This window comes from Pleurodeles waltl, chromosome 3_1 (assembly GCF_031143425.1).
Source record: "Pleurodeles waltl isolate 20211129_DDA chromosome 3_1, aPleWal1.hap1.20221129, whole genome shotgun sequence".
Classification (NCBI taxonomy): domain Eukaryota; kingdom Metazoa; phylum Chordata; class Amphibia; order Caudata; family Salamandridae; genus Pleurodeles; species Pleurodeles waltl.
The window spans coordinates 146,755,546-146,827,634 of NC_090440.1; positions in this window are offsets into that span (position 1 = coordinate 146,755,546).

Here is a 72,089-nt window from a genome sequence, read left to right on the forward strand (position 1 = left end):
ATGTGCCTGTGAAGCTGAGTGTTGATGGCCTTTTCAATGACCTTGGCTAGGAAAGGTAGCAGAGAGATGGGACGTTAATTCTTGAGGTACAGAGGGTCAGACGTGGGTTCCTTCATGATCGGGCGGATCTCAACATGCTTAGAAATCCTCTGGGCAGGTGGCTGTATCGATGGAGCAGTTGAGGGTGTGGTGGAGCTCGGGTGCGATGGAGGTGTTAGCTTTGTTGAAAATGTGGTGAGGGCAGGGGTCGGTAAGGGCTCCAGAGTAGATGCTGCTCATGATGATGCAGGTCTTGTCCATGATGAGGATGGACCAGTGGTGCAGGATCTGCGATGGTTCAGGGTATGGGAGCTGGAGAGTTGTAGGAGGGCTTGGAGGGTCTTGAGGTCCAAAGCTGTCATATATGTCTTTGATTTTCGGGTGGAAGAAGATGGCTAGTCGGCCGCAGAGATCTTGAGATGGAGGTATTTTTGCTATTTCTGATTGGAGTTTGGCAAACTCCTTGACCATGGTGAAGAGGTCTTTCGTGTTGTGAGCGGTGGTGCTGATACGCTTCAGCATGGCAGCTTTCCTGGTGACTCTGGTGAGGTGGTGGTGGGATTTGGTAGCAGCTTTGAAGGCCTTGAATTCTTCCAGGGACTTGTTGTTTCTCAATTTTTTCTCTAGCTTTCTGCAGGTGCACCTGGAGTTCTGGAGTGTGAGGGAGAACCAGCTGCCCTTCTTAGGTAGGTGTTTGGCTAAGGTCTTTCGGAGAAGTGCTAGGGTGTTGGCGCTTTCGGACATCCATTGGTGGAAGTTGTGTGCTGAGATGTTTGCGTCCGCGGTGAGGGGGGGAGGCTTGCTGAGGGTGTTGGTGAGCTGTTCCTCAGTGACCTGGTTCCATTTTCTGCTTGGGGCTCAGAGTGTGCCGAGGTGGATGGTCAGTGAGGTGATGGTGAAATGGATGCAATGGTGGTCGGTCCAGTGAAGCGTGGAGGTGTTGTCAACGATGATGTTGTTGCTGGTGGAAAAGATGGCATCCAGTGTGTGTCCAGCGAGGTTAGCAGTTGCTTCAGTCCTATTGTGGCGAGGTTATCGAGCAGGAAAGTGGTGTTTGTGTCATTGCCATTGTCAATTTGGTAGTTGAGGTTGCCAAGGAGGAAGGAGCTTTACATTTTCTGGCCATTGCAGTAATAGAGCAAGAAACAACAATGTATACACAGCAGTGATTAATTTGTGGAAAAAAAAAAAAGTGCCGGGGCTCACAGTCTTTATCAGAAGTATGTTATCTATGCAGTCTAATTTGGGGTTGGCCTTTGATTCAGCTATCATTAGTTACTTCATGCCCCTTTTTTTTCCTTTTGCAGATTCTTTCTCATCCCACCATTCGCCCTTTGTCCTTGTTTCCCAGTATTTCTCTTCCTCCTCCTTTACTCCTTTACTTTTTTTCTGCCTTTAGCTCTTGTTCTATCCCAGTTCCAAAAATGAGTTCTAGGAACAACCACCTGCAACCAGGGGCATAAATTAAGCTCTGGAAATGGGATCCTTGATGTGTGGGGCATACATTTGGCTCTCAGTGCCTCACTCCCACTTCATTATCAAAAGTAAGCAGTCCTCAATCAGCAATTATGAAATGAAAATACACACACATTGTAAACATGGCTGGTGAGCAGGGGCTGTGTGTGGCACATGCTGAACTGGACCATGCCTCTCTTCCAGGGCTTCACCTTCTAAAACAAAATCAGTCACTGACATTGACTCGACCCCTTCCTTGACTAATTATATCTCGGCAGCGGGTGATGATTCTGTCGTCCAGTTTGTCACTCTACCTTGAGCCTTCCGGGTAGTTTCATAGGAGAGAGGGATACTGTGGGGCCTTGGTGCTGTCCTAACTGGTAAGAAATGCTGCTAAGCCTCGGTGTACTGTTAACGGTTCATAGAGCATGACAGTGGTGATATGATGTGAGCACACAGGTGAGCATAAAGTACGCACTTGTGTTTGCTACCCAAGTGCCTTCTTTTTCAAGGTAGTCCTAGGCCTGCACTTTCCAAGCCTTCCTCGCTCCAGCTCAGCCACGAGATAGCCCTACCGATAATCATCCAACAGGAGGCCAAGGCAGGGCGCAGGCTTAGTGAGGAATGGAGAGAATGAGAGAAGCTCAGAAGATTACTTTTGGAAAAAGAAAGCCGCCCAGACACTTGCATTTTTCTTTTTTTAAATAACTGCACTTCTGCTGTCAGCATGAAAGAATACTATAGTACCGGCACTGTAAAATAAGTGCAGGTGCTGAGCAAAAGAAACCACCAGCACAAATCAAGCACTGCTACACAGTGGCCATTGAGAGCACTCAAGAGAGTATTACTAAACTATGTTAATATTTTACAATGCAGTGGGAGATGAAAGACTACAGGAATCCTACCAAAACTCTAGAAGCAAGTAGAACTCAACCCCAGAGTGGAACTAACGATGACCAGAATATTCCTCCCACAAAATCTATCTTCAACTCGCAATACAGAGAATTTCCACTTTTCATCAGTAATTATGAACAAAGGGTCTCTATTGTATAATTCAAAGTCTCCTGGAGGAATGTAACAATCACCACGAAATAATACCCCACCAACAAAAGATAATTCATCAAAGACTTGCACATATGGACTCAAACTAGCATCATCATTCCTTTCTTTTGGCCAACCTTTATCTAAGAAAGTTGAAACCTCTACTGAAGTTTTATCTTCTTGTTCTGCTGTGACCCAAACTTCATGTGATAATGGACCAGAATCATGCACAATGTCCTGCACTAGAGCAACAACACAATCATTTTCATCAGAATTGTCAACATCTGCTTCATACGGAACTGGCAACCTGGAGAGACAATCAGCACGAACATTTCTGCCACCAGGCATATACTTAAGAAGAAAATCAAACTCCTGTAACTTTGAAAGTAATCTCACTAAACGAGAAGATGCTCTGCCAGAACCATTACCATTCAAAAGATGAAGTAATGGCTTATGATCAGTGAACATGTCAAACTTCACACCCCAAAATAACATTTTTAAATCTCTCTACTGCCCATGAACATGCTAATGCTTCACACTCCATGGTACTGTAACGCGATTCAGCAGTAGAAAGGGAATGTGAAGCAAAAGCAACAGTGGTTTCATTACCTTGGTCAATCTGTGACAACACCATTCCTAAACCTATCTGACTTGCATCCACAGTGATAACACATTTTTTTACCTGCAACAAAAGGTGATAATGCTGCTGCGGACACTATCATATTCTTCAGCGTATCAAACGCTTCATCCATTTCTTTGGTCCAAATGTATTTTAATCCTTTTCTAAGTATATTTGTTAGTGGCTGTGCAATGTAAGCATACCTTTTTACAAACCGTCAATAATATTCACTTAAACCTAAAAAATAATATCTTTATCTGTGGAAGGTTGTGCACCTTGAATAGCTTTAATAAGTGAACATTTTGGAGAAATACCTTATGGACTATTGCTATGCCCCAAGTAGACAAAACTTTGAACATTAAATCTATATTTGTCAGTGCGAAGTGTAATACCAAATTCCCTAAACCTATCAAACACTTGAGCTAGAATTTCGTTATGGTTGGACAAACTATTTACGAACACAAGAATATCATCCTGAAAAGCCTGAACCCCAAAAATGCCATCCAACACTGTGTCCATCAACCTCTGAAAGCCACTAGCCACTGAAGCTAATCCAATTGGTAACCTAGTAAATTTAAAAGCTCCAAAAGGGGTGACAAATGTAGTAAAATCTTGTGACATGTCATCAAGAGGAATTTGATGGTAAGCAGATTTGAGATCCAATAACAAAAAACGCTTAGCAGTACCAATATTTAGTAAAAGTTCATGTATTTTAGGTAAAGGATGAGATTCACTAATTATGTTTTTGTTCAGGTTATGAAGGTCAGCACAGAGCCTAATGCTATTGTCCTTTTTACGCACAACAACAATAGGACTCACCCATTCTGATGGACTAGCCTCTTTGATCATCCCATCCTTCAACATTTTCTCTAATAATACTTTCAATTCAGCTCTGATATTTAGTTGAACTGGTCACAGTTAATGCACAATAGGAATAACTTTGCTTTTAAGCTTAATAGAATGAATATATTTCTTGATGCAACCAATGTTATCATTAAATAAATCAGGATAAGCTTTCAATATACTTTCCTGAAAAGTTACATTTGGAAATTGTACAGAAGAAACAGCAACGTCAGAAAGTCGGACCGGTGAATCAGACCCTGGGACCAACATTTTTGCTAGATCTCTTCACCCAATGATATGCCAACCTTTAACAGCTACATAAACGTTTGTTATTGCTTGCTGCCCTAAACATGCAATTCGTTGTTCAAAATATCCAACCATGCCAATGTCTTGGTCACCGTACGCCTTAGGGTGTACATCACAGTATCTTTCCAGTGCGAATTAAATAATGTATCAGAAATAATGGTGATCGGAGCACCCAAATCACACATCATTTGAATAGTTATAATATCCTCCAACTTCACCTGACAATCAGGATCTTTGATTTTGCACTCAAATTCAGTATTAATCTCTAAAGTTAACACCAAACTGGACAAATCACAAGGCACGACTTTAACTGGCAGTTCAACACTATGAACTTTAATTAACCCTTTACTCATCCTACACACACCATGAAAATACCCAATGTATTGCACTTTGTGCAACGTTTAACTATAGCTGGACAAAGCTGAAAATTTCCCACATGTGACTTTGACCCACACCTGTAACAAAAAGAGTTATTTTTCATAGTGTAATTTCTAACATTTCTGTTATGCTTGAGTTGAACTAATTCAACCTGTTCCCTAACTGAATTAATAGCCATAGAAGACATTGCGGAACTATCCATAATCATTGCATTTATAGAAACAATAGATCGTTCTATGCTTTTTCCTAATTCTAGAACTTCATTTAAAGTTGGATCTGTACAGGTAAGCAACCTTTCCTGAACTTTTCTTCAATAGCAGCTATAAAGAAATTGATCACACAAGGAAATGTCTACTGATGCACAAAAATTGCATTTGGAAGCTTAATGTGTCAATGCAGAAATGAATTCTTCAATTGGCTCATCTGCAGCTTGTTTTCCTTTAAAGAAATTGAATCTTTCTGGAAGAATACTGGGTTCCTCTGAAAATGTATTTTCAAGATGTGCAATAGACTCAACAAACTCATCCTAATCACCAGCAGCATCTGGACAATGAGGAACTAAGGGCAAATTATCAAACACTTGTTGCCCTTCTTGCCCCAAATGATTGTATGGAATGGCAGCTTTGCGTTTCACTTCAAAGTCATATGCACCAACAGCAATTAAATATTTCCTGAAAGAACGTAACCAAATGCACCATTTAACTGCTGGCTTGCATGGATGTGGTAAGAAGGAACTTATGTTGGCAAAATTCGAATTCGCTATGCTAAAATATCAACAAATTGTTGAACTTAGAATTAAAAAAAACACACTAAACAGTACTATAATGTGCCAGAAGACAAATTACATAAGTCAATTTGCTGAAATATGCAGTTGCATTGACGAACAATATACCTCTATAAAAGGTCCTGAAAGGTGTGCCTGTCATTAAAGGTGTCGTAGAAATCCACAAGATATTATCTGAAGATGAAGTAACAGGTCAGCAAAACAGGTGTAGGAAACAAAGCATGCATAATTAACACTGAATAAAACAAACTGTAAAATGAAGTCCCATAAGAGCATGCGCGACGTTAACAACATACATGTGCATGTGCCGAAATCCAGGAAGTGGACCGGCAATGCAGTAATTCAGCATCGGTCAGGAAAGGCACAAAAAGCAAGAGCACAGGGATAGGAAATGGACCGATAATTCTGCATCGGTCAGGAAAGCCCCAAAACCAACAGTGCCTTTGTCAGGAAAATGAATCCATCACATGGTCAGGAAGAAATCCACAAGAAGGAAATTAATCCATTACTTAGCACCATACAACTCACCAAACTCCATGAGTAAACGATCTTTCTGAATGTCGGAAAATGAAAAAAAAACATAGTTGCAGGCTCGAAATAAATATTGCTTGTTGTCAAATATGTTGTAAACAAGTTCTCTTATAAGTAAATCCGAATGAAACGAAATCATGATCCGTAGACAACTTTATTATTCTTACAGGGTGAAATGAGCCCGTAACCCGTGCGACGGTGCGACCGTAGTCCTCCAGGGTGTTGCAGCAGATATGCTAAAATAAAAATATTCTAATGATTTGCATATACATACTAATGAAAAATAATGATAATTGAATTCTAATAATTGAAAATAACGTGTAATGTGCAAAATGTGCCCACGGGGAGTGGTCACCATCTCTGTTAACAGTACTAACATAATGTGAAATTGTATGAAATATGTAGTAATGTGCCATAACTGATGATATAACCTATGTTTTATGATGCTTCGTAACCTTAACTTAGCCGAACTAAAGAGGCCCGGTTGGCGCTGGGCCTTGCTTGCTTAAACGTGTAGACGCGATGAGCTGCAGAGGACTGAAACTGGAGAAAAGAACCTTGAACTGTACAGAGTTCAGAGATGAGCTCTGCTAGAATTTTCTGCAATGTTCCATCGGACAGAAGACAATCAGAACAAATTGATACAATTATGTGTAGAGTAGGCTAAATGTACTTTCCCAGGATCTGAACAATAGAGGCACTGACTAAGAGACAGTGAGCAACAATTTTGTTACCTAAAGAGCAGGATGATGTTCTCATCGATGGAGGGACCAATCACATTAATGGAACTTGATGCTTGAACCGACGCAGACAAGTGGTAAACAAAAACTATAGGTTAGAGTCATAACCCCTGATAAGGTTGACCAATTAGCAATTTTGGGGACGGGCTGAGAGACCCTAATAAAAAGTCATGACACGAGAAGGGAAATCAGAGTGGAGAGGCGAAAGTTGATGACGTCATGAGAGGCTGTCCGAAGTACTGAAATTTGGGCTTGCTCCCTGTGAGCCCGAGTCTTGCTGATGACTGATGACCTGGAGACGAAGACTGACTCGTTGCTGATCTATCTTGGCTAGGTAGCTATAAATGATTGACTGACTAATGTGCTTTTTCTTCCTAGGTACCAACTGCGCTGCTTAGAATGATTTTCTTTCTTAGTTATATATTTTTCCAAATTATTGATTTTTGACTTGATTGTTTTCCGCATGAAGACCCACATGCTGATGCTAATCTGAAATATGTAGGCTGACAAAGGGCGACTAAATGTTGACTTTGACTTGACTGACTGACTTGCATTGCTGAATTAATCAATGTTTATGAATTTGTCAAACTTAGATTGATGTTGTTTGTTTATTAATAAAATCTTGATGATTCAATGCTCATGATGCTAATAAAGTTTGATTAACCATGGATTCATTGAAATAAAGGTTTTGATTAGAATTGTAACTAATAGGGAATAAAATGCATTAACCTATCAGAGAGTGATGGTATTTTCTTATTAGATTAGGTTTTGTGTTATATGTTTGGTTAGAATTATTGTTGATGTTTTCTCTAGTCACCACTTAGCTGGGATACTCTATGCGATCCAAAAGATTCATCGACCTATACGCGTCCCCTTGTAAGTTTACTTACTAAGGACAAGGCGCGCTAGCAAGGGCAAAGCATAAACTGCCCTACCTGAAGATAATGACCACACGAATCCGCACCCATACACATCTTAAACATAAACAAATCACGAGAGCAAATTTTAACACAAACCAAATGACATAGTAAGAAGCTATATTAGAATACAGCCTCGAGCACACTCAGCACCCGAATGCGATCGAGCGAAGAACTAATTACGTAGTTCAAAGAACAAAAGCACACACTACAACATTGCCAGATGTTCATATGATGTCCCAGCCAAATTCCCAAATCCAATTCATTTGCTAGAGAACTGCAACATTCCAGCTGTGAGTATGCATGTTCTAAAGGTGTTAGCGAGGGGGCCCAAAAGGAATCTAATGTGGCTAGTGTGACTGACTGGAGATTAGCGGTACCGACACCCCTCTGAGTGTAGATAATACAGCAAACTTGATCATTTCCCCTACAGAAAGCAGAGTTATCAAGGGAGAATCCATTAATGCAATGCACATACCCATACCCACGGAGGACTTTGATTTAAACCCACCAGGATCCAGAGAGTCCAGCCTGCCAAAAAGGTAAGAACCTGCATTACCACCGTGCTGCATTCCAAGATGCCAATTGGAAGCATAGTTTTCTGGTGATGTTTCAACTGTAGAAGTCTCATGACATTGGTTTTGTTTGCTTTCAGATCGGTTACATAGCTTATGAAGAAGGACAGTCGGTCCGAACAGCAGTGGGCTTGAATTATATGTGCTAGATGAAGAAAAGCACATGGTTAATATTTAGATCTAAGGATCTGGAACACAGGAAATAAAATGTGATTTTTGAGATAAATTTATGAATCGATTGCTTGAAATTAAAGACCATTTCGAAATGTGGTTGGCTGGTAATTAACTGTGCATCCAGGGATTATATTGTCGACAACGTATAATATATTACTCATACACGAAGGCTTAATGACAGAGTGCTTGACTGATTAGCACGTAAAAGAAAATAATAATTTGAGCATTGATTACTTGTGGTGTGTCAAAGGAATTTTGTATTTGCATATTTATCAAGGTCAATTCAAGAAAGTCACCTCTTTCAGGCCAATACAGAAAAACATAAAAGTGACTAGATAGGGAAGGTTAGCTATAGTTGTTATGCAACCCAATCTGATCCCAAAGGGCGTGTGGAAAATGCTTTCATGTACTCTGTACAGACATAGACGGACACTGATGGATATTAAGCTGTTGCCGAGCTCCGAACTGTAATCGGATAATTAGTGTGGGCTCCAGTTTTGCTGCGAATACGGCCAAAGTGGCCTTCCTTCTTCTACTCACTAGTATTAAAGCAGTTCTACGGTCATAGGGAGACTGGAATTGGGGCAATCATGGACTGCACTGGTCCAGTTGATTCAGCCAATAATTGTGACAGGGCAATCCTGAGAGACATTCTGGACAACCAAGTCCTTCTGGATATATGGCAGTTACTGATAAAGAACGCTCTTACTTCTCCGGCGTAAAGGCGATGATCTTAGTATGATCTTTCAAATCATTCATTAACAAGCCTGACAACAGACATGACTGACTAAGGTAATCCGTAAGCCATGGTGCCTTAACTCCTCTTATTATGGAATACACTCAGAGAAGAAGAAGCAAGTGCCATGAAATACACATCAAGATGTAATTAGTTGATAAGTAAGGTGCAGTCTCATGTGTGCAACATTTATGGATGTAGGCTAAGGTGACGATCGGAGTGCAACTCATGCAAGATGCCACTATCAATGACAAGTAAAAGACTGCAAGCTACCCTTGAAGCAGACATTAGGACACTGACACAGGTTTACACTGAACACCCTCTAGCACAAGCAGGTGCCAAAATGGAATTCAATAAACTCTAAGCTTAGGGCCTATTATTACAAAAAGGATGAGAGGGCAGGTAGATTCCTCGCAGCACAGCTCTAACAGAAAGTTGCAGCGAAGGCTATCCCAGCTATTACAACCCAGGCGAGGGACATAGGAGAGCAGAAGAGCTTGCCGTTACATTTGCCACATGCTGGAAAGATCCATAAATCCTGAAGGTAGTGCCAGATAGACACAGGTTTGAAAGGGTCTTTGAAGCAATTCTTTACTGTGCTGCAACAAAAAAAGGCAGATCACTTCTAGAGGGTGAGATAACTAAAGAAGAGATGGCCCAGGTTATAACCAACATACATATCAATAAAGTCACTAGTTAAGATGGCTGTCCTGCAGAGTTTTGGAAATGGCCAAATGCTGAAATATAGATCTTGTGTGTGCGATCCACAAGGAGGGAGAACAAACAGGCAGTTTAGCGGTGCTCTCCAAAAGCCGACAAAGACCCTCTATTTTGCAGCAACTATTGTCCAACATCTCTCCTCAACTAAACAGCCAAACGTTTGCCAGTATTTTAGCAGTCCGACTGAAACAAGTGATATCTACACTCATACACCAAGCACAGGTGGGTTTTATCCCAGAGAGGATGTCCCAAAATCACCTACGCATGCCGGCACACTGTTTGACCTGTCAGCCTTTGGTGTGGTCTTCCACCATACATTTGCCTTCTTCCCCCATGTTTGCTGAAAGTTGTTTTTGTTGGCCTTAGTACTCTGTGCACTTTACCACTGCTAACCAGTGCTAATGTGCCTGCAGTCACTCCCTTAAACATGGTAAAATTGGCTTACATCCAATTGGCACACTTAATTTACTTATAAGTCCCTAGCAGAGGGGTACTGCATGTACCCAGGGGCTATAAATTAAATGCTACTGGTTGGCCTGAAGCACAGGTCTGCTAGCGCAGGTTTTGCCAGGACTGAACCTTCCTTTTTAATACAAATGTCACCCCTAGGATAGGCCTCAAAAATCCCTTACGGCAGGGTACAGTGCATTTAAAAGTTGGACATGTACTTTTAGGTTTTACATGTACTGGTAGTGAAAATCTCTTACATTTGTTGACACATTACTCATACTCACTGACCTGAATATATCCCTCTTGACACTCATTGTCTTGAACGATTACTTTGCAAAACACACATCAAGACATAATTAGCTGATAACCAGATGTCAGCTAAGGTGACCATCAGGGTGCAACTCATGCAACATGCCACAGTCATTAGCAGGTGAAAGACTGCACAACAAGCTTTCCTGGAAGTGGAAATTAGAACACTGACATGGGTATAAACTGAAAACCTACTGATACAAAAAGACTCCAAAAATGAAATCCAACAAACTCTAGCCTCAGGACCCATCATTATGAACAGGATGAGAAGCAATATCGAGATACAAGATATAAAGTCAATTAGTGCAAAAGTAAGATGCCATCTTACAATACCAATGTCAATGGACACTAGCACTACTCGCTCTTGCAAAAGCAGATTACACTAAATGGATAGAATCCAAGTGGTAAGAATGGTGACTCTTCTCAAGTTTAAATATGTTCAAGATATGCTGCCACTCTTTACCCCAATGTCACATTTGAGAACAATAGAAAAAAAATATCAATATGTTTATTTTGGGTACTGAGAAACTGAGGCCGGCGGTCTCCAAACTGATGTCGCTCCGAAAATGAGGAGATTTGGGTCTACCATCAGTGGAACACTGTCACACAGCCTTACACTTACCACAACCCTGACATATGCAACAACACCTTAGAGACCCTGGAACAGCCTCTCGCCCACTGCACCCTTGACTTGCAAATGTTAAACACACACAGGTCTGGAACCCTGAGAAACTAGAAAAAATTGGATAAAAGTACCACTCAAATTGATGGAGATGTGGAAAACCACATTGTGACACCTGTTAAATAATGCATGGCTGCTCAGCTACATAAGGGTTGCATGATGAAATAGGAGCCATCCTAAGTAACTCTATGGCCATTCCTACACCCATACCATGTCATATGATTATGCCTCACGACATCCCAGACATACCTTCTTAACAAAAGACAAGTGTTTAGTGTTTAAAGCAATGGCAGCTACCAAACTAGGGCCTCATTTACAAGGCCTGTGGTGTAGGGCGGCGCAGCAAGTTCCTCGCTGCGCTGCCCTGCGCCACCAGGAAAGGGCAGAAATGCACTGTATCTACAAGATATGGCACATTACTGTCCTCTCCCCCTGTGCTGGTGCACAGTTTGCTGCCTAGCACCATGCACATGCATCATAGAAGCGCATAGCAATAGATAACTGTTAGAAATTTGGTTTTTGGTTGGCAGTCAGGTGAGTCCTTTAGGCAGCCAGGCAGTTCTTCTTGGCAGGATGCAGGTTCTGGTTCAGGTTTCTTCTCCAGCAAGTGTCTCTTGAGGTAGGGCAGAGGCCCTGTTTTATACCCAAATGTGCCTTTGAAGTGGGGGAGACTTCAAAGAGTGGCTAAGAAGTGCACCAGGTCCCCTTTCAGTTCAATCCTGTCTGCCAGGGTCCCAGTAGGGGGTGTGGCAGTCCTTTATGTGAGAGCAGGCCCTCCATCCTCCCAGCCCAGGAAGACCCATTCAAAATGCAGATGTATGCAAGTGAGGCTGAGTACCCTGTGTTTGGGGTGTGCCTGAGTGAGTGCACAAGGAGCTGTCAACTAAGCCCAGCCAGATGTGGATTGTAAGGCACAGAAAGATTTAAGTGCAAAGAAATGCTCACTTTCTAAAAGTGGCATTTCTAGAACAGTAATATTAAATCCGACTTCACCAGTCAGCAGGATTTTATATTACCATTCTGGCCATACTAAATATGACCTTCCTACTCCTTTCAGATCAGCAGCTACCACTTCAATACTGTATGAGGGCAGCCCCAATGTTAGCCTATGAAGGGAGCAGGCCTCACAGTAGTGCAAAAACGAATTTAGGAGTTTTACACTACCAGGACATGTAAACTACACAGGTGCATGTTCTGCCTTTCTCCCACACAGCACCCTGCTCTAGGGGTTACCTAGGGCACACATTAGAGGTGGCTTATATGTGGAGAAAGGGGAGGTTTAGGCTTGGCAAGTACTTTTAAATGCCAAGTCGAGGTGACAGTGAAACTGCACACACAGGCCTTGCAATGGCAGGCCTGAGACAAGGAAAAGGGGCTACTTAAGTGGGTGGCACAACCAGTGCTGCAGGCCCACTAGTAGCATTTAATCTACAGGCCCTAGGCACAAAGAGTGCACATTACTAGGGACTTAGAAGTAAATTAAATAGTCCAATCAGGTATTGTAGGAGGCTGGCCTGGCTTGTAGTGGGTACCAAGGGGTACTTACATCTTGCACCAGGTCCAGGTATCCCTTATTAGTGTAGAGGGGTGTCTAGCAGCTTAGGCTGATAGAAAAGGTAGCTTAGCAGAGCAGCTTAGGCTGAACTAGGAGACGTGTAAAGCTCCTACTATACCACTGGTGTCACATGCACAATATCATAAGAAAACACAATACACAGATATACTAAAAATAAAGGTACTTTATTTTTATGACAATATGCCAAAAGTATCTCAGTGAGTACCCTCAGTATGAGGATAGCAAATATACACAAGATATATATACAGAATACCAAAAATATGCAGTAATAGCAATAGAAAGCAATGCAAGCAATGTACAGTCACAATAGATTGCAATGAGAGCCCATAGGTATAGGGGCAACACAAACCATATACTCCAAAACTGGAATGCGAATAACGTATGGACCCCAAACCTATGTGAGCTTGTAGAGGGTCGCTGGGTCTGTAAGAAAACAGTGAGGGTTAGAAAAATAGCCTACCCCAAGACCCTGAAAAGTGGGTGCAAAGTGCACCTTAGTTCCCCAGAGAGCACAGAAGTCGTGATAGGGGAATTCTGCAAGGAAGACCAACACCAGCAATGCAACAACGATGGATTTCCAGACGAGAGTACCTGTGGAACAAGGGGACCAAGTCCAAAAGTCACGATCAAGTCGGGAGTGGCCCGATGCCCAGGAAATGCCAGCTGTGGGTGCAAAGAAGCTGCCACCGGATGGTAGAAGCTGTGGATTCTGCAAGAATGAAGAGGACTAGGAACTTCCCCTTTGGAGGATGGATGTCCCACGTCGTGACAAAGCTTGCAGAGGTGTTTTCGTGCAGGGTTTTTCGATGCTGCTGTGGCCCAGGAGGGACCAGGATGTCGCCAATTGCGTGAGGAGACAGAGGGGGTGCCCAGCAAGACAAGGAGCCCACTCAGAAGCAAGCAGCACCCGCAGAAGTGCCGGAACAGGCACTACGAAGAAGAGTGAACCGGAGCTCACCCGAAGTCACAAAGGAAGGTCCCACGACGCCGGAGGACAACTCAGGGGGTCGTGCACTGCAGGTTAGAGTTTCGGGGACCCAGGCTTGGCTGTGCACAAAGTAAATCCTGGAAGAGTGCACAGGAGCCACAGCAGCTGCAAATCACACGGTACCCAGCAATGCAGTCTAGCGTGGGGAGGCAAGGACTTACCTCCACCAAACTTGGACTGAAGAGTCACTGGACTGTGGGAGTCACTTGGACAGAGTTGCTGAGTTCCAGGGACCACGCTCGTCGTGCTGAGAGGGGACCCAGAGGACCAGTGATGCAGTCTTTTGGTGCCTGCGGTTGCAGGGGGAAGATTCCGTCGACCCACAGGAGATTTCTTCGGAGCTTCTAGTGCAGAGAGGAGGCAGACTCCACCAGGAAAACAGTTGAGAAGGCGGCAGGATCAACGATACAAGGTTGCAGTAGTCGTCTTTGCTACTTTGTTACGGTTTTGCAGGCTTCCAGCGCAGTCAGCAGTCGATTCCTTGGCAGAAGGTGAAGAGAGAGATGCAGAGGAACTCTGATGAGCTCTTGCATTCGTTATCTAAAGAATTCCCCAAAGCAGAGACCCTAAATAGCCAGAAAAGGAGGTTTGGCTACTTAGGAAGGAGGATAGGCTAGCAACACAGGTAAGAGCCTATCAGAAGGAGTCTCTGACGTCACCTGCTGGCCCTGGCCACTCAGAGCAGTCCAGTGTGCCAGCAGCACCTCTTTTTCCAAGATGGCAGAGGTCTGGAGCACACTGGAGGAGCTCTGGGCACCTCCCAGGGGAGGTGCAGGTCAGGGGAGTGGTCACTCCCCTTTCCTTTGTCCAGTTTCGCGCCAGAGCAGGGCTGGGGGATCCCTGAACCGGTGTAGACTGGCTTATGCAGAGATGGGCACCATCTGTGCCCATCAAAGCATTTCCAGAGGCTGGGGGAGGCTACTCCTCCCCAGCCCTGACACCTTTTTCCAAAGGGAGAGGGTGTAACACCCTATCTCTGAGGAAGTCTTTTATTCTGCCTTCCTGGGCCAAGCCTGGCTGGACCCCAGGAGGGCAGAAACCTGTCTGAGGGGTTGGCAGCAGCAGCAGCAACAGCTGCAGTGAAACCCCAGGAAAGGTAGTTTGGCAGTACCCGGGTCTGTGCTAGAGACCCGTGGGATCATGGGATTGTCTCACCAATGCCAGGATGGCATTGGGGGGGCAATTCCATGATCTTAGACATGTTACATGGCCATATTCGGAGTTACCATTGTGAAGCTATACATAGGTAGTGACCTATGTATAGTGCACGCGTGTAATGGTGTCCCCGCACTCACAAAGTCCGGGGAATTTGCCCTGAACAATGTGGGGGCACCTTGGCTAGTGCCAGGGTGCCCACACACTAAGTAACTTAGCACCCAACCTTTACCAGGTAAAGGTTAGACATATAGGTGACTTATAAGTTACTTAAGTGCAGTGGTAAATGGCTGTGAAATAACGTGGACGTTATTTCACTCAGGCTGCAGTGGCAGGCCTGTGTAAGAATTGTCAGAGCTCCCTATGGGTGGCAAAAGAAATGCTGCAGCCCATAGGGATCTCATGGAACCCCAATACCCTGGATACCTCAGTACCATATACTAGGGAATTATAAGGGTGTTCCAGTATGCCAATGTAAATTGGTGAAATTGGTCACTAGCCTGTTAGTGACAATTTGGAAAGAAATGAGAGAGCATAACCACTGAGGTTCTGGTTAGCAGAGCCTCAGAGAGACAGTTAGTCATCACACAGGGAACACATACAAGGCACACTTATGAGCACTGGGGCCCTGGCTGGCAGGCAAGATGGTACTTTCCTACAGGTATGATTCAAGGTTACCATGTTTTAAGGGAGAGAGCATATGCACTTTAGCACTAGTTAGCAGTGGTAAAGTGCGCAGAGTCTAAAAGCCAGCAAAAACAGTGTCCAAAAAGAGGAGGGAGGCAGGCAAAAAGTTAGGGGTGACCACCCTAAGGCTGTCTGGTCTAACAATAACAATAACAAGAATGTATCCAGCATAGTGACTGCAGCCATGCTTAACATTTAACATTTGACCAAAAAACTATACTGTGAGAACTGATAACGCGTCCAGCCCTTATAAATTACCTGTACCTGGACACGTTGGAGGTCGGTGAACCTTTTAGCCGAGTTGGGCTCTCCTCATCCTGGAATAGTCGGGTCACTTAAATCAATAATCAATAACTGTTGTACGCGATAGCCAATACTCAATTAATAGATCGAAATAACACATTAGGAATCAATAACAGTTGGTATTTCGACGCACCATGACCCTTCAGTCATGAATAACCACACCGGTTTGTTAAAAGTTAGTGATTTTATTTCCCTATATTAACAAAGCTAGCACAATGTGTATAAGTCTCAAAACCAATTGATATATGTATACGAACATTACTAGCTGTCCATAACGGCGGAAGAAACGCAATCTACGCAAAATCTGAATAATGATATATTCAGTTATGGCGATACAAATCACTAATATAAGCAACTGAATTTGACTAATTTCATACATCGGTCAGCATGACAAGATTTCAATTCAACATGGTGCATCAAGTGCATACCTCGACTAACCTCTAATTAGCATTAGCATGTGGGGCTTCATGCAAAACTAATTTAGTCAACACACATTTGGAAAACTTCAAACTTGGGCCCTATCAAAATAGCAGTTGGTACCTAAAAGGAAAAACACAATGCATAATACAATTATCCTTTCATATTTACCGAATACAATCAGCATTCAAGAAAAGTCTTCGTCCCTCAGGAACCCGTTCGATCAGCATGGGGCTGATTTGAAAGGGGCAAAGTTAAGGGCAAATTTCCTTGCAGCAGCAAGGAGAATGGGGCAAAGTTACTGCATGAGCAAGACGGGGCAATTTAAAGTTAAAGTTTCTAGGGTGAGAATTCTCAAAGTCTCTTTCTCTGGAATAGAAAAAAGGGCATCAAGATGTCGTCTAAGATGGCGTCTGGCATTTGGCTTCAAAGATGGCATCAAGGAAAAATGGCTGACTTCTCTTTGTCCAGTGGGTTTAAGTAAGAAGCATTCCAAATTCCGCAGGGTCTTCCATTGGAGGGTTCATAGGGTGGCTTCAAATTGACCAATGAAAAATGTCTTTCTACTAGTACTCATTTATGCATACATTGTCCTTGGAGCCTTGGAACACAAGTTGCAACATGGCTTGCCAATTATTTTGGTATCTGTACCCTCATTGTCCGCACCTGCAGAGACTGACCTTGCTTCAAAAGGGATGAAACCTGCCTAGCACAAACATTGGAGATAAGTATGTTAGTCATCCCTACTGGAAAAATACAACTTTAAAGTAAAATATTCATTTTATTAGTTCAAGGAAAAGCCACACAGTTAGAATTTGAGACCAGGCAACTAGGCCAAAGCCTTTACTAAATTTAAGCTATGCACAAAAATTTCAATGAGAAATCATGGTACACATTTACAATTATGACGGATTACTACATTTTTCAATTCTTCATGATTAATAAAGCACGTTTATAATATTGGTGAACTACTCCGAGGGCACAATTTCCCACGTACATTATTTTCTTTACTAAAATCACACTACACTATACGATTTTGGTTACATGATATATGAAGATATGTCGGACCCTCTTTTTCTGCGTCATCAGAACTCACGAGGATTGGTTGGTTCTGAGAATTTACACATCTCTTCCAATAGAGGATCTACTGTCCACCTCCCATTTCTTCACTGCCCCTTCCTGTCAGTTAACCACATTCCCACCTCTTCCCCATCCTTTTTGTTCGCAGGATTCTAGTTTTTTACCGAGATAATCAGAGGTTACCTCTTGCCCTAGAAACATTTACATTGTCTTAAGAACCATTACAGGTCAGCTCAAGGGCCGTGCAGACCTCGAACTGAGGTGACGTGCTCCGCCTCTAGAGACCTTGGTCCACCCTAGTTCAGCTGGCAATGAGAGGTCAGACTCGTTTCACAGTGGTATATCACCAGGCACCGACCATTGAAGAAGCGTCTGTTCTCAATGTATTTCTGTGTATGTTTAGTCCATAGTACCTCATAATATTGTATTGAACCTGTTCTACTTGATATTTGATTATATCTTCAAAACAGTATTGCATTTGTTCCACTTGTTATTTTAATGCAGATCAAAAATTAAATAAATATATCAAAAAAGGAGACCAAGTACAGCGTCATAGTGAAACACTAAGCTATGTGCAATAAATTTGTTGAGCAAGGTGGAAGGTGTCAAGTCAATTTTGTACCTACTTAAAGTACTACCAAAGAATGTCATTATTGAACATTAAGACACATTTTAAATGCACTATACCCTGACATGTTGTTTTTAGACTGTGTGCACTGCCTGTATAGTCTGGCAGTTCAAACAAGGGGAGCCTTGTTTTGAAGCTGACCTAGTCAATCAAGAGCTGATGATTTAGTGGTTACCTTTCAGCTTTCTTGGTATCTTTTTTAGAAATTCTTCTCGCATTCTTTCCATGAGAAGAACTAGGCCCCTGCTCATTAGTGTCCGTCTTGGATTTTAGTTTAATCCTTTTTTTTTTCTTCTGCTTGCTGCATTGTTGAAAATGTACGAAAGAGTGAAAATGTATTGATTTATCATGAATCAGATACGAAATGCCGGTCCATTGAGATTGTGATTCACATTTAGAATATTTCTACTGCTTGCTATGTTTTTGCATTAAACAAGGGTTACACTTCTATTTGTTTTTTCGTGTATCTTTTTTCTTTCATACTGGCCTTGCTTACTGCGCTCCAGGGAATTGGGATTTAGGTGCAGGGTAGGGCCGAAGGACATGCATTGTGTGGCTCCAATGGTCCGCTTGGCACGGCAGAGGACCATACTTTGGTGAAATACAAACGGGAAAAGGACAAAAGGAATGGACAAGGGCTGGACATAGTGCATGAGGCCCATACTTTAAAAACTCAGGGACTTGACACAAAAAGCAGAGGTATAAGGCACTCAAAAATCACTGATAAAACTTTCTTTCATATAATTTATGGTTTGCTACTAATATCAACAGCTATCAAACATTCTACACGAGATGAAAATTACCTAATAAAAAGCTGAATTTTAAAAGATACGATGGCGATAATCAAACTACTGAAATCTCCTGTTTATGTTTTTCGTAAACAATCATGCGTGTTTTCGTAAGAATGTTATTAGTGATGTAATTGGCGGCACAATTCTTAAAGTCATGAACACTGCATTTGGGGCTGAGGTCAGTCGTCCAATTTACTGAAACTGGCAAACGTCATTCGTTTTTATGTCTTAGATCATAACACCCCCTTAATTGTATTTGTAGGAGGATATAATAAAATACAGTGATAACATATAATGAAATATATAAGGGGCATTGAGAAACTCACAGATGGCTTTTTTAAACTGATGAATACATCCTGCTAATCTTTGTAGTTTCAAACTGACCATAGCTTTATAGTTGCAGAGTATGAGGATAGTATTATTGAGACAGTGAAACATTGTGAATTCTGAACAGAGAGATCAAGAAGAAAATATCTCATTAGGAGATAAAAAGAAGTGCAAAGTGAATTTGCTTAGTTACAAATAAGTTCTTCTGCCTGTTAGATAAAAGAAAATCGAAAAAGCAAAAACAAAAAAACGGAAACATTCAGCAAATGATGCTTACTCAAAACAACAGGTCACCCCAAAAATAGTTTGTGCGTCGTCAAAGGCAGACTTGTGTATTTGATAACAGGCTAGTTGCAGAGCGACGGCAACTAACTAATATTTCAGTGCATGGGACTAAAATTGAGTTTTCAATAAAAGAACTAACAAACACAAACAAGCATTTTGGGACAAGAGGTTGGCCAGTGAACATACATTCCTGTATTCATTATAGGTTTTCAGGCAGGTATAAGGACAATCAGAATCATAGAAGTATTTTTATCCACCAGGCCATAGCTGTAAATCATTGGGAGCCAGATTACCAAGTGGTGCTTGTCTCAAGCTGCCCCGGTGCGTTCTGTTATTAGGTATGCCCCGTGCAGGCTGGGGCAGTGACCCCAGTCAAGAAAAAGTGTTCTGTTTAGCCTTTAAGACAACTTTTGATATTTGAACATGTACAGGAGTAATGGCAGATGAGAAACTACAGCTAAAGCCGCTGCTCGCGTTTCAATGTACAAGAACTTACTTTTAAGCGGGGGCTGGCGGCTGCCATGAGAAGAGACACATATGGGAAAGATGGAGAAAGAGAAAAACGAAAAAGCGTCAAAATGGGAGAAAGCAGGAAGCTGCAAGCGTGAGCTGAAGGGGCAGGGAGTGTCTGTAGATGGATTAAAGAGGCCCGAGATGGCTTTAGGATTACGCAGCCTCAGTATTCCGTGTTTGCACATTTAATTGCAGCAGCCGCGTGTTTGAGAAAAGGGAATATGGGGATTGGCACGTTTATATTTACAAATTATGTACTGGGGGAGTGTGACCCTTTCTCAAGCAACAACCACAATCCTTGTCAGGGTGAACCACAAAGGTAATTCAATTAACCTGTGCTTAAGTGGAATCTCGGCACAAAAGGAGTCAGGCTTAATTTAGAGGCACTGGATTAAGTATTTAGGCAGCTCACAAGCAGTAATAAATTGAAAACACAAAACAAGAAAAATTCCACACTAATTTAGTAAAATAGAGTAACAATTAATAAATGATTTGACACCAGAACGACAAAAATATAATCAGCAGAACAGGAGTTATGAATTTTAAAATGTTTTAGTAAAATCTAGTGCCTAAAAGATAAAAGTGCCAACCGCAAGCATTTAGTCGCCCAAGACCAGGCCAAAGTTAAAAGTTATCACCACCCGTGATGGAGCATCCCTCATATAGGAGAAGTGGATTGGGCTTGAGCGCTACGTACCTTCTGACAATTTTTTTTTTTTTTAAATGTCTATGTTACAAATAACGAGAAAGCATACTAAAGCGGACCCCTGCAATGTGAAATAGAAATATGCCCAGTCCAATGGATACAAGAGGGGACCCCTACAGTGACCCTTATAGTCACCTTAGAAATCACACTGTGTAAAGTGCAAATGCAAATGCAGCGCAACAGCGGGGGGCCATTTTAGCTGTACTCCAATGAACCAGTACTCTTGAAAATGTTGATCAAATAATCTAAAACAAACCCCAGCTGCTTAAAATTGGAAAGGGTCTAGTTGAGTGGAATCCAGCAAACATTTCTGCTGCCAAACACATAACCGTAGTACCGATTTAACATTTAGACCACATAGCATTCAGATACGATGTTTTGCAGGTAGACTGGTATAAGTTGTCTCTAGCAGTAAAGTTTTTTAAATGATGAGCCAGAGAGAAAGGGAGGGACCAGTCAGAGTGGTTCAATGATGAATTGCCACTGCATGCAGGCCTATCACATCAATATTTATTTATTATAAGGGGGAACTTCAAAAGAAGAAAGGAGTTCTGGAGTTTTCCCTTTCAATGGCCGACCTACGGTTGATTCAGTAGCTTCAATGCCTCTCTAAGAAATTTCACACATCTGACTGATAGTTACCCGTACACACTACTCAAACATGCAGCAATGGCCATCTTGCAGTGTGTTAGGCCAAGTTTGCGAAATAATGGTTTCAACCAATAGCATCGCAAAATCTTTAAAGCTGGGAGCATGCATATCACATACTTCAAACTTTTTTCTTGTAGTTACATAGACAGCAGTGACCCCATTAGACAACCAAACCTGTGGCCTTTTAGTTGAATTAAGCTGCATCTTTGTCTCAAAAGCTCTTTTATAAATGCCAATTTCATCGTGCTGGCTAGATATGCTGCTGTCACCCCGGCTCGGTACTAGGACTCACATAAATCGGCATGGGCTTTATGCAAAAGATCTTGTTTATCCTCATTGTCAGATTGATAAAAAGGTAAAGTTCAGGTAGAGCAAGGCAGCTGGTGGTGTCTGAGGAGCAGACATTATCATCTGGGAGCTGCAGGATGAAGTCGCAGTGAAGATTTCCCTGTTTGGACTCTGTCACTTTTTGGAAGTTAAAAATCTACAGCGGGATGAAGCTGCCGGCTGTAGCTGATGAGAGTTCAATGAGGCTGATACTTTTCCAAAGAAGAGCTGCTCAGCATAATTTGCTCCTGGGAGAAGAATATAGCAGGAGCTAATGTGAAGTCAGGCCAACCAGCGATGCACCTTGGGTGGATAGGTGAACAGGTAGGTCTTGGTCTCCTGTCGGTTCTCAGGCCACTTTTTAGCTGAAACTTTTCTAAGCTTCAAGTTTAGTTTTCTTGGCTGTTTTGGCATCTTTAGCAACACTTCCTAAGGTCCAGGTTTGGGTGGACACCACCTGGAGAGTTGGCCTCACTTCAGGCATGGTCTATGTGCAGGGTCAAGGTTGTTGGAGATTTTGTGACTCTGTAGCTCAGGACAGGAGGCTAGCCTACTAGACCTTGGAGTCACTCTGGAAGTCCAAGGTTCAAGCGGCAATGCAGGCCTCAAGCAGCAGGGTAGTCCACTGAGGGTAGAAGGCAGGCTTCAAGCAGCAGGACAGTCCTCTGGTAGCAGTAGGACGGTCCTTTGGGGTACAACGCAGGCCTCAAATAGCAGGGCAGCCTCCTGAAATACAAGGCAGTCCTTCTCAGTATCCAGGTCCAGGAGTGAACTGAAGAGTTAGTCTGAGTGCCCAATATTTCTACCTGGTGCAGACTTTAAATTGGGAGAAACTTCTAGACTTCCTCCCTCATCTGGGGCCAGATGTAGCAACCAGTTTGCGACTCGCAAACGGCAGAAATTGCCGTTTGTGAGTCGCAAACCGGAGTTTGCTATGCAGAAATGCATTTTGCGAGTCGGGACCGACTCACAAAATGCATTTCCGACTCGCAAATAGGAAGGGGTGTTCCTTTCCTATTTGCGACTCGCAGTGGTATGCAATTCCATTTGCGACCCCGTACGCGGTCGCAAATGGAGTCGCAGTTACCATCCACTTGAAGTGGATGGTAACCCACTCGCAAATTGGAAGGGGTCCCCATGGGACCCCTTCCCCTTTGTGAATGGACCCCTGAATAAATTCCGAAACAAAAGTGTGGTGTTATCACTATTTCTTTATTGTGTTCATCTCAGCATGGTTTCTCTTTGTGTGTATTGTGTTTCTTTTAGTTATGTATTTCTCTTAGTTGGTTTATCCCAATGCTTCCCCTGCCTTCCTTTAGGCTCATAGACTCTCTGGAATTTGGAATGCTGGGGAGGCTGGGAAGGAGATGAGGGGAGATTGGAGGATCTTTACTTGTGGATGGATGAAGTTTCTTTTATGCATCAAACTGGAAATAAACGTACATTCAATCAACTACAAGTGTCAACTTGAATCTCTACATTGGATGACAGATTCACTACATTTTGGCGACGAGGGTGGTTCGTGACGTCTGAAACTGTAAATTGGAAACTTCAACATCTTCATTTATTCAGTTTCTAACGTTAAGGAAAAAAAAGGTACTGTAATTTTTTTTTTTCCTCCGTTTTCTGTGGCTCATATTTTTTTTGTTTCTTTTTCAACCTGTTTTTGAGCCACATAGTAATCCTTTTCGTGTCTATTTATAAATTTAATAGACGCGTCTTTCAACTGTCTCCTTTCTCGTGCCTCTGGAGACGCACGCTGTTGATTTTGTTGCCAAAGCAACGTGAACGCGTGCCTTTCTTTCCCGGCCGCGCTCTCTAGAGATACACGCGCTGTTTGTTTACCTGCTGTTGAGTTTGTTGCCATGGCAACGTGAACGCGTGCCTTTCTTTCCCGGCCGCGCTCTCTTGATTTACACGCGCTGTTTATTTACCCTGCCGTATTCAAGAGAAACACGCTCCACAGGGGATACGACAATTCGTTTTTCAACTCGTGTTATTGAACAATTAAACAGAGTTTAACTCCAAATTGTCAGTTTAAAACTACTATTTTATTACATTTATTTTTGGAAACAATGTTGGCCTGCCCTACTCTGGTCATTGTTGTGGTTTAATTTTTTTTTCTCCTGGATATTTTATTTCTTTTAAGTGGCACTTCATTTTTTCTGTGTTACATTTGTTTTTTTCTCTGCAATAAGAAGTGATTATGCAGAACATTACACCTCCACCATTTTTCCTTGCTCTTCCTGGAGAACCTCCTATACCGTGGCAAAAATGGAAAAAGGTTTTCCTGACTTACATGCGCGTCTGTGGCAGCAACCTATCCTCTGAAAGAAAGACTTCTGTTTTACAACATTGTCTTGGTGCGGAGGGTCAAGAAATCTTGGAAACTTTACCTGCAATAACAACATCAGATGGTGCGGAAGGTGACAACTCTTTGAATGAATTTGATTCTACTTTACTTAGACTGGACAATCACTTTCTTCCAAAAGTTTCTATCATTTTACAACGTTACTATTTTGGGAAACGTAAGCAGATGGATGATGAATCTATTGAAGATTTTGTCACAGCATTACACAAACTAGCTTCATCATGTAACTTCGGAGAAAATCTAGAAGAACGTATTAGAGACCAATTCATGCTTGAATGTAAATGCGACAAAGTAAGAGAAGCATTATGGGTCAAAAGTGATCCATCACTAGATGAAGTGTTAATCATTGCTAAGCAAGTTGAACATTCGATGGCTTGTATTGATAATTTGAGGAAATCCAAAGGTATTTCTATGGAAGTCCAAGCTATAAATACAAAAATTAATAACAAGTTTCAAGCAAACATTAGAGCAAAACTGATGTGTTTTAGGTGTGGTTCTACAACTCATTTAGCTAATAGCAAAGATTGTCCTGCTATTCATGTTATTTGTAACAAATGTTCTAAGAGAGGACATTTTGCTAAGTGTTGCAAATCTTTTTCTAAGTCTAAAGTCAAAGTTCAGGAAATTGATTGTAATGATGATCGAGATTTTGTTCTTCAGGTTATTTATGATGTTAATTGTGTCGCCAATGATACTTGTCAGTACCCTTCAGATTTTGTGGATGTCAACGGAACATCTATTTCTATGATGATGGATTCGGGCGCGAAACTTTCCTTAATATCAATTTCGGATTTCAATAAGCATTTTATGGGAAGAGTTTCTTTACTGGATCCTGATATCATTCCCTACAGTTATGGCGGTAAACCTATTGAGCTCAAGGGTTACTTTGAAGCCGCCATAACCTTTAAAGGGAACACAATTTCAGGGAAAATATATGTTCCAGTTATTGGTGACACAATTCTGAGTTGGCCACATCAGAAGATGCTTGGGATTATATTAAATCCCAATTCTATTCCTCAAGTATTAGTTCAAAATGTTTGCAGCATCAAAGACGACATCATAGGTGAATTTTCTGATGTATTTACTTCTAAAGTAGGGTGTATTACAGGATACAAACATCGTATTTGTCTTAAGGAGGGTGTCAGCCCTGTAGCGTGCAAAGTAAGGAAAATTCCTTTCACTTTACAAGACAAGGTTAAATCTGAATTGCAAAGGTTACAATCTGAAGGCATCATTGAAGAAGTCGAGGCTGCACAATGGGTCGCCCCCATTGTTGTTGCTGTGAAGAAATCGGGAGATATTAGACTTTGAGTGGACCTTAGACATATCAACAAAGCTATGATTGAAGACAAATTTCCTTTACCTAACATAAATGAAATGGTCAGTCTTTTAGGAGAGGCTAAATATTTTACGACATTAGATTTGAGTTCAGCCTATCACCAAGTTCAATTGTGTGAAGAATCAAAATTGCTGACATCTTTCATCACTCCCTTTGGTGTGTTTAAGTTTAATAGGATGCCATTTGGTTTGTGCTCTGCTGCTTCTGTATTTCAAAGATTAATGTATCATATTCTTGGGAAAACTGATGGTGTTAGATTTTTTCAAGATGATGTTCTCATTTTTTCTAACACTCTTGAACAACATCTTTCCAAAGTTAGAGAAGTCTTAAAAATCTTTCGCAGTAAGGGAATCACACTCAAGGGAGAAAAATGCAAGTTTGCATGTTCAGATATCACGTATTTAGGACATGTAATTTCTTCTCAAGGTGTTAAACCGAAAGAGGATCTAGTTAAAACTGTAGTTAATTTTGCGAATCCTGTTAAAAGAGAAGATGTACAAGTTTTCTTAGGCATGGCGGAATTTTATTCCAAATTTGTTCCCAATTTTGCCAGTAGGTCTTGCTGCATTAGAGAGTTACTTAAGAAAGGTGTTGATTTCGTATGGTCAGAAGCTTGCAAGAAAGAATTTGAGGATCTAAAGAATGCACTATCTTCTGCTCAATGTCTCAACAGCTTTCGCCCAGGGTTTCCCTGTTGTATTATAACTGATGCCTCAGATAAAGGTTTAGGTAGTGTTCTTAAGCAAAAATATGATGGTAAGGATGTTACGATTGCATTTGCTTCCAGAGCGTTAAGGGGAGCGGAGTCGAGGTATTCCACCATTGAAAAGGAAGCACTGGCTATCTACTGGGCTATAAAGAAGTTTAAACAGTTTCTGTGGGGATCTAGGTAAGTTGTGCAATCTGATCATAAGCCTTTACAAGAGATTTTTGATAAGAAGGGGCTAGACTGTATTTCATCACGTATTTGCAAGTGGATTGTTGGTCTTCAAGACTTTCAATTTTCTGTCAGATATGTCCCTGGATGTGAGAACCGCACAGCTGACTGTTTGTCAAGGTTAAGATCTTTTAGCTGGGACCAAGATACGGATTGTAGCACATGGTGGGTTGATGAGGATGTGAAAGTGTGCATTTTGACTGATGGTTGTATCACGGAAGATGAGTGGTTAACGGAGTTTAGTAATGATACTAGCTTGAAACGGGTAAAGGATTTGATCGAATCTAATTGTGTTCCTGCTGACTGTGATGAAGAGAATGTGTATAAAAAAAATTGGAATGAACTTTCAGTTGAGAATGGTTTGGTTTTTAGGAGTGGAAGATTAGTACCTCCATCTGGTTTGCGAGAAAGATTATTACATTTAGCTCATTTGGGTCACCATGGTATTTGCAAGACAAAAGAACGGTTGAGAGAATTTTATTGGTGGCCGAGAATGGATTTAGTGTTGGAAAGAGTTGTTCGCGACTGTGTGGAATGCAAATTTGCAGATACAACTTTCAAGTGTAGGTCACGTCCATTAGAAATCAGGAAAATTCCTAATGAAGTGTGGGAGGATGTTGCAATGGATATTATGGGTCCTGTTGTGTGTGGTTCAACTTCTAAGTATATTGTTGTTGTAATGGACATGTTGTCTCGTTGGCCAGAAATTTTGATTACCTCTGACATAACTTCTCAGTCAATTACTAATTTTCTTTCAGGGGTATTTTCTAGAGAAGGATATCCCAAATGCATCATAACAGATAATGGGGTTCAATTCACCTCTAAACACATGTCTGAGTTTTTAGCATCTAGAGGCATATTGCATAAGAAAAGTGCTCTATATCATCCTGAAACTAATGGTATGGTTGAGCGCTTTAACAGGACATTAAAGGAAACTATTCAAGTAGCAAGATTAACAGGATGTAATTGGATGGAAGCTGTTAAATCTAAAGTTGAGAGTTATAGCTATACACCACATTCCAGTACTGGCCAATCTCCATTTGTTTTGTTCAAGAAAAGAGTGCCTAACACAAGCATAAATCCTTCATGGGTGAATAAATATGTTAGTAAAGAGTTGAACCATGAGAAAATTAAAGAACTAGCTGTGACCAGAGATGAGATTTTACAGGAAAAAAGGAAATTGACATATGATCGTCGTAAAGCAGTCAAACCTCTAGTTGTTGCAGTCGGTGATTCTGTTATGATTAAGTTGCCGAAAAGAAATTGTGCAACATTTTCTCATTATAGTACAATCTTTAAAGTTATCAAAGTGTTTAAAGGTGCTATTAAAGTGGATGATGGGCGTATTTGGAATTTGAATAGAGTTGTGAAGATGTAAAAAATAAAAAATAAAAAAAATAATGTATATATGTATTTATTTATAATTTAGGGGGAAGATAGTGTGGTGTTATCACTATTTCTTTATTGTGTTCATCTCAGCATGGTTTCTCTTTGTATGTATTGTGTTTCTTTTAGTTATGTATTTCTCTTAGTTGGTTTATCCCAATGCTTCCCCTGCCTTCCTTTAGGCTCATAGACTCTCTGGAATTTGGAATGCTGGGGAGGCTGGGAAGGAGATGAGGGGAGATTGGAGGATCTTTACTTGTGGATGGATGAAGTTTCTTTTATGCATCAAACTGGAAATAAACATACATTCAATCTACTACAAGTGTCAACTTGAATCTCTACATTGGATGACAGATTCACTACAAAAAGGTTTCGGATTTTTTTTTAAGTGCAGCTCGTTTTCCTTTAAGGAAAACGGGCTACACTTGAAAAAAAAAAAACTGCTTTATTAACAAGCAGTCACGGACATGGAGGTCTGCTGACTACAGCAGGCCTCCATGTCAGTGAGTGCCCATAGTCGCTATGGGGCCGCAATTTGCGACCCACCTCATTAATATTAATGAGGTGGGTCTTTGCGACCCCATAGCGACTCGCAGACGGTGTCTGAGACACCGTTCTGCATTGCAAATTGCGAGTTGCAATTTGCGAGTCGCTCGGACTCGCAAATTGCAAGTCGCAATTTGCAAAGTACCTACATCTGGCCCTTGGTCCTTTAAATGTATACTAGCCACTAATAACCCTGAAAATGCCTTTGGAAATATAATCTATAGACAGCAGAACTAGTTGTGCCATCTACAAAGAAAACATGGCTTCAGGCTTCCCTGTCTAGTTTCGGGAATCATCTTTCACTTTCTCGGAAAGTCTCATACCAAGTATACGTGATGTGTAACTGATTGAAATCCACAATATGAGGATCAAAATAATTAAGTACGTTTATTCCGTGACTCCCCAGAGCAGCTGCACTGGACCCCTCTCAGCTGCCAAGTGCCCCTCCTCAATCAATTGATCAGTATTTGTAAAGCACTGCTAATCACCCGACAAGGTATCCAGGTGGTTGCAGGTCCCGAAGGCTCATTTGAACAGCCAGGTCTTGAGGACCCTTCTGAATTCCAGAAGTGAGGTGATGGTCCAGAGTTGCGTGGGCAGACTGCACAACGACAGGGTAAAGAGCTAAGAGAAAGAAGTGAAAATTAGGGAAAAGCAAGAATGCACACAAAAGACTGCAGAAAAAGCAAACAGAAAGTAGTGAAAATGAGGGAAAAGAAAGAGAAAGCTCATAAAAACAGAGGAAAAATCAAGTAGAAAGCAGTGTGAATGAGAATAAAATAAGGTGAAGGCACTCCAAAAGCAGGGTAAGAAGCAAGCAGAAGAACTGGAGCAATGCAGCGGCAAGGGGAGAGCTGGCCTGGGACCAGTTCAATGAGGTCGTACTGTGGCCTCCATTAAATAGGGCCTGGGCCAGACGGGTGATGGGAAGTGCGGGCGGGAATGGTGGGAGGTGGAAAATATCATACCACATGCAGGAGCAGCAATGAGGGAAAAAGCTAGGACAAAACATTGAAAAAGAGGGAAAAGGGAGGAGGAGACACACAAATAGTGGGGGAAATTAAGGTGAAAACTGTGAAAAAGAGGGAAAAGCAAGGCAGAGGTGCACAAAAAATGGGGGGAAAGCAAGGAGAAAGCAGTGGAAATGAAACAAAAGCAAGGTGAAGGCAGACAAAAACAGGGAAAAATGCAAGGAGAAAGCAGTGAAAATGAGGGAAAAGCAAGAAGAAGTCACAAAAACCAGGGGAAAAAGGAAGGCGAGAGCAGTGAGAATGAGGGAAAAGCAAGGACAAGGTGCACAAAAAAACGGGGAAAAATCAAGGAGAAAGCATTGCGAACAAGGGGAAAGAAAGGAAAAGGAAGACAAAAAAATGGGGGGAAAGGCAAAGAGAAAGCAGTGAGAATGAGGGAAAAGCAAGGAGAAAGCACACAGAAAATGGGGTAAAACAGTGAGAAAGCAGTGAGAATGAGGGAAAAGCATGGAGAAGGCACAACAAAAATGGCAGAAAAAGCAAGAAAAAAGCATTAAAAATAAGCAAAAAGCAAGGAGAAGACACACAAAAAACAGGGGAAGAAGCAAGGAGAAAGCAGTGGAAACGAGGAAATAGCAGGGAGAAGGCATTTAATAACATGGGAAAAAGCAAGGATAAGGCAGGAGCAAGAGTGATGCAGCAACACGGGGAAAGCTAGCCTTATTTGAATGCCAACATCTGCAGTATTCTACATTCTAATTTCTATATAGAATGTAACTGAGCATATGCATAACAGTATAACTAGTGGACTGTCTGGGAGTCTACTGCAAAGCTATGTAGTTCTGTAACTTAGATGGAGTTCCTTTATGTATCTTTCAAAAAAAAATCTGCTGTGCCCAAATATTCCAGCCTCTAACTCCACATCGTGGGAGAACATGTTCCCCTAATCTGCCCTTCCTCTGTCCTAACCCCATACCTCCTGCTGAATGGGCCCTCAATTGTGGATTCTGGCTATTCTGCATCCTTGCATTTAAATCCAGGGACTAGTAATACATTTTAAAGAATTTCTTCTGTACAACATTGGAATTTTTATGTTAATTATGTTTCTCAAATCCAAGTATGTCCATTGTTGAGTACTTTCCTTTTAAGAGAATGCCTTTCTGGTATTATAAACACTTTTACACCTTAGTTTCTGAGTCTAAAATTCCATTTGAATAATGCAATACGGATCGTAACAAACTTTGAAATAGAGATTATTCTCCCTCCAGACATTCTTTGAACCAGACTAGTGAAAATAGCATTGCTGGGATAAGAATCAGCCATTTGCCTCCCTCAGAAATGGTATCTTATTCCAGGTAGAATCCAATGCTTTTGCAAATTCCAACGTCCCTGGATGCAGCGTTTAAACTTGAATGGGCTAAAAATCTTGCAGCTGTTTCCAAAAAATTCAACCACTGTTTTTGATATGTATTAAACCTCCACTTCAAGTGAAGTCAGACTTTTGATAAATATGCAGGAAAAGTAACTTTAAAAAACTTAGGGCCTAATTTCGATATTTTTCAGACGGGTAGCTTCATCACAATAACATAATGGGATTTAGAGTTCGGGGGCGGGATATCCGTCACTGTTGTGACAGAGTATTTTTTCTGCCAATATATAAATCAGGCCCTTAGGCTGCCTGAATCTAATGTAGGTTAATTAGCATGAGCTTACCAGCAGCAACCCCCTGTCAGTGGTATCCCTTTAATGAGATGTAAAAATGGCTACTAGAGAAGAGACAATGGTTTCGGCCTTTTGCATAGGAGATCAGGGTGTGGGGTATATGACTACTGTCAGCCCAGAAAGGACACTTTGGGGGAGGAGGGAGTTAAGGAACTTCGGCAACCAAAAAGGGACCAGGTTGAGGTCTTACCAATCATGTTTAAGTGTAGAAGTAGACTTGAGGATCCTATCGATTTCAGGGGGAAGCAAATATTTACATCTTGATCTTTGTAGTAATTTTAATGAGAAATAGCATGTGCTGCATGGGTGCAGTCCAACACTTTTATATGGCTCATCTTGTATGAATAAGCTTGGTAACAACTAATAACTTTACAGTTCCTCATTGCCTTACATGTTTTTATGGCAGTAAGGCTCATCCTTTAATATATTAGACTGCAGAAGCTGTGTGTATGTAAATCCATGGTCTTTTTAAATTATTTTTTATTTGAAAGATTTAGGCTCATAGATACCTAGGGAATTGGGGGCGTTCAAAACAAACCTCCCTATTTTATGTTAATCATGAAGAGAGGAAAGGAGGTTCACACAAAAATCAACATGATTTCTTTTACTATGCTGTGTTGTACTGTGCCTTTCTGCAAAAGAAGCACTGCTATGGCTGCTTGAATTACTGTAAATGTTATGTAATAGGCTTTAAAACCAATCCTTACTACATTTGCTCTCAACTATAATACTATGAGGGTGTTAGAGGTCTACTGCACTCAGAGTAGTCTGATGAAAGATCAGCCAACTAAATTCTCTTTGCACATACCTTTAATTAAGAAGCAAGAGCTTTGCTCAACATGTGATGGGGTGTATGGTCCCAAGAGGGCAGCAAGACAAGGCCTCATAGAAGATGGACTAAAATTAGTTGATTTGGAAAATGAGATTGGGTTCTTGAGGAGTACACCTATTTAAAGTATTATTAATATGTCTATTCCTTTATTTAATAATCTAATAAAAGTACTACAGGCATATGTTTGAGTGTATGATTGTGCCTCGGATTATAGTTAGATTTAACTTCAGAATTACAAATGGGATTGGAGATGTTTAAAGAGTGGGACAACATCTCTTGTTAAAAGTTAGACTTGTGATTGGGGTTAAGGTAACCTTATTAATGTAAGTAGGATAATTTTGAGATATATAGTTATGGCTATGGTTTCGATTGCGGTTAATTTTATGGATTTAACTAGATCTATGGTAAGTGCTAGACCTATGATGAAGGTTTACTAAAAGGGTTCGAGTTTGGGTCTGTGAAAGCTTTTGTCTTAGAGATATCATGTACTTTTAGGTTGGGTCAGAGATAGGTGTAGGGATAGAGCTTAGATTATTGTTAGACTTTTCATCCTTGGCGTTGTCTCCCTTAACGTTTTGCCTCTGTTTCCCAGGTTGTTGATGTGTGCTGGACTCAGATTTTGCTGTTTTTGTCACTCTGGGCACTTTACCACTGCTAACCAGTGCTAAAGTGCAAGTGCTCCTTTACAAAATGGATATGTAATTGGCTTATCCATGATCGGCATATTTTAATTATTAGTAAGTCCCTAGCACAGTGCACTAGAGGTGCACAGGGCCCGTAAATCAAATGCTACTGGTGGGCCTCCAGCACTGGTTGTGCCACCCTCAAAAGTAGCTCTGTAATCATTTCTCAGACCTGCCACTGCAGTGTCTTTGTGTGCAGTTCTAACTGTAAATTCGACTTGGCAAGTGTACCCACTTGCCAGGCCTAAACCTTCCCCTTTCTTACATGTCAGACACCCCTAAGGTAGGCCCTAGGTAGCCACAAGGGCAGGGTGCAGTGTGTGGTTAAGGTAGGACATATAGTAATGTGTTTTATACAGTATGTCCTGACAGTGAAATATTGCAAAAAAATTTTTTCACTGTTGCAAGGCCTGTTCCTCTCATAGGTTAACCTGGGGGCTACCTTTAAACCTGAATAAAGTGTAGATTCCCTTTGGGAGCGGATGGACATGTGGAGTTAGGGGTCTCTGAGCTCACAATTTAAAAATACATCTTTTAGTACAGATTGTGTGTTTGAAAATGCCACTTTTAGAAAGTGAGCATTTTCTTGCTTACACCATTTCTGTGACTCTGCCTGTTTGTGGATTCCCTGTCTGGGTCAGTTTGACAGTTGGGCTGGTTGCATCTCACACTATACAGTGACACAAAGGGAGCTGAGGTGTAGCCTGCATATCCAGATGAACCATCTGTGCTAGGAGGGAGGGGAGGAGTGGTCACTCACACCTGAAAGGGCTGTGCCTCCCCTCACACAGTGCAGTCTCCAACCCCTTGGTGAGTGTCTGGGACCTGGCCTGGGCAAGGCAGGATTTCACATTCAAGAGAGACTTTACTTTGAAATAGGCCTACTTCAAAGGAGAAATTGTGTATAAGAAGGGCACCCACAACCACAGACTTTAGAACACTTCTGGAAACCAAGAGGAACCTCTGCAAGGAGAAGAGCTGATGAGCTGCGGAAGAAGAGCTGCCCTGCCTGTGACTGTGCTTTGTGGAGCTATCCTGCAGTTGCTGCTTCTGCCAGAGTAAGAGGGCAAAGACTGGACTTTGTGTGCCTTCCATCTTGTGAAGATCTCCAAGGGCTTGATTTAGAGCTTGCCAACTGTTGTTTGAAGTCTCAGGGACAGCAAAGACTTCTCTCTGCCAGCACCTGGAGTCTCTGGAGAGACTCCTACTCTGCCCTGTGGTGCCTGTCCAGTTCCTAGGACCCTGAAAGGAGATGGCAGCCTTAGAGGAAGAAATCCACGCACAGAACACCGTGCAAAGAAAAGATTGAGACAACTCCGATCAGCGTCTGGGAAATTGATGCGCCGCCGGCTTTGCGGCTGAAAATCGGCGCTCATCTGTAACACGACTGAAGAATCGATGCACAGAGATGGAAAAACAACACACAGCATCGCTAGCGGAGGCTGGGAGATCGCAACCCGCGCTGCATGGTTTTCAGATCATTGTGCGGCTGGATTTCCGAAGTAAACACTGCTGGGTGTGTAAAAAGAATGTAAGGCCTGCCCGGACCCGAGAGTAATGACCGGATCGACGCATTGCTCTCCTGCGGAGAGAAGAAACAACACGCCCACCCCGACGAAAGGAGAAACGACGCAAGGTCTTGCTCGTGAGTGAAATAGATGCATCGCAAGCCCTTTTTGACACACACTCGCCCGTGCAGGGTTATTTTGTATGCACCCAGGGTACATTTTCACGCTAACAGTGTTAGTGTGTGTTTAAAACTACATGAAGACTCTTTTTGCTTTTTAAATGATAACTTGACTTGTGTATTGTGGATTTTTGTCGTTTTGGTCTTGTTTGGTCTAGATAAATATTTTCTATTTTTCTAAACATGTGTTGTGTAATTTTGTAGTGTTTTCATTAAGTTACTGTGTGTGTTGGGACAAATACTTTACGCCTAGCACTCTGAAGTTGAGCCTACTGCTCGTGGCAAGCTACCAAGGGGGTAACCAGGGGTTAGCTGAGGGTGATTCTCTTTTACCCTGACTAGAGTGAGGGTCCTTGCTTGGACAGTGGGTAACCTGACTGCCAACCAAAGACCCCATTTCTAACAATTATGATTAGGGTGTGGTATGAAATTCAAGTTTATCATATTGTCAGGTACTCTCTTCATTCTGGTATTCAATATGATGGTTTCCTCAATGCAATGCAATGCAATTGTAAGTGCATTTATAATCAATAAATGGCCTTCATAATTAGTCTTTTATAAATTAATTTTCCATTTTTTTTAGTCTTATTATGCAATAGATGTCATTTGAGGCTCTTAGTTGATATGTTTGTCCAAAAGAAATGTGTGCTGTGTTGCGGGAAATACAGTCCTGGTACACATTTATTGAATCAATTAACATTTTTAATTTCTTAAAGTATTCTTTAAAGAGTTGGTTTAGTGTGCATAATGTTTAATTGTGACACTATTATATCAACAACCTCTCACATCCTATTGCAAATCAGTTGTTATAATTTAGGCGTGTATTCCCATCCACTTCCCAACACACTAAAGGGCACAACTCTCATACTTTTGAAAGTTACCCACTTGAGACCAACAACCAATCTCCTAACAGTATTTAACCATCTTCAAAAACTGCATCTGGCAAGATACATTATCTAAACCAAATGAATGTCATATTATCTACCTAAACAGACACCTCACCAGCCACTGAGGCTGACTAGTTTTGCATAAAGTGTGGGATGAATCCATGTGCTGGATGAAGGTGACCTCTTAAACCATTAGCTGCTGGGCCTTTCCCCCCACCAGTGCTGAGCCCTTTTTTGGCTATTTGGGGTAGTTTGCACTTAAGGCTCCATAACTTTTTTCCACATAAGCTATCCACGCCAAATTTGTGTCCTTTTTTACCAACATCTTGGTTTTCTGAAGGTACGCAGGGTTTGTCGATTCCCCTGGTGGGGCCCAAGAAATTATCCAAAATACAGCAAGAATTTGGGTTTTTGGGGAAAATAGGAAAAGTGCTATAGACGAAAGCATCTGTTTTTTTCCTTGCAAATGGCATCAACAAAGGATTTGAGGTGCTAAAATCACAATCTTCTTAGCTTTTAGGAATAGTCAGACTAGAATTAGAAGACCAAACTTTTCAACACAGTTTTGGCATTTTACTGAGACATACACCATTTTCTCTATTCTTCCGCTGTCAACCTCCTTCCAGTTAGTGACAGAAATATGTGTAAAATCAATGGTGGATCCTGGTAAGCTATACATTTCTGAAAAGTAGACAAACTTCTGAATTCATCAAGGTGTCACTTGTGTAGATCCTTCAAGGTTTTTATGTGGAAAGTTACAGTTGAAATGAAAAACATATTCAAATTGAGCCATTTCTGTCTACGCTTTAATCTGGAAATATTTCTACCTATGGCAGATTTTCAAAACCAATATACTGTTGAATCCACTGAATACTTCTGATTGTGGGGATATATAGGGCTTCTAGGTTCACGAAAAACCCAAGGTACCCAGAGCAAATAAATGAGCTGCACCTTCCAATGGGTTTTCATTGTGTAAAGGGTACACAGCAATTATTTGGGTAAAACATAAAGAGTGAAAAATAGGTATCAAGGAAACCTATACATTTCCAAACTGCACACAAGATATGGGGTTTGGAAGCAGTGGTTATTTGCACATCTCTGAATTTGGGGGTCCCCATACTAGCATATGTATTACAGGACACTTCTCAAAATGACTTCTTTCTTACACACTGACACATGGAAGGAGAAAATGAAGAGAAGGACAATTGGTAATTGCACATGTTCTGCTATTCTGTGTCCCCCTGTGTTTCCTGATATAAATGGTACCTGTCTTGTGTGGGTAGGCCTAGTGCCCGAGACAGGAAATTACCCAAAACCCAATGTGAACACATCACATTTTTCCACTGAAAACGGGCATAATTTTTTGCAGCGCCTAGCTGTGGAATTTGGGCTCTAGCTCAGCCAGCACCTAAGGAAACCTAGCAAACCTGCAAATTTTTTAAAAGTGGATACCTAGGGGAATCCAGGATAGGGTGACTTGTGGGACTATTACCAGGTTCTGCCACCCAGAATCCTTTGCAAACTTTAAATTCTGCCTAAAAAAACACTTTTACCATACAGTTTGGTGATTGAAAGTTCTGGAATCTGAGAGGAGCCTCAAACTTCCTTCCACTCCGTATTCCCCAATAAAAGTCTTACCTCACTTGTGTGGGTAGGCCCAATAATACTATTTAAAGTATTATTAATATGTCTATTCCTTTATTTAATAATCTAATAAAAGTACTACAGGCATATGTTCCCGCAACAGGGCGATAATGATATCTAAGGTGAGTGTATGAGTGAACTAATTAGTACTGGGATCGGGAACCATTTAGGGAAACCTATCAAACCCAGACATTTCCGAAAAGTAGACATCAGGGGGGTCCAGTGAGGTATTGCTGCAAAGGCAAACATTGATTAAAAGCACAACGGTCAGTAGTAGTCCTTACATGAGAGCTACTGTTGACCCTGGGTTAATTCATTCCTTACACAGGAACTAGGCGCAGGCACACAAGTGGGGTAGTGTTTTTATCAGGGGCAGTGGGCAAACGCTGGGTGGTAGGAATTTTGTGGATCCCTGCATATTACTGTAGTTTATGTGACAGAAATGAAAGGAAAAATAGAATTTTTATTCAATGTTTCACCTTTGCAGGGTATTCAGGGTAAGACAATTTTGGGAAATCCTTATAAGCCACACCTCTATGGACTTCAACGGTGGGTAGTTTCCAGAAATGTCTGGGTTTGGGTGGTTTACCTAGATGGCTGCTGAGCCTAGGACCAAAAACGCAGGTGCCCACCTTACATAACAAGATTGTTTTTTGATAGATAATTTTAATGTCTCCACAGTACGATATGAGCCATTCCATGTTGCGGCCCTGTGCGAATATGGGGGTGACCAAAGTGGGAGTCCACTGGTGCGCCCTGGAACAGGGCTCTAGAGTGGCTCCCTGTTCCCTCTGAAATTGTTTGGCACGCAAATTTGTTTGCTGCACAATTTGCTGAAGGAGGTCAACGTCCAAAAGGAGATAGACATAGTTGACTGGCAAAAAGTTGGCCATATCGACTTCACATCCAGTGTGACCAGTAAAAGGTGGAGTTTGGGGCTAAACTAAATTGGGGGGCGGCCAAGAGAGCAATCTGTCTGTGCTTGCCACTGCATACACCTGCTCTCTGGGTTGGTCTAACATGTTGTTGTCCTGCTGCAGAGGCTATCCTCATCGTTTCTTTTAGAATCACTGGAAGAGGAGTCATCGGATTGGACTCTGCTGACTGAACATCACTCCCAGATACTGCTCCATTTGTCCTCTCCCTCAGATGTTGTCTCATTATCTGCTGTCTCAGTCTCTGATCCTGCCTTAGAACTGTCCTCCATAACCTGAGATACAGCTGCAGCAGCTGTGATGCAATGAGATGCCATCTCTGCCACTGGGTAAATTATTGCTATAAAACACTAGCCTAGGTAGAAGTCAGATATGGTCACAAAATTGCTGGTGGGTGTGTGTGTGATGTGTGCAACAGTAAATGTAAGTCATCTGACCTTTGCTTCTCCCCTCAATCAGCAGGTTCTCTGAAGGCACTAAAAAAAACAAAAAAGACACACTATTACTTCACCTTGCACATGCCCATCATCACCGCCTTTAGCGCTGGTGGCGCCCAGTGTGACAAGCTTTTTTTGCCCCTCCCGCTCCCATGACCTTTTCCTTGGATTCCCTCACAACCACCCAGCAAAATTGCTCTTCATCTTTGCAGAGCCCCCCTCGCACATACATTTAATTTGTTTTAAAGCACAGGTAATGGCTGGCTTTACTAATTTACTCAGCTAAAATACAGATGTTCTTTGAGGCATGCATATAAACCTTCTGCGCTACTTTAAGGCATCAAAACTGCCAGTACACAAAAGATATATATATATATATATATATATATATATATATATTAGAAATGGGGCCTTTGTTTGGCAGTCAGGTTACCCCCTGTCCAAGCAAGGACCATTACTCTAGTCAGGGTAAGTCACACACAGTCCAAATGATCCTGTGCCCACCCTCTGGTAGCTTGGCACTGAGTAGTCAGGCTTAACTTAGAAAGCAATGTGTAAAGTATGTGTGCAATAAATCATACAATAACACTATATACCAACACAAAACTACACCACACAGTGTTTAGAAAAATATATAATATTTATCTGGCTAAATGCAGGTCAAAACGATCAAAGATACATAAGTAAATGTAGAGATATTACTGAAAAGTGATATAAAGTGTCTTAAGTCTTTTTAAAGCAAAGAAGCACAAAGCACAATGGTTTGTGTTAAAAATCTCCGCAAAGTCCGCAGAGGAGGAGAAGCGTGGAAACAAAGGGTTGAGCGTTGATTTCTTGGGGCGCACACAGCGATGCCTCATTTAGTTTCCACACAGGGATGGCTGTGCGTCACTTACTGGCGCTCGGTCATGGATCCTCTTCGGGTTGCGGGGTTTTCAGATGCCCCGGCGTCTGTGCGTGGAATCCTGGGCTTGCGGAGCGAAGTCGCAAATGTTGCGTCAATCCGGTGAGCGTTGCGTGGAATTTTCTCCGGCATGGCATACGCTACATCGATTCCCCTCTGGAAGTCGGGCTGCGTCGCCCCAGGCCGGCTGTGTGTCGATCCGGTGGGCTGTGCGTCGAAGTTCCGGTTGCAACGCAGGCACTACGATGATCTTCTCAAAGCGAAGTCACGCTGCATCGTTCAGGTTTGGCGTGCAGTGAATTTCTCACCGCGGGGCAGGCTGTGCGTTGGTTTTAGCAAGCTGTGCGTCAAATTTTCGCCGCACAAGGAGTCCAGTTTCAAGAGAGAAGTCTTTTTGGTCCTGAGACTTCAGGGAACAGGAGGCAAGCTCTATTCACCACAGCCAGAGAGCAGCAAGGCAGCAGGCCAACAGCAAGGCAGCAGTCCTTCACAGAAAGCAGTCAGGTGAGTCCTTTGGGCAGCCAGGCTGTTCTTCTTGTCAGGATGCAGGTTCTGGTTCCAGTTTTCTTCTCCAGGAATTGTTTGAGTTGGAAGGGGCAGAGGCCCTGTCTATATTCCCAAATGTGCCTTTGAAGTGGGGGAGACTTCAAATAGTGGCTTAGAAGTGCACCAGGTCCCCTTTCAGTTCAATCCTGTCTGCCAGGGTCCCAGTAGGGGGTGTGGCAGTCCTTTCTGTGAGAGCAGGCCCTCCACCCTCCCAGCCCAGGAAGGCCCATTCAAAATGCAGATGTATGCAAGTGAGGCTGAGTATCCTGTGTTTGGGATGTGTCTGAGTGAATGCACAAGGAGCTGTCAACTAAACCCAGCCAGACATGGATTGTAAGGCACAGAAAGATTTAACTGTAGAGAAATGCCCACTTTCTAAAAGTGGCATTTCTAAAATAGTAATATTAAATCCAACTTCATCAGTCAGCAGGATTTTATGTCACCATTCTGGCCATCTAACTCCTTTCAGATCAGCAGCTATCACTCAAACAATGTATGAGGGCAGCCTCAATGTTAGCCTATGAAGGGAGCAGGTCTCACAGTAGTGTAAAAAAATGAATTTAGGTGTTTTACACTACCAGGACATGTACACTACACAGGTACATGTCCTGCCTTTTGCCTACACAACACCCTGCCCTATGAGTTACCCAGGGCATACCTTAGGGGTGTCTTATATGTAGGAAAAGGGGAGTTTAGGCTTGGCAAGTACTTTTAAAGCCAAGTCGGATTAGCAGTGAAACCACACATAGGCCTTCCAATGGCAGGCCTGAGACAAGGTTAAGGGGCTACTTAAGTGGGTGGCACAATCAGTGCTGCAGGCCCACTAGTAGCATTTAATCTACAGGCCCTGGGCACATATAGTGCACTCTACTAGGGACTTATACGTAAATTAAATAGTCCAATTGGGTATTATCCAATGTTACCACATTTAAAGGGAGAGAGCATATGCACTTTAGCACCCGTTAGCAGTCTAAAAACCAAAAACAGCAAAAAAAGTGTCCAAAAAGTGGAGGGAGGCAGGCAAAAGGTTAGGTGTGACCATCCAAAGGCTGTCAGGTCTCACAATATATATATATATATATATATATATATATATATATATATATATATATATACACACAAACACACATACACACACACACACACACATATATTTATACATATATACATACATAATGATATATATATATATATATATACACACACACACACATACATATATAACCTATACATATATAGGGAGAGAGTGTCTCTCTCTCCATATGTATATGTAACAAAATCACTTTTATATGTGTGTAAGATTTCCCTTGTGGCAGATCGCATTCCCTAGGGAAACCACACATTTATTGACAAGTGATCTCTCTCTCTCTCTCTCTCTTTCTATATATATATATATATATATATATATATATATATATACATATTTTTATAGATGTGTGGTTTCCCGGGGGGGGGGGGGGGGCGATCGTGGCCCCCAGGGAAACCACACACCTATAAAAAAAATGTGTTCCCTCAGGGGGTCACAGGCAACCCCCTGTCAATTTCAGTTTCTTTTTTTTTACATTTTATCCCCCTGGGTGGGGGGTGGGGGGGGATTGCACCCTCCCCAGGGGTAACCCGACATATTTACTTTTTAAAAAAAATGCCCCCGAGTTTTGCCCATTTTCACAAGGGCCTACCCCCCCCCCCAGATGTAATCCCTGGCAGTGTGGTTTCCTGGCAGTGGATTGCAGCAGGGGCACGATCCACAGCCACGAAACGCTTTCAGGAAGATCTCTTTGGAAAGGGAGAGTCTTCCCTTTCAAACGAGGCCTCCCTGAAAACTGGGGAGGTCTTTTTAGGCCCATTTTTCCCACCAGAGTAGAAAGCAACCTTACCTGCTGCTCCCTGCTCCGGTGGGGAAAACAAACTTTGACGTAGTGTGCCTTGTGGTGCGCTGATGTCACAGATGGGCAGGTGGACGGGTGAGGGGAAGACATGAAGCTCTTCCATGTCTCCCCAGGGGTTTTAACTCAAAAGAAAATCCATCCCTGGTGTCGGCCAGTGGTCATGACCTGTGCCAGGGAGGGTGTGTGGCTGACACACGCACCCATAGGGTTAAACTGTTCACTAGCATTCCAACAGCATCCCAAAGACCTACATTGTTTTCAGAATCACAAACTGAACAAGCCACAAACACTGAAAGCATACTACTTTTCTAAATCCTTCACTTTACAATGCACATTATAATCCTCCTTTCAATGCCAGGATCTGTGAGACTAGCAGAGTATATTTTAAGGAACTATCGGCCTGATTTAGAGTTTAGCAGAAAGGTTACTACGTCTCATATGTGACGGATTTCCCATCCCCCATATTATGATTTCCGTAGAAAATAATGGAATCGTAATACGGCGGTCAGGATATCTGTCACTTTTGTGACAGAGTTACCTTGTCCGTCAAACTCTAAATCAGGCCCTATGTTCCTAAAGAACTATGTTCTTGGATGGATGGATGGATGGATGGATAGGTTTGGAGATGGATGGATAGGTTTAAATCTGAATGGACAGACAGCATGGTGAAAGACTGAATGATGGATGAAAGAATGAATTGTTGACTATGTAAAGGTGAAATGTGGATAACAGCAGTTGAATGGAAGGATAAATGGATGAATGGATAGAAGCTTGGATGAAAGACATAAGAGAGCTCTTCTGGGGAGGGTTGTGAAGATTTGTTTCATGTGCTTGGTGCCATAGGATTTGAAGTAGGGGGGTAGTATCATTTTCTGGCTATCCCCTTGTGCGCTATATAATTTTATGAGTAAAATTGCACAACAGTGGAATTTTGTTGCCAGTTTCATGGAAAATGTTCTATCTGTAAATGACAGAGTGCTACCATACTGTGTTCAGTAGTAAGTTTTTGACAATGTGCTCCAAAATGCACAATCAGTTACATACTATGCAAATACCACTCTCCGGCTGAATGGACATGGCTCATTTGTTGCACTTGTTCTCTGTGTGCGCTTGGATTTTTCACAATCCATATGACTGCACTGATGTAAAACTAAGGGGAGCACCTGTGCCCTGAAACTCGTTCCAGCACCACTGAGACCAGCGGCTCACCTCCTTGCAAATGGTAAACAACTCATCATAGGAAAAGGACCATTGCCCCAACTAATCCGGTCCCCGTGACATAACTTCTGAAGAACATTAGCCCTCCGGATCATTATCTATTTTCTTATCGCTGACTCACGATGAAACCTTATTCTCTCTGAACTGAGGTGGTTTGTTTTGGGAGCTGCAATGACCATAAAATACTAAGTCCCAGATTTAAGAGGGCCCAGTGCTGCCTTGCACCACATTAGCGTCATTATTTTTTTAACACTAATGTGGCCCAATGAGCCCAAAATTTCTCTGCCAGATTTACTAAGTTAATGTATGCAAGGGGGCGTTCCCCTATTAGGGGGCTGCAAAAAAGGCGCAAAGAAATCTAGCGATTTCTTTGCCCTTTTTTTTGCTTTTTTTTTAATGCCTGCACAGAGCAGGCGTCAAAAGGAGGCACACCATTTTTTATAATGAGCCTCTTTGTGATTTGAAGGATTAGCGTCAACATTGTTGATGCTAATCCTGCAAAGCAACAAACTAACATCAAAAATGTTGACGCTAGTTCCCTAACTACGGCCATGGTGCTCCGTATCTTAAATACAGCACACACATGGTGGTGTCCGGGGGGCACCAAGGAGCACAAGAAAAGTGGCGCTGCATTGGATGCAGAACCAAACATACTCCTAAAGGTTGTAGCAGTTTAGAGAACATTTGCACTGGCGCAGATTTTGTCCTGAGCTGTCACCTTTCTTTCCTCTCTTGCTTAGCATCATTCAAAAACTTAGGGGGTCATTCTGACCCTGGCGGCCGGTGACCGCCAGGGTCACCGACCACGGGAGCACCGCCAACAGGATGGCGGTGCTCCCAAGGGCATTCTGACCGCGGCGGTTCAGCCGCGGTCAGAAAGGGTAAACCGGCGGTCTCCCGCCGGTTTACCGCTGCCCCATTGAATCCTCCATGGCGGCGGAGCGCGCTTCGCCGCCTTGGGGATTCAGACACCCCCTACCGCCATCCTGTTCATGGCGGGAAACCCGCCATGAACAGGATGGCGGTAGGGGGTGCCGCGGGGCCCCCGTAAGAGGGCCCCACAAAGTATTTCAGTGTCTGCTTTGCAGACACTGAAATACGCGACGGGTGCAACTGCACCTGTCGCACCCCTGCAACTAAGCCGGCTCAATTCTGAGCCGGCGTCCTCGTTGCAGGGGCATTTCCGCTGGGCCGGCGGGCGCTCTTTTGGAGAGCGCCCGCCGGCCCAGCGGAAATGTTTGAATGGCCGCTGCGGTCTTTTGACCGCGGTGCGGTCATTTGTCGGCGGTACCTTGGCGGAAGGCCTCCGCCGTCCGCCAAGGTCTGAATGACACCCTTAATATAAAAAGTTCAGATAATTCTCTATTGCTGAATAATAATGAACGTTTGAAAGCTGTAGTTTGAAAAAATAAACCCCTAAAACAACCAGATCCAAAATGTGCTAATTAAAACACAATCCAATTACAAGTTAATTTCGTTAAAGAAACTTTATGAACTTTAGAACAAGTGACTTCCAAGAGCAGGACAGACCCTCCTGGGAGGGTGCGTAAATATATGGTGAAACAACTGCAGCACCCCAATTTTCTCTTTTCATTTTCAAACATTGTATAACGATTTGTAATGAGACACACATTAATACATTAATCCTATGAAAACAAGAAAGCGCTTGTAAAATCCTATCTCACAAAGGCATGTCCCGAAGAGACATAAAAGGCGTGCAGTCTTACAATACGAAACTCATTAATAAGAACACACAGTTCCGAACTGAATACCTAATTCAGAGTATCCATCATCATCAAAATACAAGAGCAAAACACGTGTTTTGTGATTCACGAGGAAGACAAAAACTTAGAGCAGTAAAAGTAATTTCATTAATTGATTTAACAGTCCTCAGTCAGTTTTTATGAAGTGTTCAATCAGGTTGTCCTTCCTTATGCAAAGCAGTTTGAACATGAAATGGTACATGAAACACTTCAAATGACTTATTTTCAAAGTGCGAATAACATTGGTTATGGAGGGGCAAATGTGAAAACCCTTTGGCTCATCTGACCTAAACAGGCAGAGCAAGACTAAGAAAGATCTTCATTTAACATTCCCCACTTCCCGAGTTGTCTTTTGTCAAAAAGTAGGGTGGGCAAGGATTCATTAATTCCATTTCATAATGAGAATTGGACGTTTCTGCTTTTAAGTGGTTGTTGGAAAATGGCCCTCTCTGAAGGGCCACCCCAAACGTTTTGCCTTCCTCCTCTTTTTCTAACATCATTTTTGTTGGCTTTAGGACTCTGTACAGTTTGCCACTGCTAACTGGTCTTAAAGTGGGAGTGTTCTGTGCTTAAAATACGGTACCATTGGTGTATACAAAATTGTCATGTTTAATTTACTTGCAAAAAGCTTGTAAAATGGTATACCATATACCCAGACCCTGTCAATTAAATGCTGCTAGTGAGCATGCAGCACTGATTGTGCCACCCACATAAGTAGCCTTTCAAACCTGTCTCAGGCCTGCCATTGCAAAACCCGTGTGTGCAGTTTACTACCACTTAGACTTGGCCTTTAAAACTACTTGCCAACCCTTAAACTCTCCTTTTATTACACATAAGTGACCCCTAAAGTAGGCCTTAGGTACCTCTAAAGGTAGGGGGATGTGTAAATAAAAGGAAGGACATGTACTTTTAAGTCTTACCTGTCCTTTTAGTGACAAACATCCAAATTTGTTTTTCACTACTGTGAGGCCTACTCCTCTCATAAACTAGCATTGGGAATACCTTAATACCCTTCTAAGCTGTAATTTCTGATTAGAAAGAAGTTGCTGCATCATGATTAATGAAAACTCCTCTTTAATGCTAAAGTTAGATTAAACATTACTATTTTAGAAATGCCAATTTTGGAAAGTGAGCATTTTTCTACTCATACTGCTCTGTGTGCCTCGCAGCCTGTCTCTAGTACACGCCTGGAATGGGTGACACCTACACTGTATGCATTCCTTCTAGACAGCCACAAACACATGAAGGGTGGGTGTGACAGATAACTCATTTGCATTCATCTGCATTTTGATAGCTCTTTCTGGGCAGGAAGAGGGAGGGGGATCTGACACTTACACCTGAATAGGTAATGCCTGTCCCAACAAAAAGGACTGATTATCCCATACTGATAGTCTGGAGCCAAGGTGAGGAAGAAATGACCTAAGTGTACTTCAAAGACTCTTAATGAAAGTCACCCCCACTTCAAAGGCACAACTGAGTATAGGTACTGGGCCTCTGAACCGTACCAAGACAGAACACTACTGGACCTGTGAAGAGCTCTGCCAAGAGTAAAGACTGCTGTGCTACAAGGATTGCCATGCTACTGGGCTGCTGCCCAGGTAGGACTGCTGCCTATTGATCTTTGCCCTGCTGAAGGCAAGGACTGGACCCATCTCACCTGAACACTGAGTGACTCCAAGGGCTTGCTAGCTTCCCCCTCTGATCTTCTGCAGTCTCAGGGACATCAAAGACTGCCTGCAACTTGCAACCAACAACTGTACTCTGTTGCACGTCCTTCTCTGCCAAGTGGTGCCTGTTAGAAATTGAATCTCTAGTTGGAAGTCAGTTTACACCCTGTCCAAGTGGGGACTCTAACTCTGGTCATGGTAAGATAGATGCATAGCTCAAATAACCCCTGTTCATCCCCTTGGTAACTTGGCACAAGCAGTCAGGCTTATCTCAGAGGCAATGTGTAAAGTATTTGTACACACACACACACACAGTAACAGTGAAAACATCACAAAAGTACTGACCACCAGTTTAGAAAAATAGCCACTAGTTTTCTGAGTAAAATAAGACCAAAACGACAAAAATCCAGCACACACAAGTAGAGCTATCACTTTTTAAATATTTAAAATTTTTAATCCTGAAAAATCAGTGGTTGTATCCTTATAACACATAGGGGGTCATTACAACATTGGTGGTTAAAGGCGCTTACCGCCGTGCAGAAGACCGCCAATACTCTGCTGCGGCCGCGGAAATCTGCCACAGCTATTATGACCCACATCTCGGAATCCGCCGAAAGTCAGACACCCACACAAGTCCGCCACACCAAAGGTCAGTGATAAACTGGCGAAAACAAAACCTCCACCGTCACTCCAACAGAAACACACCCATGCTATCACGATCCACGAATCCACCCGGCGGTCTTTCAACTGCGGTATTCCATTGGCGGTACACACCGCCGACCTCAAAATACACACACATCTCCAAAACACCGCCACATTGGACAATTCGTAATACACACACCTGAGACACATACAAACACCACTCCCACACACCCAACACAATATAAAACACACACCCACATCACATCACCCACAAACACCCTACGACCAAAAATTATTGACGAAGGCCAGAGAGACTGCACAGCATAGACAACCCCACCACACAGAGGCACACAGCACCATCACCCACACAACATCCACGCACAAAACACCACACACCACTACACATCACCACACTCATCACCACATGCACCACCCCACACATCACCTACACCACCCCATGGCACAGCAAAGACACCTGAGGTTCTCCGAGGAGGAGCTCAGGGTCTTGGTGGAGGAAATCGTACGGGTAGAGCCACAGATATTTGCAGCACAAGTGCAGCACACATCCATAGCTAGGAAGATGGAGCTATGGCGAAGAATAGTCAACAGGGTCAACGCAGTGGGACAGCACCCAAGAAATCGGGAGGACATCAGGAACAGGTGGAACGACCTACGGGGAAGGTGCGTTCCGTGGTCTCAAGACACAACATCCCGGTACAGCGGACTGGCGGCGGACTCCCACCTCCTCCCCCACAACTAACAACATGGGAGGAGCAGGTCTTGACAATAATGCATCCTGAGGGCCTCGGAGGAGTCGGTGGAGGAATGGACTCTGGTAAGTTAAAGTTTTACTACTATATCCCCCACCCTACCTGCATGCTATCACAGACCCCCACCCTCACCCCCTCCCCTATCACTCCAACTCCTCACTAATGTACTAATAACACAAACCACACATCCCAACACCAAGCCCTGCATGACAAAACAAAGCATGATACCCATCACTAAAGCATGCCCACTGCACATACCCATAACACCCCCCCAACCATCATCACACAAGCCCCCACACAGGAATGCTAGCACTGGGGTACACGGTCACCCACCCATTGCACACCATGACACACACAGATGCAATAATCATGCTTTTACACCCCTGCAGGACCCCTACCCAACGTCACCAGACAGGAGGGTCCAGACATCTCCACCCCACCCACAGAAGAGGCCCACAGTGATGACAGCAGCTCTGGCCAACTGGATCCAGATCACCAGCCCGGACCATCGGGGCCCTCTGGACAGTCGGTTCCCTTCGCACAGGCACAGCCCAACACAGACCTTCCACCCGCTGGAAACACCAGCACAGCACCCACCCAGCGGGCCCATACCTCCGTACCCAGGACATGTCAATCAGCTGTGTGTCCACCACTACAGGGAACCCAGGATAGCCCACCACCCCAACAACAACAGGGACCTGGGGGCAGTGGTAGTGGGCACACGGTCCAGGGGACGGAGGCCCAGGAACACAGGGGAACTGGGAGGGCTGCTGTGCGACAGGGGGCGGACAGGCCAAGGGAACCCACTCTCCACGAGGCCCTCTCCTCCATCATGGGAGCATACCACCACTCCCAGGAGACGATGGCTACGGTCCTGGCCAAGTTTCAGGAGACCCAGCGCCTGCAGGAGGAACAGTATTTGGGCTTCAGGGAGGAACTCAGAACCATCAGCTCCGCCCTGGGCACCATCGTAGGGGTGCTGAAGGACATACAGAACACCATGAGGGACACCGTGGCATTACAAGGGGCCCCTGACACTAGCATGGACGATGAACTGCCCACCACCTCCGCCGGCGCTAGTGGACAGGAGGCACCGCCACAGGACGACCACACCAGCACCCCACCCCCTGCAGACGGAGAACCACCCCGCAAGCGGTCCCTGAGATCCAGGAACAGGACAGAGCACGATGTCAAGACCCCCGCCAAGCAATGAGACCACCCTGATTGTCATCCCACTGTCCCACTTTGTAACCCTGTCCATATTGGAACTTCCCCAGCTCCACTTCCTATGCCCATATGGGCAGTGCACCTGTGAGACTAATAGACTGGACTCTGCCATGGACATTCCTCCACCATCACCCCTCACCATTTTACCACCCCGCCAATAATTAGCACTTCAATAAACACCCTTGAAGCACAAAACAATCTGGAGTCAGTCTGTGATTTTGAAAATGTGTATTAGCTATGACAGTGACAAAATCCATTCACAAATGTAATGTCAACATACCTATGTCACACATCACAAGTCCATGAAGAATGCAAGCAGACGACACACGTTGGTAACCACACCTGTGAAACCGTAATGGAAATGTACAACTCAGTTACCAAATACAGCTTGAAATTGACAGACAGGATAGAGGTAGAAGTGTGAAAGTACTTGTAGTAGGCAAGAAAGTGTTCTCACCTGTGTGTCACTGGAAATATTGCTGGATGACTGAGTCCCTGTTCTCAATGTCTTCTTCCTCTGCTTCCTCCTCATCACTGTCCACAGGCTCCGCAGCTGCCACAACACCGTCATCTGGACCATCCTCCTGCAGAAAAGGCACCTGGCGTCGCAAAGCAAGATTGTGAAGCATACAGCAGGCGATGATGATCTGGCACACCTTCCTTTGTGAGTAGAATAGGGAACCACCTGTCATATGGAGGCACCTGAACCTGGCCTTCAGGAGGCCGAAGGTGCGTTTGATCACCCTCCTAGTCCGCCCATGGGCCTCATTGTAGCGTTCCTCTGCCCTGGTCCTGGGATTCCTCACTGGGGTCAGTAGCCATGACAGGTTGGGGTAACCAGAGTCACCTAATAGCCACACCCGGTGCCTCTGGAGTTGACCCATCACATAAGCGATGCTGCTATTCCGCAGGATGTAGGCGTCATGCACTGAGCCAGGGAACATAGCATTTACCTGAGAGATGTACTGGTCTGCCAAACATACCATCTGTACATTCATCGAATGATAACTCTTCCGGTTCCTGTACACCTGTTCACTCCTGTGGGGGGGGACCAAAGCCACATGGGTCCCATCAATGGCACCTATGATGTTGGGGATATGTCCAAGGGCATAGAAGTCACCTTTAACTGTGGCCAAATCCTCCACCTGAGGGAAAACGATGTAGCTCCTCATGTATTTCAGCAGGGCAGACAACACTCTGGACAACACGTTGGAAAACATAGGCTGGGACATCCCTGATGCCATGGCCACTGTTGTTTGAAAAGACCCACTTGCAAGGAAATGGAGCACTGATAGCACCTGCACTTGAGGGGGGATCCCTGTGGGATGGCGGCAGGCTCCAACTGGGTACACAGTTCCTGGATTGTGGCACGGTCAAACCTGTAGGTGATGATTAAATGTCGCTCCTCCATTGTCAACAGGTCCACCAATGGTCGGTACGCCGGAGGATTCCGCCATCTCCTCACATGTCACAGCTGACGGTGCCTAGGAAGGACAACAGCGACCACAGAGTCAAGCAACTCAGAGGTATGTACCCACAGCTACACAGAACACGAAACATAATCCAAAAAGTTGTCTGTATGTGTGTTGAGTCCAGGCCTAGGTATGTGTGACGCAGTTGAAAATGAAGCCATGTGGGCACCTGAAATGGCGGCTGCCTGACCTCTAAACTGGGACAATGGGATGTGAGGTAACTGCGCTGGCGTTGTACACCATCGCGGTAGGCGGTTGAAGACCGCTGCGCAATGCTGCATTGGTTAACATTGGATCCTATGGGTCCCAGAGCCAATGACGAAGTGTGCCGGCGGTGATGATACGCACCGCCGCGGACGTCACCGCCATTTTCTATCTGTTGAATCACTCGATACCTGATCTTCGACAGGAGAGGACCTATACTGCAAGTGCTGCTGTGACCTCGGTCCGGAAGAGACAATGGCTTGTGCGTCTGGGGAAAGTGCCCCTGCCTTCACTGCACAGGTTATGGAGAAGTTCGTGGATGGGGTCCTCCCCCAGTACACGCTACTCTATGGTCCTCCAGACCAAAAGGTGAGTACAAAGGGAGCAAGTTGTATGGGCTATGCCTGGGTGGAGAGGGCTGGTTGTAAGAAGGAAGGGGGCAGAGTTCTGCTAGCATGAAGGACTGTGAATGCATGTGCCACATGGCAAGGGTAGGGATGTGGGCCACTCACTTCGACGGTGCAGTTGGTAATGACTTCTCTTCTTCCCCTGTACATTTCATGTAGGTCAGCGCACACCAGAAGGATATTTGGCGTGCCATCGCCAAGGATGTCTGGACCCTGGGGGTCCACCAGAGACAGAGCACCCACTGCCGTAAAAGATGGGAGGACATTCGCCGCTGGAGAAAGAAGATGGCGGAGGCTCAGCTGGGGATGGCCTCCCAACGTGGGAGGGGTGCCCGTCGCACCATGACCCCCCTGATGTTCAGGATCCTGGCGGTGGCCTACCCTGAGTTGGATGGGCGTTTGAGGGCATCACAGCAGACACAAGGGGGTGAGTACACTCTCATGCAGCGGACTTTGTGCGCAGTGAAGGTGTCTGGGTGGGGGCGGAGGGCTGTGGGTTTCCCTAGGCCAGGGCGAGTTCCGTAGGCTAGGCCCCTCCGTAATGCAGGCCAGGTGGCACTCCACCCCACCCCTGTAGAGTGCCAAGTACAGGTATACATGCCCCTGTGTCATCTATGTGTGCTGATGTCTCCATAGCCATGTAGGCCATATCCCAGGAACTGCATCAGTAGAGCCCAACAGCGCGGCGAAGTGCAGGGGGCTGCTGTGTCTGTATTGTCCGCCAACGGTAGCGGTAAGCCATGCACTCAACCTGTCTTTCTTCTGTCGTCGTCCCCCCTGCATCAGCATCATCAGGCGGAGGTACAGTGGCACCGGAGCACGAGGGAGCTGCATCCCACATGGCCATTGAGGGCCACACCACGGACTCTGAATACACCAGTGGGACGGAGGGCGAGAGGAGCTTCACGGCGGTCACAGGATCAGCAACCAGCTACATGGACTTGTCCTCCGATGGGAGCTCTCTTGTGGTGGCGGCAAAATCTGTGCCCCCCACTTCTACATGTACAGCCGCAACCCCCCCTACCAGCACCGCCCTCCCAGCAGCTCCTCAGCCTTCGCCCCGTGCCCGCTCACCCAGGAGGGTGGGCATCACCTTCGCCCCAGGCACCTCAGCCCCTGCCCCTGTCACCTCTGCTGTCCTCAGTGAGGAGGCCATTGACCTCCTCCGGTCACTCACTGTTGGCCTGTCTACCATTGTAAATGCCATCCAGGGTGTAGAAAGGGAGTTGAAACACACTAATGCATTCCTGGAGGGCATTCATTCTGGTCAGGCTGCCCATCATCGAACCCTGCAATCTCTGGCCTCAGCACTGATGGCAGCCATTGTCCCTGTCTCTAGCCTCCCCCCTCCAACTTCCTCCAGCCAGACCCAATCCCCTGTACCTCAGCCTATCCCAAGCACACCATCAGACCAGCCTGCACACACGTCAACACACAAGGGAAGCTCAGGCAAACATAAGCACCACACATCACACAGGCACTCACGCAAGCATCACCCACATACAGACACAGCAACATCCACTGCCTCCACTGTGTCCCCCTCCTTGTCGTCTCCCTCCTCTCTCCCAGTGTCGTCTACACTCTCACCTGCATGCACTACCACTACAGCCACTAGGTCCCGCACCAGCACATCCCGCTCACCTGCACTCACCACCCCCACTACCATTTACACGTCCCCTGTGTCCTCTCCCAGTGTGTCTGTGACGCCCCCTCCCAAAGTACACAAACGCAGGCACACACCCACCCAACAGCCATCCACCTCACGACAGCCTCCAGCACATGCACCTGCACCCAAATCAACAAAAGTTACACCTCCTACAACCACCTCCTCTTCCTCCACTCCCACACCCCCTCCAGATACCCGTCCCAGTGTTCGTCAGAACATTTTCCTGAGCAACCTTGACCTCTTTCCCACCACCCCCCCTCCAATTCATAGGTCCCGTACTAGCACCTCAGCCAAAAAATCTCCGGTACCAGTGGTGCCTGTTAGAGGTATGTGGAGTGCACCGGGCACCAGGGCAGCCAGTGTGACACGGAGCCACAGCACAGCCAGTCCCTCCCCCCCCTGTGAAGCACCAGAAGTTGGGCAGTACCCGACGGGATAGGGGGAAGACTCCAGCCGGCAAAGCCGCTCACAAGGGTCCCGGGGGGACTGTCCACTCAGCTGTGACTCCTCCCAAGGTGGGGAAGGGGCAGAAGACAGCGCCAAAGTCTGGGAAGAGCAGCACAGCGGAGAAGCCCGCCATCATCCCCGCTGCCCAGGAGGCCACCGCCAGCCCCATCGTCAGTGGCCAGGAGGAAAGAGTCAGTGCCCAGGAGGGCAGTCCCATCGTCACTGGCCAGGAGACCACCGCCAGAGTCAGTGCCCAGGAGGGCCCCGGCAGCCAGAGCCCCGCTGGGCAATGAGGGACCGCCATGGCAAACACTGCTGCACAGGTCAGAGACAGAAAAGTCAAGCACCGCTGAACAGGGCAAGCACTGCTGAACAGGGCAAAGACCGCCATGGCAAGCACCGCTGAACAGGTCAGAGACAGCAAAGTCAAGCACCGCTGAACAGGGCAAAAACTGCTGAACAGGGCAAAGACCGCCATGGCAAACACCGCTGAACAGGTCAGAGACAGCAAAGTCAAGCACCGCTGAACAGGGCAAGCACCGCTGAACAGGGCAAAGACCGCTGAACAGGGCAAAGACCGCCATGGCATGCACCGCTGAACAGGGCAAGCACCGCTGAACAGGGCAAAGACCGCCATGGCATGCACCGCTGAACAGGTCAGAGACAGCAAAGTCAAGTGAACAGGGCAAGCACAGCTGAACAGGGCAAGCACCGCTAAACAGGGCAAAGACCGCCATGGCATGCACCGCTGAACAGGTCAGAGACAGCAAAGTCAAGCACTGCTGAACAGGGCAAGCACCGCTGAACAGGGCAAAGACTGCTGAACAGGGCAAAGACCGCCATGGCATGCACCGCTGAACAGGGCAAGAACCGCGGAACAGGGCAAAGACCGTTGAATAGAGCAAAGACCGCCATGGCATGCACCGCTGAACAGGTCAGAGACAGCAAAGTCAAGCACCGATGAACAGGGCAAGCACCGCTGAACAGGGCAAGCACCGCTGAACAGGGTAAGCACCGCCAACTCAAGCACCGCTAGCCCATTTGCGGCAGGGGCAGTGACGGAACTGGGACAGTCACGGGCAGAGTGATGCACTCTGTGCACCAGTCCCCCTCCAGAACCAGTGGAGAACAGCATCCACTACCTCAGTCCTTAACAGGATGAAGCACTCTGGGCACCAGTTCCCCTCCAGAACCAGTGGAGAACAGCATCCACTACCTCAGTCCTTAACAGGATGAAGCACTCTGGGCACCAGTCCCCCTCCAGAACCAGTGGAGACTGTTATCGACTTGAGAGACTGTGGCTTTGCACTCCCCAGGATTGAGCAGTGGGCAACCCACCCACTGTAGAGACTTGAGAGACTGTGGCTTTGCACTCCCCAGGATGGTCCAGTGGGCAAGCCACCCACTGTAGAGACTTGAGAGACTGTGGCTTTGCACTCCCCAGGATGGTCCAGTGGGCAAACCACCCACTGTAGAGACTTGAGAGACTGTGGCTTTGCACTCCCCAGGATGGTAAAGTGGGCAAACCACCCACTGTAGAGACTTGAGAGACTGTGGCTTTGCACTCCCCAGGATGGTACAGTGGGCAAGCCCCCCACTGTAGAGACAGATGGGCAACCCACCCACTGTAGAGACTTGAGAGACTGGCTTTGCACTTCCCAGGATACATCAATGAGCATGGAGCCCCCTCGTGGATCTGGCGTGGTGCTCTCATCCGGCTGAGGTGCCACCCCTTCCCTTCCCCCTGAGGTGCCTGTTGTATTTCGATCTGATGCCCCTGCAGTGTTCTCTCTGTTTTGCTCAGGTATCGTGTGTGGGCCTCGCCAATGCATTTTGGGCCCAGTGGTCCACGGACATTGAATGGTGCATACCTGCACTACTGATCGTGATGTATATTTTGTTTAATGTGAAATTATATCTGTATATATTTGGTTACTGTATTTTGATACATTACAATGGTTGCACTCATTTCCTTTTGTCTTTGCATTCTTCCGGGGGGTATTGGGGTTGTTACTATTATGTTTGGATTTGCATTGGTGTGTGTGTTGTAGTGAGTGAGGGTCGGGCGGGGGTGGGGGTGTTTCTGGTGTGTGTCCATGACTTTTGCCTCTGTCAACACCAGGACAGTGCGCACTCTACGGGCATCTAGAATGCAAAAACCTAACACTCGCAAGATAATGTAATTTATGCATTGTGATGATATGTTATTGTTTTAACCTTTTGTATTGCAGAATTCCATCCAAAAGATTCATTTTTAAGGTGCTTATAAATACTGTACATTTGCAATGTATTGCTGCAGACATTCAGAGTGTGTTAGGGTGTGGTCCCTTTCCAGGGCCTTCTAGAGACTTTCCCTGCAACATGCCTGAGCGTGGTTCTAGGCTGGGCCAAGACTCTATAAAAGAGAGTCAGCCCAACTTCCAGTGCTCACTATTCAGAGGTCCCGGTGCAGAGCAGCAGCTTCTTCCTGAGCTCCTGTCCCGGCGGCCTATTTGGATTTTCCAGTCTTCTGCACTCATCTCTCACTGGTGATCACTGTTTCCATGCGGTAAGACGGTGTTTGGACATTTCCCAACACCGTAATTGAGAATTTTCATATTCGTGATTTTAATTCTTAAATGAATAACAGATTACTTGTGCGCTGCCATTTTTTGACATTTGTATGGTGGTTTGCAAATAGGGAGGACGCGCAATTTATTCCATAAAGATTTGACTTCGTTATTACATCGTTGTTCATTGCGCACTGATATTTCTTGACATTTACATGATGTTTTACGAGTTGGCAAGACGTGCAACTCGTTTCATGAGCATTTAACTTTGTTGTTCATTGCGCGCTACCTTTTCTTGACCATTGCATGGTGGCATTCGAGTCGGCAAGGCGCGCGATTCACTTCTCGTGTGTAGTTCGTGCTGTTCATTGTGTGCTGCCATTTTCTGGCGTTTACGTGGTGGTATTCGAATCGGCAACACGCGTGATTCTTTCCTTGAGTGTTTTTTCATGTTATTCATTGTGCACTACCATTTCTTGGCGTTTGCATGGTGGTATTTGAATCGACAAGACGCGCAATTCTTTCCCTGAGTGCTTTTCGTGTTGTTCATTGTGCGCTACCATTTCTTGGCATTTGTATGGTGGCATTTGAATCGGCAAGAAGCGCAATTCTTTCCTCGTGTATAAATAGTGTAAATTAATGTGCGCTACTATTCTAGGACATTTTCTTGGTAGCATTTCAAGTTGACACGTTGCGTGATTTATTCCTTGAATCTACGTTGTGTGATTTCATGGTGCACAATTCTTTATGGTGTTTAATACTCATATAAAAGTCTGCAATGTGCACAATTCACTTCCCAATGTTTTTTCTGAGATGAACACAACAATACCAGAGTTCTAGATGTAATGCTGTGTGTTCCTGATATGTATTCTTAAAAGGAGATTCATATGGTTGTTTAGAAATTGCTCAGAGTGTTTCCTGATTCTCATGCTAAAGAAAGTACTTGAATCTGAAAGTCCTATTTAACTTTTCCTGTTTCCTCCTCAGGTATTCGGTCATCTAAAGCCTAGTCAGTTTTAGGACTATTCTAGGGTTGTTCATGTTTTTCGGAAAAGACGAACCTTAGAGTTGTAGCATGGTACTGAATTCATGAGATGTAATTTTGATGTTGTGTTTTAACCTTTTGCTTCCTACAGGTCTCGTTCCCAGCTGTTCCCGTCCTAATCCCCTTTTCCCCACTTGGACTCTCTTAGACTCTGTGATAAATCTAATCAGAGTATTGGAGCTGTCTTGTGGTGGAAGTGTTGGGAACGTGCACAGACCCCGAGGATCTGGTGACTCTGACAGAATAGTGAGCCCACAAATTATTATCCTCCTGGTTTGTGTATGTTCTCAGCATTGCCACACTGGACGAGCTAGTCAAGGCTATCACCCAGCTCCAGTCAGAAGTGGTATCATCAAAGTATTTGACAAATAGACTAGCTGAGAGGGTGAGTCAGTTACAGAATAAGGTTGAGAAGAAAGAACAAAGTCCCACAGGTGTGTCTTGGCCAGGTACTTCTTCTCAGACTTCTGGAGGTAATCCGACTAACATTTCCCTCAATGTTCCTTCAGCCATTCCTTTAGCTCCCCCAGAACGCTTCTCAGGTGATCCCTTGAAAGCGCAATCTTTTCTGGTTCAAGTGGAACTTCACTTCACCAGCAGACCACAGACTTTCCCCGATGCCCAGTCTAAAGTAGCTTTCTTGTTGTCATATCTATCTGGAGGTGCAGCTACCTGGGCTATTCCTCTTGTGCGTAAAAATAGTCCCCTGTTGTACAACTGGAAAGATTTTGTTCCTGAATTTGAGAGAGTTTTCAATCGTAGAACTGTAACACAGTCAGCAGATCGTGAATTATTAGACTTACGCCAAGGGAATCAGGACTTAGGGGGTCATTCCAACCCTGGCGGTTGGTGTTAAAGCGGCGGCCAACCCGCAAACAGGCAGGCGGCCCAAAAAATTGAATTCTGACCCTGGCGGGAACCGCCAACACAGACCGCAACTTTAACACTCCGACCGCCACGGCGGGACAAACAAACAGCGCGGCGGTCACCGCCAACAGACAGGCGGCAGACAATGTACCTACCACCCTATCACAACTCACCAATCCGCCACCTTTTCTGGGGCGGGAGCCCCGCCGATAAAAACACAGCGGAAACAGACTACGAACGGGAAAACACTCACCCTACACACTCCACGAGGAATCTGGACAGCATGGAACCAGAACTACACATCCTACCAGCAATTGTCTACCTGCTCCTCTACCAGGAGCACGAACGCCGGCGCAGAAGACAACGGTGAGTACTGCACCTACGACACAGGGGAGGGGGGAGGAGAAAAGAATACGGGCACACACATACGCGACACCCCCCCCACCCAACTACCTACACACCAATGCAGAGTAACAACTCAGAGTGACACCCGCCAAACCCCCCGGAAGAATGCAAAGACAAAATAATATGTTATTGGAATTCAAATATATTGTAAGGCTAAGTAAATAAGTAAGTCGAACATCCCATAACTATATACACATATGTAAATTGTCCGGTCAAAATTGGCTTTCTGTCATTGTACGTGGGCCAATGGTCCTCAACACATGGGCAAAGCCCACACATGAGACCCAAATCCATTGGAGAGAACACTGCAGGGGCATCAGATAGGAAAACTACAGGCACCTCAGGGGGAAGGGAAGGGGGGGCACCTCAGCCACATGAGTCCACGACACCAGATCCATGAGGGGCCTCCATGGCCACTGTTCAATCCTGGGGAGTGCAAAGCCACAGTCTCTCAAGTCCAGAAAGTGGGTGGCTTGCCCACTGTGCCATCCTGGGGAGTGCAAAGCCACAGTCTCACAAGTCCCTACAGTGGGTGGCTTGCCCACTGTGCCATCCTGGGGAGTGCAAAGCCACAGTCTCACAAGTCCCTACAGTGGGTGGCTTGCCCACTGTGCCATCCTGGGGAGTACAAAGCCACAGTCTCACAAGTCCCTACAGTGGGTGGCTTGCCTACTGTGCCATCCTGGGGAGTGCAAAGCCACAGTCTCTCAAGTGGATGACAGACTCCAGCGGTACTGGAGGAGTCTTGGTGCCCAGAGTGTATCGTGCAGCCCTGTCCGACACTGATCCGGGCCTGCCCCTTCTGCCAATGTGTCAGCGGTGCTTGAGTTGAAGGGCCCAGCGGAGCGGTGCAGAGACGGCGGTGCCCAGCGGAGCGATGCTTGAGTTGAAGGGCCCAGCGGAGCGGTGCAGAGACGGCGGTGCCCAGCGGAGCGTGCTTGAGTTGAAGGGCCCAGCGGAGCGGTGCTTGAGAGGAAGGGCCCAGCGGAGCGGTGCTTGAGTTGAAGGGCCCAGCGGAGCGGTGCTTGAGAGGAAGGGCCTAGCGGAGCGGTGCTTGAGACGGCGGTGCCCAGCAGAGCGGTGCTTGAGTTGAAGGGCCCAGCGGAGCGGTGCTTGAGAGGAAGGGCCCAGTGGAGCGGTGCTTGAGTTGAAGGGCCCAGCGGAGCGGTGCTTGAGAGGAAGGGCCCAGCGGAGCGGTGCAGAGACGGCGGTGCCCAGCGGAGCGGTGCTTGAGTTGAAGGGCCCAGCGGAGCGGTGCAGAGACGGCGGTGCCCAGCGGAGCGGTGCTTGAGTTGAAGGGCCCAGCGGAGCGGTGCTTGAGTTGAAGGGCCCAGCGGAGTGGTGCTTGAGAGGAAGGGCCCAGCGGAGCGGTGCTTGAGACGGCGGTGCCCAGCGGAGCGGTGCTTGAGTTGAAGGGCCCAGCGGAGCGGTGCAGAGACGGCGGTGCCCAGCGGAGCGGTGCTTGAGTTGAAGGGCCCAGCGGAGCGGTGCTTGAGAGGAAGGGCCCAGCGGAGCGGTGCTTGAGTTGAAGGGCCCAGCGGAGCAGTGCTTGAGAGGAAGGGCCCAGCGGAGCAGTGCTTGAGAGGTAGGGCCCAGCGGAGCGGTGCTTGAGAGGAAGGGCCCAGCGGAGCGGTGCTTGTCTTGAAGGGCCCTGTTCAGCAGTGCTTGTCTTGAAGGGCCCTGTTCAGCGGTTCTTGAGACGGCGGTGCCCTGTTCAGCGGTGCTTGTCTTGAAGGGCCCTGTTCAGCTGTGCTTGTCTTGAAGGGCCCTGTTCAGCGGTTCTTGAGACGGCGGTGCCCTGTTCAGCGGTGCCTGTCTTGAAGGGCCCTGTTCAGCGGTTCTTCAGACGGCGGTGCCCTGTTCAGCGGTGCTTGTCTTGAAGGGCCCTGTTCAGCGGTGCTTGTCTTGAAGGGCCCTGTTCAGCGGTGCCTGTCTTGAAGGGCCCTGTTCAGCGGTTCTTCACATGTGTCTCCAGGGCACCAGATCCAGCCAATATATGGTGTTCACTCGCCATCCGACTTCTCGCTTGCGGGGCCCTCCTGTGCTGGGGTCCCGTGCCCGTGGGTGTACTCCTTCACCCCCGGAATGGGGCTGGTGGGGCCCTCCTGGGCAGCTCGCCTGCTGCCGGACTTGTCGGCCGTGCTGCCCTTGCCATCCTTGCCTGATCCTCTGTGGCCCGTGCCTCCCTTTGGAGATGTGCCAGGTGGCACCCCACTTCCTGACGGTGCCAGGGTGGTGCTTGTGGAGGCTACCATCACTGTCCTCTCGCGCCGGCCCTTGCCTTTTTTGTTTTTTTTCCCAGGGGGTGGGCTGACTGTCCCTTTGCTGCTGGCCGATGTAGCTGCCCTCGAAGGTGGTGGACTCCAATATCCCTGGACTATGGTCCTTGTAGGTCCAGGGGTTGTGGTGGCTGAGGTGCTGATTGGACTTTTACGAGATGGAGGGGGTGGATCAGGTGATGGAAAGAGGTTAATTTTGGAGAGGAAAAACTTTTTAGGAGCAATGGGAAGGGTAGGTGCAGTGGGTATGGGAGTGGAGGAAGAGGATGTGGTTGTAGGAGAGTCAAGTGTGCTGTCTTTGGGTGCAGGTGCTTGTGACGGAGGCTGTCGTGAGGTGGATGGCTGTTGGGTGGGTGGCTGCCTGCGTTTGTGTGGTTTGGAAGAGGGAGTGACAGACACACTGGGAGAGGACACAGGGGACGTGTAAATGGCAGTGGGGGTGGTGACTGCACGTGTGCGGAGTGTTCTGGTGGGTGTGCTGGTGATGGACGTAGTGGCTGATGAAGTGGTGCATGCAAGTGTGAGTGGAGACGTCACAGGGAGGGAGGAGGGAGACGAGGAGGAGGGGGACACAGAGGAGGCAGTGGCTGTTGGCATGTCTGCATGTGGATGTTGCTTGTGTGAATGCTTGTGGGATGTGTGGTGCTTATGTTTGGATGAGCTGACCTTGGGTGTTGAGGTGTGTGCAGGCTGGTCTGTAGGTGTGTCTGGGATAGGCAGAGGAACAGGGGAGTGGGACTGGGTGGAGGGAGTTGGAGGAGGGAGGCAGGAGACAGGGACAATGGCTGCCGTCAGTGCTGAGGCCAGAGCGTTGAACGATCGCTGATGGGCAGCCTGACCCGAATGAATGCCCTCCAGGTATGCATTGCTCCGATGCACCTCCCTTTCCACCCCCTGGATGGCATTCAAAAGGGTAGACTGCCCAACAATGAGCGTCCGGAGGAGGTCAATGACCTCCTCACTGAGGGCAGCAGGGGTAACTGGGGCAGGGCCTGAGGTGCCTGGGGCGAAGGAGATGCCCGCCTTGGTGTGCGAGCGGGCACGGGGCAAAGGCTGAGGGGCTGCTTGGAGGGCGGAGCTGGTGCGCTGGGTGGCGGCTGTACCTGTTGTTGCTGTGGGCACGGATGTTGCCGCCACCACAAGGGAGCTCCCTTCCGAGGACGTGTCGCTGATGTCTCCACATGTCCCCGTTGTGGAGCCCCCTTCGCCCTCCGTCTCACTGGTGAAATCAGAGTCCGTTGCATGGCCCTCCGGGGCCATTTGAGATGCAGCTCCCTCGTGCTCCAATGCCACTTCTCCTCCGCCAGATGATGCTAATGCACACATGAACAGGAAGAGCAGACATAAAAAAGGGGGGGGGAGAAATAAAGACATGTTGAGTGCATGCATTGGCAACACAGTTGGCGGAGAGGACAGACACAGAAGCCCCCTGCACTATGCCGCGCACTTGGGGTACACTACTCAATCAGTGAGAATTGGCCTACAAGCCAATGGACGACATCTGCATACATAGGTGACACAAGGCCATGGATAGCTGTACTTGGCACCCTACAGAGGTGGAGGGCGGGGGCACAGGGCCATGCCTTACGGAGGGGACTAGCCTACAGAAATCGCCCTGGCCTACGGATACCCACATCCCTCCTCCCCCACCCAGACACCTCCACTGCGCGCTAAGATAGCAGAATGTGCTTGTACTCACCCCCTTGTGTCTGCTGTGATGTCCTCACGCGCCCATCCAAATCTGGGTAGGCCACCGCCAGGATCCGAGACATCAGGGGGGTCAATTGACAAGTAGCACCCCTCCTACGTCGGGAGACCATCCCTAGCAGAGCCTCTGCGGTCTTTCTGCTCCCGCGGCGGATGTCCTCCCACCTCTTGCGGCAGTGGGTGCCCCGTCTGTTGTGGACCCCCAGGGTCCGGACGTCCTTGGCGATGGCACGCCAAATGTCGACTTTCTGATGGGCGCTGACCTATGTGACACGTACAGGGAAAGAAAATAAAATATAATCATTTTCTGCATGCTCAATGTGAGTGTCCCCCCATCCCCACCCTTGCCATGTGGCACATGCTCTCATCTGTCGTTTGATGCATGCCTCATACGCTCCCCTCCGCACCATCCTTCATTCACCCCACTCAACCCAGGCATTGCCCACAAAGCATGGTCCCAGTGTACTAACCTGTTGGTCTGGGGGACCGTAGAGTAGCGCATACTGGGGGAGGACCCCATCCACGAGTTTCTCCAATTCTTCAGAAGTGAAGGCAGGGGCCCTTTCCCCAGTCGCAGCAGCCATTGTCTCTTCCAGACCGAGGTCACAGCAGCACTTGCAGTATAGGTCCTGTCCTGTGGATGATCAGGTCTCGAGTGATTAAGCTGATAGAAAATGGCGGTCACGCCCGCGGCGGTGCGTACCGCGGCGGTGCGTACCGCGACCGCCGGCGCACTTCGTCATTTTCTCCTGAAACCCATAGGGTTCTATGTTAACCAATGCGGCTTTGCATTGCGGTCTTCGACCGCCTACCGCCACGGTGTGCCACGCCAGCGCATTGACCTCACATCCCATTGTCACACTTCACAGGTCAGGCAGCCGCCATTTCAAGGGCCCACATGGCTTAATTTCTACTGCGTCACACAGGCCTAGGCCTTGCATTGCCACTCATACAAGCCATTCAATGCATAGCGAATCGTGTACTGTGCAAGCTGTGGGAATGTACCTGTGCTTTGCTTGACTCTGTGCTCCATGTTGTCCTTCCTAGGCACCGTCCGCTGGGACTTGCGAGGAGATGGAGGAATGTTCCCGTGTACAGACCGCTGGTGGACCTGAAAGAAAGACATGTCATACTGACATACAGAATTGACCGAGGCACTATACAGGAACTGTGTGCCCAGCTGGAGCCAGACCTGATGTCACCCATTCGCCAACCCACAGGGATTCCCCCTCTGGTGCAGGTTCTGTCAGTACTCCATTTTTTGGCAAGTGGATCATTCCAAACAACAGTGGCCATTTCATCAGGGATGTCTCAGCCTATGTTTTCTAAGGTTTTGTCCAGAGTGTTGTCTGCCCTGATGAAATACATGCGGAGCTACATTGTTTTCCCTGAGGTGGGCGATTTGGCTACAGTGAAGGGTGATTTCTATGCCCTTGGACATATTCCCAACATCATTGGTGCCATTGATGGGACCCATGTGGCTTTGGTTCCCCCCAGTGAAAGTGAACAGGTGTACAGGAACAGAAAAAGTTATCATTCAATGAATGTCCAGGTGGTCTGTTTGGCTGACCAGTACATCTCCCATGTAAATGCCAAGTTCCCTGGGTCAGTGCATGACGCGTACATCATGAGAAATAGCAGCATCCCTTATGTGATGGAACAGCTACAGAGACACGGTGTGTGGCTAATTGGTGACTCTGGTTACCCCAACCTGTCGTGGCTACTGACCCCAGTGAGGAATCCCCGGACCAGGGCAGAGGAACAGTACAATGAGGCCCATGGGCGGACTAGGAGGGTGAACGAGCGGACCTTCGGCCTCCTGAAGGCCAGGTTTAGGTGCATGCATATGACAGGTGGATCCCTAATGTACTCACCGAAGAAGGTGTGCCAGATCATCGTGGCCTGCTGTATGCTTCACAACCTGGCTTTGCGACGCCAGGTGCCTTTCCTGCAGGAGGATGGTCCAGAGGGTGGTGTCGTGGCAGCTGTGGAGCCTGTGGAGAGTGAAGAGGAGGAAGACGACGGGGACGACACAGACAACAGGGACACAGTGATACAACAGTATTTTCAATAACACACAGGTACGAATCCAAACCGCCATTTTACATGTACTTACAGTCTCCTGCCTCTCTACTGTCTGAGTTTCCCCCCAGTTTATGTTAACTGAGTTGTGACTTTCCCTTCCGTTTTCAGAGATGTGGGCCCCACTGCGTGACCTCTGCTTTGTTTACCCATGGACTACAGCTGTGTGACAGTGGTATGTTGTCATCACAATGTAACTGAACATTTTGGCACTGTTATGTCTAATACATGTGTTCAAAATACAAGCAGACTCCAGATAATTTTAGTGCAATAAGTGATTTTATTTAAGTGCTAAATTTAGGGACATGCTTGAAAATCGGTGATGGGTGATGGTGGAGTAATGTCCATGGCAGAGTCCAGATTTTCAGTCTCACAGGTGCATTGTCCATATGCCTGTGGAAGGATGGAGCAGGGGCAGTTTAAGGTTGGACAGGGTGACAATGTGGGACAGTGGGATGACATCAGGGGGTATCCTTTGCTGGCGGGGGTCTTGGCATCCTACTCTGTCTTCTTCCGAGATCTCAGGCCCCGCTTGCGGGGTGGTTCTTCTTCTGCAGGAGGTGGGGTTCTGGTGGCCTGTTGTTGTGTGGGGGCCTCCTGTCCACTAGCGCCGGCGGAGGTGGTAGCCTGTTCTTGGTCCATACTAGTGACAGGGGCTCTTTGTGGTGCCACATGGTCCCGCAATGTGGTGACAATCTGGTTAAGAGCCACGACAATGGTCCCCATTGCGGAACTAATGGTTCGGAGTTCTTCCCTGAACCCCATGTACTGTTCCTCCTGCAGTACCTGGATCTCCTGGAACCTGGCCAGTACCGTAGCCATCGTCTCCTGGGAGTGGTGGTATGCTCCCATGATGGAGGAGAGGGCCTCGTGGAGAGTGGGTTCCCTAGGCCTTTCCCCCCCCTGTCGCACAGCAGCCCTCCCAGTTCCCCTGTTTCCCTGGGCCTCTGTCCCCTGGACCGTGTGCCCACTACCACTGCCCCCAGGTCCCTGCTGTTGTTGGGGTGGTGGGTCAACCTGGGTGCCCTGTAGTGGTGGACACACCGCTGATTGATGTGTCCTGGAGACAGAGGCATGGGCCCGCTGGGTGGGAGCTGTGCTGGTGTTCCCAGATGGGGGTAGGTCTGCTGTGGCCTGTGGCTGTGTGAGGGGAACCGACTGTCCTGAGGTCCCCGATGTGCCGGGCTGGTCATCTGTGTCCAGGGAGACAGAGCTGCTGTCATCACTGGGGGCCTCTTCTCGGGGTGGGATAGACATTTCTGGACCCTCCTGCGTGGTGTGGTGGCGTTCGGGTCCTGCAGGGGTATAAGAGTATGGTTATTGCTTCTGTGTGTGCCATAGTGTGCAATGGGTGGGTGGCCGTGTACCCCAGTGCTGGCATTCCCTTGTGGGGGCTGTTGTGACGGTGGCTTGTGGGGGAGATGGGTATGTGCAGTGGGCAGGCTTTGGTGATGGGTGTCCATGCTTTGTGGACGCATGCAGGGCTAGGTGTTGGGATGGGTGGGTTGTGATGGTGAGCCATTTGCAAGGAGTTGGTGTGATGGGGGTGAGGGTGAGGGTGGGGGTATGATTTGGCATGCAGGTGGGGTGGGGGGAATGAAGTAGTGAAGATTTGACTTACCAGAGTCCATTCCTCCAGCTACTCCTGCGAGGCCCTCAGGATGCAGGATGTGCAAGACTTGCTCCTCCCATGCTGTAAATTCTGGGGGAGTAGGTGGGGGTCCGCCGCCAGTCTTCTGCACCGCGATGTTGTGCCTTGATACCATGGAACGCACCTTCCCCCGTAGGTCGTTCCACCGCTTCCTGATATCGTCCCGATTTCGTGGATGTTGTCCCACAGCGTTGACCCTGTCCACTATTCTTTGCCATAGCTCCATCTTCCTGGCAATGGTGGTGTGCTGCACCTGTGTCCCGAAGAGCTGGGTCTCTACCAGAACTATTTCCTCCACCATGACCCTGAGTTCTGCGTCAGAAAACCTGGGGTGTCTTTGGGGTGCCATGGGGTGGTGTGGATGAGGTGTGGGGTGGTGTATGTGTTGTAGAGTGTGGTGAGTGTGGTGGTGTGTGGTGTTTTGTGCGTGGATATTGTGTGGGTGATGTTGGGATTTGCCTCTGTGTGATGGTGTACTCTATTCTGTGCTGTCTCTCTCTGGCCTTCAGTCGCAATTGTGGTTGTAAGGGTTTGTGGGTGATGTGGGTGTGTGTTTTATAGTTAATTAGGTGTTTGGGAGTGTTGTGTGTATGTGTCTCAGGTGTGTGTATTTCAAATTGTCCAATGTCGGTGTTTTTTGGAGCTGTATGTGTATTTTGAGCGCGGCGGTGTGTACCGCCAATGGAATACCGCGGTTGAAAGACCGCTGCGGGGATTTGTGGGTCGGAATGGCATGGGCGTATTTCTGTTGGCGTGGCGGTGGAGGTTTGGTCATCGGCAGTTTTTCGCTGGCCGTTGGTGTGGCGGACTTTTGTTGATGTCGGGTTTTTGGCGGTTTGCCAGTTGCGGGTCAGAATGACCGTGGCGGTTTACCACGACCGCGGCGGTGTTATGGCGGTCTTCTGACCGGCGGTAAGCGCCTTTTACCGCCAAGGTCAGAATGACCCCCTTAGTGTCATATTTAGCCAACTTTAATCGGCTGGTCGCTGAGACATCCTGGCCTGAAGAAAAACAAGCGGCCTTGTTTTACAGGGGACTCAAAGAGGAGCTAAAAGACATCTTAGCGCAAATCGACCCACAACCTGCAAACTGTCAAGATTTAATAAATCTTGTCTTGAGGCTTGATCATCGTTTAAATGAACGAAAAGGAACGCGTAAAAAGACTGAAAAACATTCTTGGCATGCTCATGATAAGAAAGACTCAAGAACTCAAAGAGAAAGAACGCCGGAACCGATGGAAATTGGAACCATCAGGAGACCTTTGACCAAAGATGAAAAGGACCTACGTATAAAAAATGGGCAATGTCTCTATTGTGGGCGGAAAGGTAATTTCGCCAAAGATTGTCCAATCAAAACAAAGAGCAAGCGAGGCCCAGTTCAGAAAGTTGCAACCAATTCATCAGTCGAGTCGGAAAATCTAAAGCACCCAAGTTGCAGAGAAGGGTTGCTCTTGGGTGTCACCATGGATCCTTCACAATCCAAACATCTAAAATTGGGAATAAAAGTTCAGGTCAAGAAAAAGACCAATTTCAAGAAGGCTCTAGTCGACTCTGGGGCTACCGGAAGCTTTGTTGACGCCCAATTGGTTTGTGCATGGGGGATCCCATGTATTGAAAAGAAGACCCAAGAAACCATCCAGGCAGCTGATGGAAAACTCTTGACTGGAGGTCCGATAACTCTTCAGACTGTCCCCTTGACAATAATTTGTGAAGGTAAAAATCAAAGAAAGAAACATAAAGAGGAACTCATCCTTGACGTGATCCATGCTCCCCAGTATGGGATCATCCTTGGCTTGCCATGGTTAACTCATCACAATCCAGAGATTAATTGGGCAGAACGAAAGATGGTGTTCTCATCAGTGCTATATAAAGAACATTGTCTCCAAAGGACTCAAGAATCGGAAGTTCGCCATTCTTACATAGCTACCGCCGCAGAGAAAGAAGTTCAGTTGCCCAAACAGTATTCGTCTTATGAAGATGTATTTGATGAGAAGGAAGCAGAGAACTTACCTCCTCATAGATCTTATGACTGTCAAATTGATCTAGTCCCAGGGGGGATACTTCCCAACTGTCGTGTGTATGCCATGTCAGAACATGAAAATCAACATTTACGAAAATACTTGGATCAATTCTTAGAGAATGGTTTCATCCGCCCCTCTAACTCTCCCACAGCTTCTCCTTTGTTTTTTGTTCCAAAAGCGAACGGAGAGCTTCGAACTTGTATCGACTATAGGGGCTTGAATAAAATCACCATCAAGAACAAATATCCTTTGCCTCTAATTCCAGTCTTACTGGAACAAGTAAAGAAAGCAAAAATCTACACGAAGCTTGATCTTCGAGGTGCTTACCATTTGGTCAGAATGAGAGAGGGTGACGAATGGAAAACGGCATTCAAAACAAGATATGGCCTTTTTTAATACACCGTCATGCCTTTTGGTCTGTGCAATGCTCCAGCAGCATTTCAATGTTTCTTAAATGACGTTCTTAGAGAGTACCTCGATATCTTTGCCATAGTTTACATTGATGACATTTTGATCTACTCAGACAATGAGAATGAACATGTTCAACATGTCAAGAAAATTTTGACAGCCCTTCGTAAACACCATTTATTTTGCAAGCTGACCAAGTGTGAGTTTCATGTTACCACAGTTGAGTTTTTAGGGGTTATCCTTACCTCTCAAGGTATGGTGATGGCAGAAAGGAAAGTAAAAGCCGTATCTGAATGGCCCATCCCAAAGACTGCTCGTGATGTACAATGTTTCCTTGGCTTTGCAAATTTTTACTGGAGGTTCATCAATCATTTCTCCCAGACAGTGGCTCCAATTACTAAGTTATTAAGAAAGAAAGAAAAATTTGTATGGTCCCCAGAAGCAGACCAAGCCTTTTCAACTTTGAAAGAAGCTTTCTCCACTGCCCCAGTCTTGACTCATCCAGATGCGGATCGACCTTTCATAGTGGAAGCTGATGCTTCAGATGTGGCGATAGGAGCAGTCTTGTCACAACAAAACAAAGACACTGGTCAGCTTCATCCTGTAGCTTACATGTCTCGGAAGTTGAACGAAGCCGAACAGAACTATGTCATTGCTGAAAAAGAGCTTCTGGCGATTTGTGACGCCTTTAAAGAATAGAGACATCTACATTATCTACTAGCCACCATCCTCAAACAGATGGTCAAACGGAGAGACTAAATCAGACTTTGAAGCAATACCTATGTGCTTACGCTGAAAAAGCACTTAATTCATGGACATCAATGCTCTGGTTAGCTGAGTTAGCCTACAACAACTCCTTCCACACTTCTACTGGCGTTACACCCTTCTTTGGTTTGTTTGGCTATCATCCTGACACCTTGCCCATCACAATTCCTCAAGAAAGTTCTCTCACTCCAGCTGTGTCAGAAATCTTTAAACATTTGCATAAAACTCAGAAATCGATTCAACAACATTTAGAAAAATCCACAAAAAAATACAAAAAGCATTATGACAAGAAACATTGTGAGGGACCGCAGTATCAACCTGGTGACAAAGTGTGGCTTTCCACAAAACATATAGGGCCTGATTCTAACTTCGGCGGGCGGCGGAGGCCGCCCGCCGAAGTTCCCCCACCAAAATACTGCTCCGCGGTCTAAAGACCGCTGAGGGTATTTTGGGATTTGCCCTGGGCTGGCGGGCGGCCGCCAAAAGGCCGCCCGCCAGCCCAGGGCAAATCAACCTTCCCACGAGGACGCCGGCTCAGAATTGAGCCGGCGTAGTGGGAAGGTGCGACGGGTGCAGTGGCACCCGTCGCGTATTTCAGTGTCTGCATAGCAGACACTGAAATACTTTGTGGGGCCCTCTTACATGCCATGGGCATGGGCACTGCAGGGGCCCCCAGGGGCCCCACGGCACCCCCTACCGCCATCCTGTTCCTGGCGGGAGACCCGCCAGGAACAGGATGGCGGTAGGGGGTGTCAGAATCCCCATGGCTGCAGAGCGCGCTCCGCAGCCATGGAGGATTCTGTAGGGCAGCGGAAAACCGCCGGTTTTCATTGTCTGACCGCGGCCGAACCGCCGCGGTCAGAATGCCCTGCGGGGCACCGCCGGTCTGTCCCCTCAGAATGACCCCCATAGACTTCAAGAAGAAGCACATGTTCAACCCCAAATTTATAGGTCCTTACACTGTTCTTCAGCAAATCAATCCTGTGACCTATAAGCTACAATTGCCAAAATCATTATGGATTCATCCAGTGTTCCATACTTCCCTCTTAAAAAAGGCAGTCCAAAAGGTCCACTCTCATCCAGCTCCTGTTCTAGTACAGGGGGAAGAAGAATATGAAGTCAAGAAAGTGTTGGACTCTAAACTGAGAGGGCGTAACCTATGGTACTTAATCTCATGGAAAGGTTATGGCCCTGAAAGTAATTCATGGGTTTCCGCATCTGATGTTCATGCTCCAGTACTTGTGAGACACTTTCATCGTCTCAATCCAGATAAACCAGGCCCTAGAGCGCGCCTGGGGGAGAGGAGTACTGTCAACACCAGGACAGTGCACGCTCTACGGGCATCTAGAATGCAAAAACCCAACACTCGCAAGATATTGTAATTTATGCATTGTGATGATATGTTATTGTTTAACCTTTTGCATTGCAGAATTCCATCCAAAAGATTAATTTTTAAGGTGCTTATAAATACTGTACATTTGCAATGTATTGCTGCAGACATTCAGAGTGTGTTAGGGTGTGGTCCCTTTCCAGGGCCTTCTAGAGACTTTCCCTGCAACATGGCTGGGCGTGGTTCTAGGCTGGGCCAAGACTCTATAAAAGAGAGTCAGCCCAACTTCCAGTGCTCACTATTCAGAGGTCCCGGTGCAGTGCAGCAGCTTCTTCCTGAGCTCCTGTCCCGGCGGCCTATTTGGATTTTCCAGTCTTCTGCACTCATCTCTCACTGGTGATCACTGTTTCCAGGCGGTAAGACGGTGTTTGGACATTTCCCAACACCGTAATTGAGAATTTTCATATTCTTGATTTTAATTCTTAAAGGAATAACAGATTACTTGTGCGCTGCAATTTTTTGACATTTGTATGGTGGTTTGCAAATATGGAGGACGCGCAATTTATTCCATAAAGATTTGACTTCGTTATTACATTGTTGTTCATTGCGCGCTGATTTTCTTGACATTTACATGATGTTTTACGAGTTGGCAAGACGTGCAACTCGTTTCATGAGCATTTAACTTTGTTGTTCATTGTGCGCTACCTTTTCTTGACCATTGCATGGTGGCATTCGAGTCGGCAAGGCGCGCGATTCACTTCTCGTGTGTAGTTCGTGCTGGTCATTGTGCGCTGCCATTTTCTGGCATTTACGTTGTGGCATTCGAACCGGCAACACGTGCGATTCTTTCCTTGAGTGTTTTTTCATGTTATTCATTGTGCGCTACCATTTCTTGGCGTTTGCATGGTGGCATTTGAATCGACAAGACGCGCGATTCTTTCCCCGAGTGCTTTTCGTGTTGTTCATTGTGCGCTACCATTTCTTGGCATTTGTATGGTGGCATTTGAATCGGCAAGAAGCGCAATTCTTTCCTCGTGTATAAATAGTGTAAATTACTGTGCGCTACTAATATAGGACATTTTCTTGGTAGCATTTCAAGTTGACATGTTGCATGATTTATTCCTTGAATCTACGTTGTGTGATTTCATGGTGCACAATCCTTTATGGTGTTTAATACTCCTATAAAAGTCTGCAATGTGCACAATTCACTTCCCAATGTTTTTTCTGAGATGAACACAACAATACCAGAGTTCTAGATGTAATGCTGTGTGTTCCTGATATGTATTCTTAAAAGGAGATTCATGTGGTTGTTTAGAAATTGCTCAGAGTGTTTCCTGATTCTCATGCTAAAGAAAGTACTCGAATCTGAAAGTCCTATTTAACTTTTCCTGTTTCCTCCTCAGGTATTCGGTCATCTAAAGCCTAATCAGTTTTAGGACTATTCTAGGGTTGTTCATGTTTTTCAGAAAAGACGAACCTTAGAGTTGTAGCATGGTACTAAATTCATGAGATGTAATTTTGATGTTGCGTTTTAACCTTTTGCTTCCTACAGGTCTCCTTCCCAGCTGTTCCCGTCCTAATCCCCTTTTCCCCACTTGGACTCTCTTAGACTCTGTGATAAATCTAATCGGAGTATTGGAGCTGTCTTGTGGTGGAAGTGTTGGGAACGTGCACAGACCCGAGGATCTGGTGACTCTGACAGCCTCCCCCGTCCCCTATGTTGTAGGTGCAGTACTCACCGTTGTCTTCGGCGCCGGCGTTGCTGATGATAGTACAGGAGCAGGAAGACTATCGCAGGGAGTATTTGGAGTTCCGGCTCCATGGTGTCCTCCTTCCTCGTGGAGTGTGTAGAGGTGAGCGTTTTCCCATTCAAATGGCTGTTTCCGCCGTCTTTTTATCCACGTAAATCCGCCCCGGAAAAGGTGGCGGATTGGTAGGTTGTGATACTGTGGGCGGTACTTTGTCTCCCGCCTGTCTGTTGGCGGTGACCGCCGCGCTGTTTGTCTGTACCGCAGTGGCGGTCGGAGTGTTAAAGTGGCTGTTTTTGTT